Genomic DNA, 60,948 nt, shown 5'->3' with positions numbered 1-60,948 from the left:
AGAGTAAACAGTTGGTTAAGCGTCTGCCTTCCTCTGGGGTCATGATCCCAGGGTCCTGAGATCGAACCCAGCACAGCTTCGCACCCACGGCTGGCCTGCACGCCCCACGGCCACTGCAAGCAGCCCCAGCAACCTCCCATCTGGGGCGCTACACGTGGCGCGACTGGGCCTTCGTGAACAAAGCTCTTTCATTCCTGTCCCTGCTCCAGGTCTCGGCCACACTGGGCCCAGGCTCCACACGCACAGCACCGGCCTGCATCCTCTCCAGCCTACCTGGCTTAACCCTGGTCGCTGAGGCTAACGGAAAAGCTCTTTGAGCCTCTACTGGAAGCCAACAGGGCGCGAAGAGAGCCCAGCCCAAACCTCAGCTCACCTAACACTGGAGTCCGAGGGTTGAGCGACATCAAGGCATTATCGGTAGGCAGGGCTGTCTCTCCTTCCCTTCTTCTGGCTCCGGGCCCAGCTTCTGCGAGCATCACCCCCCCCACCCCCTCCCACCCCCGCCTCTGTGGGCTGAGGTCCCGGCTGGAGCTCTAGGTTCAGGTGCTCCTTGACTGAAGTCAGGTGGAAATGGGTCTCAGGCTCTCTCTGCAGGCCCGGAAAGAGCCTCAAATGCAACTCATTCGCTTTGATTGGGGCACAGTCGAATCCAGGGGCTAACCCCCCCAGTGCGGCCAGGGGCGTGCGTTGGGCGGGGGGGGTGCTCATTCCCGTGCCTCCTCCCGGAGCGGGGACTAAGGAATGCCATCTGTCCGGAAAGCGGAGCGCGGTGCGGGGAAGAGCGGATCCCTAGAAGAAAATCGGGGCGCTCCTGTCGAAGGAAAATGGTTACAGAGTGTCCACAAAACAATACATTGCTGCTTCCCTCCATGTTTTTCTTAATAACCGGTGTGTTCTTCCTCTTAATAACCCCCTTCAGTCCCGCGCTGACCCCCGCAGGCGCCCACCCGGGCTCCTCGCCTGCTGGCCTCAGCCGCCTCTGTCCATGCCAGTCATCTGCTGGGAGATAAGGCCAGCCGTGGGCTGGGGGGTTGGTCTCAAAGCCGTGGGTTGGTCTCAGAGCAGGGTCCCTGGACCAACAGCAGCAGCCACACCTGGGAACTTACTAGAAATACATACAATCGGCCCCGCCCCAGAGTTACTGATCATGTTTTCGCGTTTCTTTTCCTTTAGTGCGCGCGGATCTTGGTCCCTCCGCTTGGAAGAATGAAGAGGTAGAGCGAGCGAAGAGTGGGGGGCAGCGGGCCAGGTTTATTGAGCGGTGTTAGGAGGGTCCAGAAGAGCGAGGGGACCCGAGAGGATTGCCGTGGGAGTTTCTAAGTTGAGGGGCTATAACGGGCTTGTTGGTGGCCGTTTTAATCTGATTCACCTTCCCTGCACCTATCACACAGTCAAGCTTTTGTCCACTTTGCACGGGTCTACCTTCAGGGAGCTGTCCGTGTGGGAAGGGTGGTGTAGAATAACAGGAAGGGGATTTTTCCTTTTTTTTTTTTTTTCCTCTTTGTTTTAAAGATTTTATTTATTTATTTATTTATTTATTTGACAGAGAGAGATCACAAGTAGGCAGAGACACAGAGAAAGGGAGAGGAGGAGGCAGGCTCCCTGCTGAGCAGAGAGCCCAATATGGGGCTCCATTCCAGGACCCTGAGATCATGCCTGAGCCAAGGCAGAGGCTTAACCCACTGAGCCACCCAGGCGCCCTGGGGCTTTTTCCTTTTAAGAGTAGTTTGCTTTGAGGGCAGGGGGCCCCTTGCTCCTGCCTGCTCTTCTTCCCACTACCCTCCTCCATTAATTAGACACTCTGGAGGTGGGACCCAGTGGGTTTGAACAAGCCCTCTAGGGAATTCTTTTTTTTTTTCTCCAAGTTTTAATTTAAATTCGTTAGTTAACATACAGTGTGATATTAGTTTCAGGTGTAGGATTTAGTAATTCATCACTTACACACAACATTGGGTGCTCATCACAAGTGCTCCTCTTAATCCCCATCACCCATTTAACCCATTCCCCCCACCCAACTCCCTTCCAGCAACCCTCAGTTTGTTCTCTGTAGTTTGTTTCTTGGTTTTCCTCTCTTTTCCCCCCAGTGTTCATGGGTTTCTTAAATTCCACCTATGGTATCTTTCTCTGACTGACTTACTTCACTTGGCTTAACATTCTCTAGTTCCAGCCATGTCATTGCAAATGGCAAGATTTCATTCTTTTTGATAGCTGAGTAATATTCCTGTGTGTGTGTGTGTGTATGTGTATACCACCTCTTCTTTATTCATTCTTCGGTCATTGGATATTTGACCTCTCCATAATTTGGCTATTGTTGATAATGCTGCAATCAACTTTGGGGTGCATGTGTCCCTTCAAATTAGTATTCTTGCATCCTTTGGGTAAATACCAAGTAGTACAATTCCAAGGACTGGAGCTCGAGCATGGAAACAAAGTCCTGGACTGAGGTTGACATGACGTTGGAAATTAGCAGAGCAGGCGTGTTGGAAAGATAAGAGATTCAGCTGAACATGCCATCATCAGGATGGCCAAATTGCAGAAGGGGGTCTGGGCTGAATGGGGGGAGGGTGGCTGAGAAGAAAGAGGTGGCAGCCCAAATGTTTCCAGTAACTCAAAGCAGGTAAAGTGGGAGAAAGAGCTATGTGGCAAAGTAGTGGTACAGGCTTGACGGAGGAAGGATCTTCCTCCATGCTCTCTGGGTCCCTAGCAGATGGATTTTTTGGTAACTGTGGAATTCGCAGCAGCTGGCTTTTTCAAATCCAGCAATGGGAAGAGTCTCTGTTTTGTCAAATCCTCAACCTCTAGACTCTTTCAAAGGGTTTGCCTGACTGGTCAGTCCCATCCAGGAGAATGTCTTTTTTTTTTTTTTAATCTTAAAAGCAACTAAGACTGTGATTACATCTACAAAATCCCTACCTTTGCCATAGAATGTAACTTAATCTGGGAGCAACATCCCATCACCTTTGTCCTATTCTATCTGTGAGAGGAAGTAACAGGTTCAGCTCTCCCTGAAGGAGCAGGGGCTGGTTGTGGAAGCTGTGACTTACAGGGGTCACCTGGGGGGTGGTTCACCACGTACTGTGAGAAAGCTGGCTCTCGGTTTCTGTCATACCTTCACTGTTCAGTCCTGGTAGACACATAAAATAATGACAGAATTGCTAACTGCTACATCTGTGCCAAACAGACTCACCAGATAGAGCAGTGTGTTTGTGAGCTTGTGTCCTCACTTTCCAATGCAGTGGAAATACTGATTCCCAGCTGACTTGGTTCTTTCCTTCCCCTTCCCTTTCACTGTGGTTCTGTACTCCTCTCTAATAGGTTCAGTTGCTCTTGCTTCCTATTTGGAGTCTCTTCCCCACGCCCCCCCCAACACCCTGGTTGGTTTTCATTTATTTTGGAGGTACTGGGAGGATTTCTATGGTTCTAAGAGTCAGAGATAGGCAGATGGGGATGCCCGGAGAAATGAGGCACACGCTGATCCTCCCAAATCTGCTCCATTTTCTCCCTTCCGTCCAACTCTTTTTCACCCGTCTTCTGTAGGTGACCGGCCTCTGTACTTTCAGGGTTATTTCTCAAGTATTTTGCACAAATTTGTTTTCTTTTTTAAGATTTTTAAATTTTTAAAATTTAAATCCAGTTAATTAACATACAGTGTAGTATTAGTTCCAGGGGAAGGGTTCAGTGATTCATCAGTTGCGTATAACACCCAGTGCTCATTACATCATGTGCCCTCCTTAATGTCCATTACCCAGTTACCCCATCCCCCCACCCACTGCCCCTCTAGCAACCTCAGTTTGTTCCCTAGAGTTAAGAGTCTCTCATGGTTTGTCTCTCTGATTTCATCTGATTTCATTTTTCCCTCCCTTCCCCTACGATCTACTATATTGTTTCTTAAATTCCACATGAGTGAATTCATATAATTTTCTGATTGACTTATTTCACTTAGCATTATACCCTCTAGTTCCATCCATGTCATAGCAAATGGTAAGATTTCATTTTTTTGATGACTAATATTTCATTACATATATATACCACATATTCTTTATCCATTCACCTGTCAATGGACACCAAGGCTCTTTCCATAGTTTTTCATAGTTTTATTTGAGAGAGAGAGAGCATGGGTAGCAGGGTGTAGGAGCAGAGGGAGAAACACACTCCCCACCCAAGCAGGGGGCCCAACATGGGGCTCAATCCCCATGATTTGAGCCAAATGCAGACGCCCAACTGAGCCACCCAGGTGCCCCCTGACTTACCTACTTTTAGAGTCCCTCGAATCACTGCCCTCGAGATGTGAAGCAGCTGCTAGATTCCCTCAGCAACCCCTTTAGTGGGCCTGGTAAACACTTCTCAACAGTGACCATTCACCTGCTATTTTGAGTAGGTGCTTTCATTTCACGATGTTCTTCCCATCTTTGGGGTGACCAACCCGCTATGCCTATCCTCAGTCTTTATGTCTCAACATGGAATCTCAGGATAAAAATCCGTCTTGAAATAGTCTAGTTCTAGAATGCAGACCTTCCTCAAGGATTCATTAACATAGGAGGTATTCTTTGGGCTCTCTGAATGTTTACTGGCTTAATTAAACTAGAGCTCCACAATAAGGGCAATAATGGACATCAGAAATGTCCATATTGGGGTGCCTGGGTGGCTCAGTGGATTAAGCCTCTGCCTTCGGCTCGGGTCATGATCTCAGGGTCCTGGGATCAAGCCCCACATTCGGCTCTCTGCTCTCTGCTCCCCTCCTCCCCCCGTGTGCTGCTCTGCGTACTTGTGATCTGTGTCAAATAAATAAAATCTTTAAAAATCTTAAAAAAAAAAAAAGAAATGTCCATATTGCCCTAAAATTTTTAAATAAGATTGTGCCTGCACTTATCTGGGAAAGAGCCATTGGGAATTCAGCAACCTAGCTTTAAAAAAGCTAAGAACCAGGGGCACCTTGGTGGCTCAGTTGGTTAAGTGTCTGACTTCAGCTCAGGCCGTGATCTTGGGAGTCCTGGGATTGAGCCCCACACCAGGCTCCCTGTTCAATGGGGAGTCTGCTTCTCCCTCTACCTCTGCCCCTTCCCCCTGCTCATGCTCTTGCTAATAAAATCTTAAAAAAACAAACAAAAAAGGGGCTAAGAACCGGTGTATTAAATTCTGCATTTGTGGGGTGCCTGGGTGGCTCAGATGATTAAGCATCTACCGTAGGCTCAGGTCATAATCTCCAGGTCCTGGGATGGAGCCCATGTCAGGCTCCCTGCTCAGCGGGGAGTCTGCTTCTCCTTCTGCCTCGCCCTCTGCTTGTGCCCTCTCTGTCTCTGTATCTCTCTCAAATGAATAAAAAAAAAAAATTCTGTATTTGTTTAACAATTATAGGTTGCAGGGAAAAGGTACTGGCTGGGAGTCATCCTCAAATTCATGTTCACTTAAATGATTATTCATTTCAGGTGAAAAATTTTAACATACTAATTTTATATAAACTTTAAAAACAATATTTAAAGTGCATATTAAATATTTTGGATAAGTAAAACTAAACAGCAAGTAATTTAAGTTGTATCTAGTTTTAAGACTGTGACCATAAAGATAAAATAAGAGAATCTGACAAGTGTGAAGTTAAAGAACATTTTATTTATTGACAGATTAAAAACCACAACTCAAATAGTGCAAAACGCACCAATGAACCCAAATACAAAGAACTGGTGTTAATACACAACGTTTAAGCCATGCTACACTTATTTTTGGCAAAGTGCTGTATTGTTTAGTCTGTGTAAAAAACTGACCATCTATGAACCAATCAGTATAAAAAATTCTATAAAAACAGAAAAAAATTTAGACAGTGGCTCAAGAAAACAAGCTGCCATTTATGCATAGATGATGTACAGTATATAATCCAACCAAATGTCCCTTTTGAGTTTTCAAGTTGAAAAAAATTTATGTCCAGAAATACATTGAGAAGGCACATAGTACAATCTACAATACTCTTCAGTCTCTATAACTGATGCCCTGCCCTTGAAAAGCAAGTGTGTTCACAATTATACTTGAGAAGAAACCCCAAGCCACTTAAACACACACACACACACACACACACACACACACACAATTATTGATTAAAGTTCCAAACCTCTGGAGGAAAACAACCAAAGAGCAAGCAAAACCACTCATACACATCAAGCCTGGATACACACACATCGAACTCCCCAAGTCCTGATCTGGTTTTTAAGAAGTCCACCTAGAAAACAAATATTAAAACTTCAGGCAAATACAGAGCTAAATGGGGCATTTAATAATCATACAATTAAAAAAATATGTTGTAAGGAAAATTCTAAATGATATACAAAACATCCACTTAAGCTGCCTTCCTTTGAATACTAACATCTCTTCCCACAGAATGGATACTGTTGCAAACAGAAAAAGATGTCTTTATCTGTATGCTTTCTAGTACCTCTTTCTCCACCCCAAGCCACTGTAACTGGTGTCATATTTCAAGTGAAAGTGGTATATGGCAAGGCTGACACCACTGGATTAGGCAGGTTTTCTAAAAGCATTTCATATAAAATTTTAAGCATTACAATAAGTAGATAAGGATGCCATTTATAATGCATCAACACGGCTGATGGCAGTGAAGCCATCCAAGAGAGAAGCTGGACTTCTAAAAGAATTTAACCAGTATGAATGGGCCTGATAAAATAAAAGATAACTTCAAGGTAACATTACAAACATATGCTAGTATCTCCAGTATTAGGAGCAGTCTTTTTACTGATTCTAAAAACAAAACTACCTGGAAACTCTTAAACATTCTCCACTAATCCATTTACACTTAAATGTATATCTTCCAGTTGGAATCCTTCATTTTTTAATTTTTGCTTTCTTTTGTTTCCAATTCAAAGAAAATGAGGATAAGAAAGAGACTCTTTTCTGCTCTTTTTAACGAAGAGTATAGAAAGACAGTATCTTTCCTTGAGGAGGAAGAGAAATAGCAAAGACACTCAGATTCAGTGAAGATGTACAGATGACAAAGCAGTGTACTGCACAGATTTTAGAAGTAAAATCAATAGGCGATGCTGAACGGCCCTCTCAAGTTTTAAGGAAACTGTCTTCTCACTAGAATCAACGTTCTGATACACAGACTACCTGGGAACTGGGAAAATATCCAGGAAATTAATGTAGAAAAAGCTCGCCGGAGTAGAAAGTCAAAAATTCAATCACTGTGCACCTTTTGCAAAAAATTCCCCACCCACCCAACCATAAAAATGCATTGCCACAGAAGATAAATAATGGATGGTTTGTGTTCACCTTACAGTGCAATACATAGTTAGTTGAGAAAGAAAAAGTAAAACATAGAAAATACATTATAAAATGTTTTATTAACAAAAACACAAACTTTGAGGAACATGGTGCATTTTTAAAAACTAAGAAGCTCATTCATGAAGCACTGCTTGTGTGCACCATATAGTCCAAACTTTTTCCAAGTAACATTCCACATTATCAGTCTAGAAACCATCAGAGCACTAAATTCAGAGGGGTCTGATTTCTCACTGCTTAAAGTTTTAAGAAATATGCACGAAAGCACATTGTAAACCACTAATATTTACAACAGCAGAAATAATAATTAACTTAAAATAAATTGCATTTTGGCCATGTTTCAAAGAATACTTAGCAGGTCAACATCCTTCTGTTACTATTGGTCTGTGTCTCACACAGAGTAGATGCCTAACAAACATCTAATGATCAAGAACTTCAAATGAATTGTGTAACCACTTTCTTCAGTTCTAACATGTGCCAATTTCAGGCAGAAACCTTAGATATTGATATAAAAACCACAGTCTGATAGGACAGATGGCATGGTTAGCCTAAGAAAACATCCCCAAGACTGAAAGTGTTGCTTCCCAGGTATAAACCATAAAAAACTAGGTCTAGATAAGGCAAACAAAATGTCAGTAACAGATAGAGAAGTAAGTGTATTTTCGGGTATCAGGAAATTTGAAAAAACAGTAGTAAAAAAAAACAAAAAACCATTGCTATTTTTAATATACAAATCTGTTCACGATGCCAAACAAATTGTCATGGCTGTACTTCGGTAGCTTGTGAGGTACTAACAAACTGCATGTAATATATGAAAAAAGAGACCCCCATGTATTCAGAGGCTTACATCCAGAAAACATTTAGCTGGTCTATTTTCAAGTTACCGACTTACGGCCCTATAACAGATATGGTGTAAAATGGACACACCTTCATGAAAACTTTATCTTAACCACTCAACTCTCGTAAACACAAATAGTAACAAAGTAGCTTCTAGCTCAGTTTGATAAAACTTTACAGACTTGGCCCCTAATTAGAAAACAAATAAATAAAGGGGTAGTCGAAATCGAAAGGGAGTAAGGAAAGAAGGGGGATGTAAGACATTCCTGGCACTTCATCGCGGCCAGTGGAAGAACCAGCTACTACCACCATCTCATGAAGCTATTTAACCTCTTCTGACCCCAAACATCCCAGTCTAGGCAGAAAAGAGCACAGCTCTTCACTTAGGTTTAAAAAAAAAAAAAAAAGAAAAGAAAAAAAAAGTCTCCCATAGTTCCCTGCACCAAACTGTTACAGGGTTATTGAAAAATATAATACTTCACATAACTATATGCTTTTTCCCTTGAAAACCTTATATAGACATGTACTTATTAGGGTTGCAGAGGAGATGGAAAAATAAGCTATTTGATTGCAAAGGTGATACTACTGATCTGACAGTAGAATATGCTTTGGATTGTGTATTTTAATTTAGTTACAGAGGAAACTGGTGAATGTGGATGGCTCAGCAAAACCCATCACAACTGCTAAGAAATAAAGTGACTGGCTGGAGGTACAAAACAAGAGTTTCTGTGTGTTAACTGGCCTCGTGTGAATCGAGCCCTGAACGCCGGCCTCGTTAGCACCAACACTCTGAAGAACAGCTGTGGCAGGAAACTGCCACAGGCCCCATCTCCATCATTAGATTCAGTAGAGAGGCCCTTGGAATTTCACACAAGGTTCAGCTCTGGACAGCCCAGTTCCCATCAGTACACAGTCCGCATGACAACGGTGAGGAAGGTAAATACTACTACTCCCCCACTGGTGGAGGAAACAGAGGCCAAAGTGGTTAGATTCTGCCTGTAGCCCCAGTTACAAAAACAAAAAATGGAAACTCAAGGGCTCCAACCTGTCACTCTTCATTTGGATGCGAGGAAAGGATGTCACCGGGAATCCCTCCTCGGCCTTGCGTGCCACTTGGCAGGACAGGTCCATGGTAGAGGATGGATCACTGCATCAGAAATACAAAATCTACTTCTTTTCCCTTGGACAGTCATAAATAAGAAGTCACTAAAGTGCCTGGAGGAGTACTTCTGAGTTGACAGCTGACAGGAGGTGGCAAGTGGGCGGAGCTGACAGGAAAGACTCCAGACAAGTTAAATAGTGGACTAACGGGTTTGTTGTAGACATACGTTTCTCCAAAAACAATTTCACAGGTCTAACTGAATCCCTCTGCGTGGGAGACAAGTGCTTTTGTCCCACGATCTCTGTACCACGTCACACAGTCACATCGGAATTACTGAATGCACTGTTCACTAATACTTAATGTACCTGAATTCCAAAATGAACTGCATGGCTAATCCGGAAAACAAAACAAAACAACCGAACAAACAAACAAAACAAACCTATACACACAGAAATATATCAAGTTTTCTTTCAAGAGAAAGTTCAGCCATAATTCCGTTATATCTATGGCAACTATCACCTGTTAATGCTCATGTTAGTGTGTAAAAATGTATTCATTATATACAGAAAAGATTATCAAGTACTGGTCAATAAAGTGTATGGCTGACCCTGAGAATAAATTCTTGCTTACTCAAAATATTGATTAAGTAATACAAAATAAAATGAAATTGAAAGATGCCTATTCTCATACTTGGGAAGAAATGTCTTTAGAACGCTAACTCATGTACACCTTCATAGACTTAAAGACACCCCCAAAAACCAAACACTGTAACTGTATTGATATGTTTCCAAAAATATTCTGAAAAAATTTACAAAAAGTGTTAAAAGCAAGGCATTATGTGATATACAGCATGTAAATCTGGTTTTCAAGATAGTGTCTAAACACATCGATAAAACTATGTGATTGGTCATCAGTTGGCTGTAAAGAAACAGCATCTTCATTGTCCGTCCACACACGTCCACACACATATGCACAAACCAAGAGAATCTAACCAATCTTGAAATTCTTAGTAATTGTACTGACGGGGGCAGGGCTGATGGACAGCCCAGCCATTGTGCTTGACTTGCCTAGAGTGGCAATCCCTGGTAAGATTTTGGCGACGAAGGCTATTTCTGTTCAAAGACTGTCTTTCACTATGTTCTTTTATCCACTGGGAAGGGCGAAAGCTCTTGGGTTGTTCCAGAAAAGCTGTATGCGCAGCGAGAGCTGCAACGTAGCAATGGATGTGCTGCCCCATTTCATTTCGACTTTCCACTCTGAAACAGAAGAAAAAGGGACTGTATTAAGTAACAGAGTATGTTATTAATGAACTTGAAAAAGGTAGTGATTCAATTTGCCACACTAATTTGTTTATGGTTGAATGAGAGCTTAGTGTCTCATAGCTGACAGAGAAGTTTATATTTCGTGACCACACTAACTGACAATGACAGAAAGGAGAGGACAATTTTTCATAGAAATATGTCATATAATCCACAGATGGTTAATTAGGTAGACTGTATTTTTCTAAAAAGTGCTACACATTTTGAGTGAATTTCAATCAGGCAGCAAATGTATTTAGATAAGATTTTCTGTGAGGGGGACTAACATTTATTGATTATCTGGATTGGCCAACGGTTTTGCAAATGTAGTGTATTTAATTCTCACCATAATCTTAAAAGGAAAATATTTGAATTGCCAAATTTTACTGACCAGAAAGCTAAGGCTCAGTGATATTAAGGTCATTATTATTACCTCATGCAACCAAGATTCTAATACAGGTTTTACTCCAAAGTCTGTGGTTAGGAAGGGGGTTGGTACTGATGCCCTAGGCTGGCTGCACCTTCATACACGTTTTCTGTCTATAAGTAAATGGTCCAGGAAACAAGCTTTAAACCCACATTTAATAGAAATATGCATAAGAAAATTCTACTCATTTAACACTTTCCTGGATAAAAAGCTACCTGCTTATTATAAAAGTTTTTCATTGATATTGCAACAGGGCACATTTTGGAATGGCCTTTGCATAGTAATGTCACAAAGACCTGTGGAGAACACATCTTGAAATATGGCTACAAACCACATGATTATTCTATGTTTTCTACATTAAAAGCTATCTAACAGGATAGATATAAGTAATATCAACACATGACAGGAAGAGTTTTAAGAGTTGTAAGGGTTATTTTACACAAGGGCAATTATAGATTGTATCTGTAATCACTAGAGGAAAACACTCTAATTTTTAAAGATTTTTTTAAAAATAGAATTAAAGGGGGTCACATTAAGAAGCTAATAGGAAGAAGTTAATATAAAGACAGCAGTTTGTAAAAGGTGGGCATTTTGATACTTTAGGCTTTCTGCTCAGACTGATTTTAACACATATTACACAGTCTCAAAGGGAATGTACTTACTCTGTGCCAGTGAGTCTTATAAGCAGCTTTTCCTGGCCCTACAAATGTTAAATGGTGAACTATTAAATCACTAGTAAGATTTAAAATGCTATTTAATTTTACTGTTAGGACATGGTGCATTTCCTCTAATTAAAACTGGTTTACTATGGGTCATTAAAGGCACATGTATTATTTAAGATTATGATAACACATAGACCTCATAAACAATACTTACGAAGGCTAAAATACAATAAAACATACACTCTGAAGCCCATCTGTAATTATGAAGCACCTTCTTGTTACATGCTTTATGATAATATCCCCAACGATAGAAAGGATAGAGGCAATCTAACTTTTGAAGATATCATGTTTAGAAAACATAGATATTTACTACATAGCCATCCTAATTTTGGTAACACCTGATCTATCTTGGTTTAGTGGGTTTTTTTTTTAATAAGGATTTGAAATCCAGAAATAAAGGTATTAAAAATTTTTAGTTATTATAAAATTATGATAATTTGCAGTACTTTTGAAGGAATTCATAGAAAGCGAAGTGTGTTCTTTTGATCCTATATATATGGAAAAGTACCTATTTAACTTTCCTGTATATTACAGCAAAACATATAACAAGATTGGGGCACCTGGGTGGCTCAGTGGGTTAAAGCCTCTGCCTTTGGCTCAGGTCATGATCTCAGGGCCCTGGGATCAAGTTCCTCATTGGGCTCTCTGCTCGGCGGGGAGCCTGCTTCCCCCTCTCTCTCTGCCTGCCTCTCTGCCTACTTGTGATCTTTCTCTGTGAGTCAAATAAATAAATAAAATCTTTAAAAATATATATAACAAGATAAAGAAATAAACAAGATACAAAAAAAAAAAAAAGATCATTCTGACTGCATCAAAACAGCGAACACATAACCAGATGCAAAGTATGGTCTTGGATGGGATGCTGGTCAGGACAAATGAGGTGAACTATTCTGGGCTCCAATGCAGAAAGCTGAGTATGATGTGGGTAGTAGATGAAGTGAAATTTTACTGAAAAGAAAATGGTTCAGATCATTGCCTAAAGAAGCAGATTATAAACCAGTATATACAGCTTGATCCCATTTAGGTTACAAATGTGTGTGCGTGTGTGTGTGTGTTTGTGAAAAACAAGCCGGAAGGATGTGCCCTGGGGTGTTAACAGTGTGCATCTCCGGGGTGTGCAAATGTTTTTTTAAACTTTTTAATTTTTACATATTTGCATTTTCTAATTTTCTGCAAATGCATATATGCGGTTTCTGGAATAATATTATTTACAAAGCTGCTGTACATATACACACACACTCTAAACACTGAGAAGTAAATATACAAGCATCAGTACATTTAAAGTGACTATTAATCATGCTAAACTCTTGAGTGGACTTCCACAGAGGTGAGATCAGAATCAGGTGGGAAGCATTTCTGAGAAATGAAGAAATTAATTTGAATCAACCATAAGGCAATTCAATCAATACCACGTCCTAGAAATTTTGAATTTTTGTAGGAATGCCTGAAACATGGATCTCTCGATAAACTTAAAAGCGCTGAATCAAGTGCCAGTTAAAGTAACATCTCCCACCAAAGATCTTACCCAGTCTAAAGCCGGGTAAGCAAACTGGTTCTCGGCTGGGAAAAGGAGAGGTTTACCCTCACAGAAGATCACAAGATCACTTAGAGTATCCGGACTTGCGAGTGCAGCAGACTCTAGTGAAGTTCAATTACTGAGCGGCCTGGGTTTTGTTTGTATTTGGCAAACAGGAAATGGTAGAAGATATACACAGTGATCCAGTTAGTGGAGTTAGAGCCCCAATAGTCTAAAAAGAGGCCCTTTGGGTTATAGGACCAACTATGGGAACATTCTGAATTGCTCCAAACATTCCATGTCACCTGAAGTGTATGGTATGTAGTGTAGGTATGTAGGAAATTAGGGTCAGCATCCCCCAAATACTGTTTAACAGCACAGCACATTCCACTACCATGCACTGTGAACAGCCAGACTTTGGGCTGATGAACAGGACCATGGGCTTTCTTTCAGCAGGTGCAAGCATCTTGAATATACTCACTGGATAAAGGCCATTGGACGCCTCTAGGTTTGCTTTGAAACATATCGGTCTTTACTGACCAGGCCCTCAGCCTATCTGTCACTCAAACAGAGCCTTTCAGACCTATTAGGACTTCCATATAACAAGAAAATATTGTTTGGGTATGAAATCATTCCTCTGTAAGGAAGAAAACAACTCTCTGGGCAACACGTTTTGGTAAAATTGCCATTCTACTTCATGTTTACGATTTGTCACGTTTTTGAGGTTAAGTGCCATTTGATGTGACCCAGCTAAGACTACCTGAAAGAAAATAAGAGTTTTAAGATATACTACTCTTGGGGTGCTTGGGTGGCTCGGTCGGTTGAGTGTCTGACTCCTGATTTCGGCTCAGGTCATGATCTCGGGGTTGTGAGATCAAGCCCCACGTCGGGCTCTGTGCTGAGCAGGGAGCCTGCTTAAGAGTCTCTCTCCTTCTCCCTTTGCCCCTCCCTGCTCGCGCGCTCTCTCTAAAAAAAAAAAAAAGAAAGAAAGAAAGATATACGATTCTTGTTGGATTTGATAGCCCAAATAATTCAGTGTATAAAGTGCCAGTTACATTGAGACACGTAGCAGAAATGCCAGTCTTTTCTTCTCTTGTCACCATCAGAGTCCTATAAATCCAACAGCTCTTCCTTATATAATCAGAGCCATGTTCTAATGGATTTTTTTTTAAATCTAAAATGAACATGTGTTTCATACCATCCACTACCTTGTGCACTGTGAACATGCCTTCACACATCTCTAACGAGATTACTTTGTATCTTCTAAAAAATCAGCTTTGAATTGTAGTAGAAATAAATAAGCTGCATGTCAAACAGACTGCTTGTGGACAGAGTAAAATACAGTCAACCCCTCAACAGCTCAGGGGTTAGGGGCGCCAACCCGTGTGCAGCGGAAAATCCACGTTAAGTTATGACGCGCCCGAAGCATAACTGCTATTAGCCTACTGCTGACTGGGAAGTTTACCAATAACATCAACAATCAATGAACACATATTTTGCATGGTAGAGGTATTATCTACTGTATTCTCACAATAAAATAAGCCAGAGAAAAGAAACTGTTATTAAGGAAGTCCTAAGGAACACAAAATACATTTACAGTCCTGTATTCTGCTTTTCAAAAAAAATTCTCTATACAAGCAGACCCATGCGGTTCAAAGCCATGATGCTCAAGGGTCAGCTGTACTCACAACGTACCTGGGGCTACTTGGGTCAGGACCTTCATTGGTCCCACAACTGGCCTCACCGACGCCAGGGCAGGAGTTATGCACAGCATAGACAGACATGCTGGGATGTTCAATGAGAAGGTTTTCCAAAGGACTGGTTTCCACCTTGAGAGTGGTTAATCCACCTGCAGTAAAACATGGGGGAGGGGTGATAAACCAGCTCTCCTCCATCGGACAGGACTCAAACTGGAGCAAGCAGGAATCACCGGTATCAGCCAAGCACTCAAGAGATGCAGGTAAACAGGAAAAGACTGACGGGTGCTCGGTACGTGACTCTTCACTGATGGCTTCGGCTTTGGCTTCTGCTGCTGAGAAACCAGGGCAGGCATCTACATCGTGGTCCACGTTCGTTGGTGAAGTCCCACGGGAACATGAGCATCCCGATGGTATCACATTCAGGGCACAGAAAAAGAAGAGAGGATACTATAAGCTGATGGTTCACATTCCTCTCTTCATTTAGGTGAGACACAAAACCATTTATGTTCATTCGTAATGACAGGAAATGATTTCTGAGCACCCAGTGTGTTTCTAGTGTGGTGTAACACTGCATAGGATGGGTCATGGTGGTTTCGTGGGAATGGGTTTGAAGACTGCGTCTATCCTGCTGAATAAACGTGATGAGGAGCATGGGTCACTGTTCGTCTAGCACAGGATTTCCTATTAAAGTGCATCAGATCTGAACAGGCTATGAGAGTTGCAAAACTGAAAGATCTGACGTCAGTCAGTTTCACGGACTGATCATTTGGCACAGGATGTTTCATGCAATTTTTTTTTTTAGACAATTCTTGCTTATTTACTTTTAAGGCTTCCAAACCTTCAGAGTTACTGGTTTACTTATGCAAAAACTGAGAAGTAAGAGTTTCCACTTTTGCTGTGATGATTAACAGCTAAGAATACCTTACCTATGAAGTCAACGAGAATCCATTCTTCATCTTCTTTCTCACTAAATTCCGGTTCTTGGTTGGAAGAAGTATTGACTTCACCCACAAACATTTTGTTCAGTCTCTGGAACATGGTTAAGGCAAGATTGAGACTTTGGCCAGATGTCTTTACAGCTGAGATCTCAAAACACTGTCTTCAGTCTGCCTGACGGCACGACAGGAGATTAAAGTGCACAGGGTGCTTATTCAACTTAGGCGAGAGCAAGGAGAGTCGTTATCCCTAAAATAAAATAGGAAAAGAAGGTCATTTCAAATCAGCACATATTTATACAATATGTGTGTGGTTTCAAAAGCGTGTGCCCACACACACGCACACACCCCTTTAGAAGAAAGCTCATGCCTTAGCCTGTAGCTACAGCCCTTCTCTTCCTACAGGGTCAAACACAAGAAATGTCAAACACAAGAGATAGAGTACCTCTTATTTATAAACCATTATGAATTGAATACTCAAAAGCAACCTGTAAATAAATGTGAAATGAAAGGGAAGTAGTTGGTTCTTTTTCATATCTGTGCTTTCCTAAGGGATAAATCTGACTCATGTAGTTCAAGCTGAAATACTGCTTTTCTGCAAGAAGAGCAAACGCCAGATACTAAGTCTTGCTGTAGGACATTCAGCTGCCCAGAGCTGCCGAAGGAAGCCTGCAGCAGGACGGGGCGGCCACCAGCTTTCCTTGGCTCACCTCCTCTTCTGTTCTGTTCTTCTGTAGGACTCTAAGCATACCTAATTCCACTTAAAAATCAGCAAGCATAATTTGACCTTCAAAACAATTCCTACAGCAGGCACAGAGAAATTTACACTGCAGAAAACGGAGGACAGCAGCGAGCCACGGAAACCGTTGACTGCAGGCAAGCAGGAAGGTCACGTGGCCTGCACACCTGGGTTCAAATGCTGGCTCTGCTGCTTTTGGAGTTAGGAAGTTATACTACTTCAGTGGGTAACAGTTCTACTTCATGGAGTTCTGGTGAGTTCTTTTTGTTGTTGTTTTGTTTTTAAAGGGTGAGCACGTGGGAACAGGAAGCAGCAAGGGGCAGAGGGAGGAGAGAGAATCTTTAGGCAGATTCCATGGTAAGCCCAGTGTGGGGCTTGAGCTCACGACCCTGAGATCACAACCTGAGCTGAAATCAAGAGTAGAACACTCAATCAGCTGAGGCCCCCAGGCGCCCCCCTGGTGAGTTCTAAGTGAGGAACTCCGGCCTTGTCTGATCTTCCACAATTCCAAATATATATATATATATATATATATATATATATACACACACACACACACACACACACACACAAACACACACACACATATATAGAATGTATAAATAATATAAATAATATTTATATAATATATAAATAATATAATTTATAAATAATTATAAATTATATATTTATTATATATGTGTATTTTTATATGTATGTATGTATGTGTGTGTGTGTGTGTGTGTGTAACCATTTCTCCCTGTTTACCTGATAGTCATATCAAACCTAACACATACCAAAGAGAACTTTTAATTTCCATCCCCCACAAACTTACATGCACTGTTCTCCTTCCCTTTCCCAGCGAGAAGCAGCAGCATCCAGCAGTTATTCAGGCCATAATCCTAGCAGTTGCTCCTTCTGCTCCCCACCCAACCTCTCAACCAAACTTTCAACAAGTCCTGTTGACTCTAACTGCACATGTGCCCTACATCTGCCCACGTCTTGCCACCACTTTCATCCTAGTTGAAGCTAATCTGGTGTCCCTCCGGACTCTGCCAATCACTACCTCCCTGATGGGTCTCCCTGATCCTACTCTTGTGAAATGGCATAATGCAGGCAACCTACTTAGCAAGGCACTTGGCACAAAGTTCTCAGTCAACGTCAACTATTATTCTACAAATATTTACTGAGTACCTATTATGCATCAGGCAGAGTGCTAAGCACGGGGGAGGCAGCAGTGAATACGGCCCTCCCGTGGCAGCCATTAACAACCCAATGTGATGAATGCCATGGAAAAAGTACGGGGTGTTCCTCCAATCCAGGCAGGCAGAGGTCAGGAAGGACTCCTGTAGTAAATGACTTTGGTCTTGAGAGGTCAAGATCAAGAATGGAGGAAGCCTACAGCTGAGTGAGAATGTGGCAACCTTCTATGGGACTCAAGATCCAGGATGGTCATGAGCGCAGGCTGGGGGTGCTAAGCAAGAACCAGATCTTTTAGGACCTTCTAAGCCAGAAGTTACAGAAAGGGAAAAGCCAAGGATGACCCTCTACCAGAAGCCAATGGGGGGGATGATGGGACCATTTAGCGGAAAAGGTATACTGCAGAAGGTGCTGGTTGGGCATTTTGGACATGCTGAATTTGGGACTCTGCAAGTCACACGCTTGGTGTTGTCTAGTGGGCAGCGGAACATTTCCAGGGCTTTGGAGCACAAGGGCACGGTCTCAGCTGGGGGCATGGATTTGGGAAATTGTCAACACAACAGGGGTAACAGAAATCATGAGTAGATGGGACCATCCAGGGATGGTGCAAAGCCTCTGACACTCTTTCTCATGAGCATCAGCCTTGAATCCGTAACTTCAGACTCCTGACCCTTTGCTTTCAAAACAGTCAACATTTTTAGCTGGAAATGTAGTTACAGTCTGTAGTGAAGGAGATTCTTGGTTGACTTCTTTATGTGCAAACAGGACTGCTACAACTGTTTGGCATGCTACTACGAATGTGTAGTACTACAAATGTGTGTTCAAATAAATGACATTTGAACACTTTTGTGGTCACAATCCATCATCATCATCCATTAATTATTAAAAGAGAGTAAACAGGAAACGTTACTTGCATAACCAGTCTGCCAGAAACCCTTCTGGAAAGCAGTGGGGCCAAATCATGAAGGCTGGAGCTCTAGTATAGAATTCAAATTCAGCTTTATGTTCCATGTAAGAGATGTTAGATGAAAAGTGAGCTTGCGTAGTTCACTTGTGTAGTGTCACAGCTATATCCTAAAAGATGAGCTATGACAAGGTCTGGTGTAAATAAAGGTTTTCCGCATATAAGCTACAAGGGAAAAAAGACACTTAAAAAAATCTTCCCCCCATTTCTCTTAAATTATGAAGGCATATATTGGCCCCAACTACAAACCTGTGTCTGCTGAACTAGTTGAGAGAATAATCTTAATTCTCCAGAGTACAGGGCTGGCCTCAGGCGCTTCATCAGCTAGGAAGCTGGAGTTGCTGGGTGTAAAGCAGAGCACCCCACAAGGGAACCCCTGCTCATCCTGAATGAGCACCTCGTCCCCCAACTGCGATGCCACATGAGGATAACTTACTGGGGCCCAGGCCTGTAAAGTGGAAGCTACAAGGCAGAAAACAATGCTGATGCCATCGTGGTTGGGCAGCTGCGGTTCCCAGCTGCCAACTGCCTCCCCCCACCCCTGCCCCAGCTACAGCTCCAAATCCGTGAGACAGAAGCCAGCAAATGCCTAGAACATATACAACTCTGCCACAGGAAAGGTGCCTTTGGAGGAATTTTCCACGGGGTAGCACAAGTCAATCTTCTTTTGGCCTCCCGAAGTCCGAGGCTACCTTGAGATATCCCAAATGTCCTGCAAGGGCAACCAACCTTGGGTGGCCAGAGTATTCAGGAGCCCAACCACGCAAGGGAAGAGCTCATTTTCATCTGTCCTGAGTCATGACTCAGATTTGCATGACACACCTGTGGAGGCCCCTGGGAAGGAAAAAGACCAGTGTGGGGACAGGTGGAGGGAGGGCTGGCCTGGGCACCAGCAGGAGAGGGTTCTGGTGCTCTCCCTACCATAACGATCTAACCGTTCTGAGCCTCAGTCTCACCACTGGAAAAATGGGGAGACTGTGCTGGATCACCTCTTCACTCTGCTAGACCTCTAGCATAATGAAGAAGTAGGGTAGACTGACTATGCAAAGTTCCTTAGGCCTTGCTTTCTGTAGGAGTCAGAAAGAACGAGAAGCTGCTGGAGAGCCCCAATATGCTAAAGCTGTTCAGTGGGTGGCCACAAGGCACATCAGGCAAACGAGCACTTGAAATGACTTGGAGGACCAAAAATATGAATTTTAAATTTTATTTACTTTTAATCCCTTTCAAACTCAAATTTGAAAGCTGACAATTGAGCCAATTTTTGGAAACTTCCGAGTATGTTCTGAACAACCGATTAACTATTTCCAATGAAAATTTTACATCTGAATCAAGATGTGATATGTTTAAAAATATACACCAGAGTGTATGTATGTCCAAGTGAGACTTAGTGCCCCCTTGAAAATACTGTAAAATATCTCAAAAATTTTTATATTAATTGTATGTTGAACTAAGAAGTAATTTTGGAATATGTTAGGATAAGTAAAATATGTTAATAAAATTAATTTTAACTATTTTTCTTTTTTAACGTGGCTACCAGAAATTTAAACATACATATAACTCACATTACATATCTCTATTGGACAATGTAGTTCTAGAAAAATCTCTCTAAAATATTGACAGCCTAACCTCCTAATTGCCCAGGAACTGGCCCTACCTGGTCACTGCTGTCCTTCACCTTCACTCCTGCCCAGGAATGGAGGCTCCTAATGGGGCTGGTTCTATGCGGAGCTGTAAGTCAAAGCATAGCCTCAGACTTCACTTTTCACTACATGTCACAGACATTTTTTTTTTTATTTAATTTTTTTTGAAGTAAACTCTACCTCCAATGTGGGGCCCGAACTCATCACCCTGAGATCAAGAGTCTCTCGCTCTACTGACTGAGCCAGCCAGGTGCCCCCATCGTGGACTTTTTGATATTTACAACTCTAGGGCAATGATAAAACTAAAGTGAAAATTCCAGAGAAAGCATGTGTCTTAAGAGGACAAATTTACAAATACAATTCTGGAATTTAGCAAAGAGGTTGGGTCAAAGAAGGCTAGGTAAGGTAGCACTGCTATTTTTGGGGGGCATCTGCAAACTTTCCACAGTAACTAACCAACCTTAGCCAATCTACCAGGGAAGTCTCACCCCAGTGGAGAAAAGAAACAAAGTATCTGGACCCCAGCATTTCAAGAAGGCAGCTTTGTCCCTGTTTTTCTGGCTCAAAATACCACCCTCCCTCACCAAAAAAAAAAAAAAAAAAAAAAAAGTCATTATAAAATTAAACAAAACTACATTATAAACAGTTTAGAAGATAGGGAGAATAATTATTTCACTGCCTTGCAGCAATACTGTTAGCATTTTATGCATTTTCTTCTCCACATAAGGTTTCTTTTTATCAGGAGGTCTAGTGAATGCACAATACTGTATCCTGCTTTGTTACTTAACATTTCATCATTAATGTTTTTCCTACTATTACATGAGTTAGAAATGCTCTGTGGGCAGAGAAAGGTGGCTAAGTTTAATACTTTGGGGAAGAGCATTCTAGTTTGTGAACTTAGAAAAGGCGTTGCTAGTCTGGAAGAGCTTGTTAGAATGATTTATTTTCTTATTTTTGAGACAGGCAAACAACCAACAGGCACTGTGGCTATGGAGGTACCCTGCTGTGTTTGAAATCTTGGCTTTGCTACCTGCAACTTGTGTGAACTTAAGGTATTTAGTAACCTTTTGGTGCCTCAGTTTTTTCATCCCTGAAATGGGGAGGATAGTGCGCGGATTATGCGTGGATGTGAGGATTAAGTGCACATCCCTCAGACTAGTGCCTGACAACAGAGCAGGCAGCCAGTAAATATTAACTCAGAATATTAAATATAACTTGGAAAACTTAAGTCCATTCCAAGCCAGCAGCATGAATGTAAGCCACTTAGCATCTTTGGGCCTGAATGTCTTCCTCTGCAAAATGTTTATATAATAATCAGAACTACAATCTACTGAATACTTATTGTATGTGACAGTGAGTTGAGGTACTTGTCACATGTTACTAACAGGAAACTGAGGCTCAGAAATTAAGTAACTTGCTCGAAAGTGACAGAGCTGGTCAGGTATGGAGCCGGCATTAGAACATAAATCTGTGCAGTTCCAAGTGTCTTGCTCTCCCCTGCACATGATTGCTCAGGCTCCTTTTGGCCTCCACTCTGGTTCTATGAACTTCAGAGAACAGTACTTTTCAGCTGGTTTTGGCTGCCAGTAGGCGGCTCCAAAACCAAAATTTTTAAATTAAAAAAAAAAAAAAAAAAAAAAACCAACAACAACAAAAACAAAACCACAACTTTGATGATCTAACTTTGCAAACTATGTGTACAGTTGTGGCTTCTTGACAGTTTCAAAATATCAGGTGGCTAACCTAACACATCTTCACTGAAAAGCAGCCTCAAAATGATTTTTCTCTTTATATCCCACCCTATTTTAGAACAATAAACATGCCGGTTCAAGTAATTTAGAATTGATTTTAAACTGCAGAAAAACCAAGCCAAGAAAGCGGTCTTTGCTTCTAATCAGCCTATTCAACTGGTCCTAGTGGGTTACTCTCCCAGAGACCAGACCACTGTCTGCCCCGAAGGGTGAATGACAGCGGACAAAGACAGCAGTGAGTGGGTATTCCCAGCCTGTTAACCTTCAATTTTTTTTTTTTAAGATTTTATTTATTTATTTGAGAGAGAGACAGTGAGAGAGAGCATGAGCGAGGAGAAGGTCAGAGGGAGAAGAAGACTCCCCGCGGAGACGGGAGCCCGATGCGGGACTCGATCCCGGGACTCCAGGATCATGACCTGAGCCGAAGGCAGTCGTCCAACCAACTGAGCCACCCAGGCGTCCCTAACCTTCAATTTTTAAGGTAGGGCCATTCCCAAGAGAAATAGGAGGAACAATGGAGTGAGCAGGCAGTCAGAAAAGAACAAAAGGCAGGAAGAAAAAAACAAAACAGCCCTCACTCATAGAAGTTAATGAGGTCCTGGAAACAGGTAGTGGCCTTTAAAAATTATGCTCCCAGTTCAGAATTATAGCGTCTGTGACTTAAAATCAAATGCTTCCCAGGGATTTTCACATCTGCAATGAACAGTGCGTTTCAATTACCAAGCAAAATTTGGGGGTACCTCTTTATTACCTCTGTTCCATGACCTCATGGGTCACACTCTCTCCTCCCCTTTTCCAAAACTACTCTGCATTTAGAAAAGGCTCTTTTAGCAACAAATGCCCAAATACTTGGACGTTCCAGACGGAAAGAGGCTCTTCCTTAACCTCTCCTAAACTGGAGTCAACACAGAAGATGATGAAAAGAGGCAGTTAGGAAATGTAACACAAAACGAGGAATGCCCACATAAAATGCACCTGCAACTTTGAAAGGGAAAACACCATTTCCTTTTAATTGGCTGGGTGGCCTCGAGTAAAGTAACTTCATCTCTCTGGGCCTCGGGTTTCCTATCCACAAGATAATACAGCCGACATCAGAGGGTCTCCGTGAGGAGCAACTGAGACAACTGAGGCACGCTAAGCCCTCCGCATAGTCTAGACACAGAGGAAGCGCTCAATCGGCCTCCGGGAGCAAAACGAGGAGGATTTCACCCGTGGCGGCCAAGCACAGGGCCCCTTCCGCAGGTGCAGCGTCAAAGATCAGGTGTAAGATCGAGCAGGGTCAGGGGACACGCAGCGGACCCGCGGACACCCAGGGCACTTAGGCGCTGGTGGCCGCGGAAGAGAGGAGGGTCCCCCGCGCCGCTGGACCCTCGGTGCTAGGGGCGCGACCCGGGGCTGCGAGGGCTGGCGCGGGAGGCGAGGAGCGAGAGGGGCGCCCGGGCGGTCCTCCCGGAGTCCCCGACGCCAGTCCAACGGCCGAGGGCAGGAGGAGGAGTGGAGGGGAGTGAGGAGGGGAAAGAGGAGGAGGTCCTGCCGCGGCCAAGAAAACAGGCCACGCTCGCGGGAGGAGGCAGACACCGAGCACCCACCGCCGCCGGCGCCCGGCTCGTCCGCCTCCGCCCGCACCCCGGGGCCTCGGGCCGGCCGCCGCCGGGGGCAGGAGGCGGGAGGCGCGGAAGGCGGCCGGCGGGAGCCCGCGGGCCGGCAGGAGCGAGCGGCCCCGGGGGCCGGCCCCGCCCGCACTTACGTGGGCCGGAGCGGCAGCGGAGACGGGCGGCGAAGGCAGCGGGCGCGTCGCTCGGCGGGGTCGGCGGGAGCGGCGCCACGGGCGCGGGGCTGCTGAGGTAGCTGCGGCTCCCGGACGGCGAGCGCGGGGCGCGGGCCGGGCCGCCTGTCCCCTTGCTGCACCACTGGCCGCCGGCGGCCCGTCTCGCTCCTTTTGTTGTTGTGCTGCGCTCGGAACAGCTGATCGGCCGCCCAGCCCGCCCGTCGGGCCGCCCCGCCCCGGGGCCGCGCCAGGTCCGACCCCACCAATCGGCGGCGCGGGGGCCCCGGGGCCGCCCTGCGAGAGGTTGTCACTAACGCACGTGACCTGGCGGCGAGCCGGGCGACGCTCTCAAGTTAGAAACAAGCCCGGGCAACAAAAGCCGGGGCGCCGTGGGACGAGAAGAGGGGCGAGCGGAAGGGGGGCGAGAAGGGTGTGGGGGGGGCACCGGCGCTGGGGCGACGGGGGAGGGGAGCAGGGGAGGGCCGGGGCGAGCAGAAGTGGGAACCCGTAGGAGTGTGGGGGGGGAGAACGGGAAGGGTGAAAGGAAGAGCCCCGACCCCAGCGACCGTTTGCCTGAGTAAGGGCCCGAGGGTTTGAGGGCACAGAGGGATGGAGGGCCGTGTTTGTGGGAGAGGACAATTAAGGGCGTTGAGAGTGATGGAGACCAAAGACCCCAAGGGCCCCGTTCGGCCCATTGTACGGGTAGAACCTTAGACGTCACCCTGTAACGGCAGGTCCATTTCTTGGCCTTTTTGGGGAAGAAAAGCTTTCTGGCTCCAGATGCGGGGGATGCTGGCCCACTTAACTTCCTTTTTAAGCCAGGCCCCATCACCCTGTGGGAACTGACACGGGGAGCTGACTGAACTTGCCTACAGCCTCAGGATTCAACCTATAGCAGGCAAGGCAGAAGGGGCCGTGAGACCAGAGCCCAAGGCAGAGAGGTCCGTGACCTGGAGAGGTCTGCTCCAGCAGACCTGAAGAACCTGGAGGAAGGAGAGTGGAGAGCTGCTTCTTCCCCAGTCTCTGCATCCAGGCTCCCATGTGACCCGGGGAGGTTATGACCTCTGCCTGACTGTTGACATACCTGCAGACTATTGGCATTCACACGGGGCCGGCCTGCTCACTGGTTATTCATAGTGAGAAGAAGATGAGATAGGCTGGAAGACGCTTTCCAAGCCTAAGCTCTGTATGCGGATGGATGGATTAACTGTGTCTGGTAGAGGCAAGGGAGTCACTAGATGCACCTCTGCTCTCACGTGGATCCTGTGTGGACTGAGATGCAATTCTCCCACGCAGGGTGAAATTTATGGCAACCACTGACAGGTATATCATACAGTATCTGAAGGCCTCTCACATTCTGACCTTCCCAAGAATCCTGTGGTCAGCCCATTTCCAACAATACTGGTTTTAAAGGACAAAAATCAAAGTGCAGGGATTTGTTACTTTGTTTTGTTTTGATTTTTTTTTTTTTTTTACTTTTTTACTTTTTACTTTTTTTTGTTCTGATACCCAGAAGTAATAACCAAAATATGGCGGCCGTTGGACTTTTTCTCAGGAGGTAGACTGGGGCTATAAGTTGGACTGGACAACATCATGGAATTGAGTGTGCTTTAGATTTTAGGTTTTAGCAAATCAGGCACACTTAAGTTTTCTCTCAAATGTTATTGCTACCCTTGGAGCTCCATAATCTCTTCCTTCTTCTTAGGAATCCCTGAAGAGACCATTTTCCCGTTAAAGGCATGATGATTAAAAAGTCAAGTTGAGACCTACTTTTTCTAATTTGATAAGGTTTATCAACTGTTAAAGGCAAGATGTGAAAGCATACAGTACTTTGTTATGATAGTGGAAACAGTGTGAGGTAGCTGATGCTTCCAAAGACAGTCACAACAATATTTCTTTCATCATAAAGTGGAGACTATTTTTCTTCCCCTTGAATCTGGGCTGGCCCTGGGACTGCTTTGATTAATAGAATGTGGCAGTGATAGTGTTCTAGGATATTTAGGACCAGACATTAAGCAAGCCTGACAACCTCTGCTTTGCACTCTGTGGAAGGCTGGCTGCCACAGAAGAAGAGATCACCATGCTGTGGGGAAGCCCAAGCTAGCTATGTGGAGAGGCCACATGGAAGGAGAGACATGCCTGGCCAGCCCCTAAATATTTAGCTCACCTCAGCTGAGGTACCAAACATGTGCGTGAAAAAGCGGTCTAGGGAGTTCCAATCCCAGCAGACACCACATGGAACAGAGATGAGCCATCCTCACTGAGCCCCATCAAAACTGCAGAATCACGAGCAAATAAAAGATCATTGTTTTATGGCACTAAATATTGGTGTGGCTTGAAAAGCAGCAATGCATAACCAAAACACAAAGTTAAGCAACAGAAAGGACCACAGCAGACAGATCAACCTGCTCTAAATTCCACAAAGTGGAATTTGGGGTGATAAAAAAACTTATCTTATCTCAGGGGTTATTTGCTTTCTGTTTACTCTTTAAGTGATTTGTAATCTTCCCACCTGGTGCTTGTTTATCCCAATAGTGTACCAAGGGGGTGGGGGAGGGGGCGTGGGAGAAGTCTGCCCTTATGAGGGAGAAGTATTCTGTCATCATACATTGTTTGGAACTGTTGGAGCATGAAAATAATAAAAAGCAAACTGACTTTTATTTAGTTTTATTATTGTATTAAAAATTTCTATAGATGTGTACACATACAGAAATTCACTGCTTTTCGCCCGTCCCGGGAGTGGGTTGCCCCCACTGCCTCCCTCCTTGCTGTGCCACTGGTTTACATCCACACATGCAGTGAGACTCGGAATAAGCATAGAGCTGTCTGGGTGCAACCAAACTGTCAAATCACACAGCTGCAAACCAGCCTCTCGTCTGTCAGCTGACAAAGACCCAGCCAGGTTCCCTGCCTTGGCAGACCCAGTGAATCCAACCATCCTTTAATTCGAAGGATAATTCTCAGTGGGTTGCTATAGTACCCACGTCCAGGCTGACTCCCTGCTGAGGGGGTGACCCTTTCCCCATCTGTCAGAGTCCTCCTGTCCGTTTTCCATGGAGCTCAATACACTCCCTTATCTCCCCCAACAAAAGGGATTCAACCTCAAGTTTTGTTCTGAAGGACTACAGGGCAGGACCACATTTATACCAACCTCCAGAAACAATGCAGTTAATGCCCGTGTGTCCTGCTTACAAAGGCAGGCTGTGGCCATTGCCCTGCCAGTTGCATCAGGGCTGCTAAAGAATGTTGTTTCCTACCAAGCCACAGATGGGGAACCCCACTGGGTGGCTATTCAGGGCAACCTCAGAAAAACAAAGCAACAAGTTGTCCAGTCTATCCTGAGAAGAATCTGAAAATGAAATCTACTCAGGTAACTTACAATCTGTCCATCAGCAAATACAGTCTTCCTGTCCTTCCAGCATGTTGTGAAATGTCTGAAAAAGAAGCAATTTTGTTTAGTTGCACTTTAGAAGAACAATCACTTGGAATTCCAGTGAAACCTATTGTCTAGAGAAAGAAAGAAAGGGTCTCTCTTGGTCTCCAGAAAGCCTGGAACAGAAGGAAGCAAGAGGTTTGGTGACCTCTACTTTCTGAAATAAAAACAGAAAGCAGAAATCTAACTGGGCTGCCATTACCATCTCAGGAAGAAGTCAGAAAGGATACCGGGGCTACAGGTGTAACAGCTTTCCAAGACCCTGGAACCTGGCGACTTGCATATTCATTTGTTAAACCCTCTATCCACATGGTGATTAGAAACAAAATCCTTACAATGAACAGAGTCTGTGTTCTGACTGAGGGACCAGAAAGGAGAGGTGGGGTGGGTCTACCCCCTTCCAGCAGCCAGTAGCTAGGGAGAAGAGTCCTGAGAGCTGTAGTAGCATAAGCCAGATAGTGAGTGATCGATGACAGTCTCCCAGACCCACAGAGCTTTCTTCAGCTCCTATAAAGTCCTGACCTTAAAGGTTTTTTAGTTTCTAGGTGAATGCACAAGTAACTGTCCAATTATCTAAAATTATTTAACACTTAATTGTACAGCAGAAAGAGAGGAAAGTGAGTCATCCCTTAATACATGTGGCCTGGATACATGATACAGAATGTCCCTCTATACACCTTCCCAGCCCCAGGCAGCCACAAAGCTTGAAGAGACTGGCAGGTGGGGCAGACCCAACCCAGGCCTCGGGCAGCTGCGGCAGTTACCTGAAGTCTGTGAGCAAAGATCCTTATGCCTCCTGCTACCAAGATACCTCTTCACTCACACGGCTACTTCTGGGTCACTGCCCAACAGTCGTCATGGGCCAGAGGCAGCCTGAGGTGGGGTCTGTAACCATGAATTGCTCTATTATGGGGTCAGCTCCAACAGAACGTTTTTTTTCCTGCTCTTCTCAAAAGGATGACTCAGACAATACGATCAGTACTTATGTAAGCTCACATAGTCTTCCTATTTAAGGAAAACTTATTTATTGGGTTATTCTTTTTGCCGGAATTAAGCACCTTAAATATCGATTACATTTCGCAAGATTAATTTGTGTTCTTCAATGTCCAGATTGTTTGTGGCTTTGGCAAAAGATCTAAGCATGTTGATAATCTGAGGTGGGAGGGTTTTTGATTTCTATTCTTTTGGGGCCTCTTCTCCTGCTTGACTCCTCTTGGGAGTGGTCATTTCTTTCCCTTTGTAGTGCAGACAGAGGGAGGACATGAGGATGTAGATTTGTAAACGTTGACCACTACCCACCCATTCATCCTCACAGGCCTGCCGTGTTCACAGCATCCATCCAGACATCCACTAATTATTTAATGAGTATCTGCTCTGTGCCAGGCACCAGAGGCACAGCAGTGAACAAAACAAAGTCTCAGCCCTCAAGGAGCTTCCGTCTAGTGGAGGAGATACAATAAGCAAGTAAACATGTAATGTAATGAGTGCTGTGAAGAAAAACAAAGCTGGGTAAAGAGTTAGAGAGAGGCTGCTGGGGAGAGACGATGGTCAGGAGGTGACCCTTGAGCAGCAAGAACAGAAGGCACGAGGGGAAAAGGTAACCCAGGAGCCAGAAAAGCCTGTGCAAAGACTGGAGGCAGAAGAGATTTTGTGCTGGAGGAAGAGCTCTGTTCCTGAACTAAACATAGTGTCACTGAGAATTGGGTGTGACCTGGTATCTGCTGGTTACCTGAGCTGACCCACAGATCTATGAATTAAAGAGGACTGGCCACAGCACTTTTTTTTTTTAACTTTATTTTTAAAATATTTATTTTAAATATTTACTTATCTAAGAGAGACAGCACACATGAGTGGAAAGTGGGAAGCGCAGAGGGAGAGCGAGAAAGAGCCTCCAGCAGACTCCACAATGAGCACAGAGCCTGGCATGGGGCTTGATCCCAGGACCCTGAGATCATGACCTGAGCTTAAGTCATGCATTTAACCATCTCAGCCACCCAGGCATCCCAGAACTTTAAACTCCTTTGCAGTCTTTTGGATTTCTGTAATATTTCCCGAAAAGCATATAGGCCCCTGGGAAGTAACTTTCTATGTTTAGCCTAACATGGAACTAAATTTCAGAGCCCTGAGAACAGGTTTCACAGAATGGGCCTCAGGTAATCAATTGTGTTGCATGCTGGGAAGGCAAAACCACCTTGGAGAATGTGGTATCTGGTAAGGAAGGGACAGGAAATTGTGGAGTTCCTGTTCTTTATCAGGACAGTCACTTACCTTCTGAGTCCTCAACTATAAAAGAGAGGAAAATATCAACTCAGGGAGACAATGCAATCAGAAAAGTGTCTTGGGTATTAGGTATTCAATAAATGTTTATTTTCACCAGCACACAGACCTTTTTCTGAGGATTTTATTTAAATGGTTTTGTTTCTAATCGACTTTGTGGAAATAGGATTTTTTTAAAAAGCAAAAACCTAAAGCTTAAGAGCTTTAATAGCTTCTCAGAACTTGAGCCTGAAAAATCAACAAGGTTAAGGAAAAAATACTCTCATCTTCTTTAATAAGTCTATAAAAGCAAGAACCACAGAGGTGTAGACCCATGTTTAAATTTGTCTCTACCTAACTTATGTTTTGTATCATCTGAATGTTTAAAGGCAGAATTTGGAAAATAAGCCCTTCCCTACACACACTGATAAACCCAAGTTACTTTATCTGCCCAAACACAAGTGCAAGTGAAACCAAATGTTGAGGCCATAGCGTTCATAATTAAGAATAGTATTTAGGGGCGCCTGGGTGGCTCAGTGGGTTAAAGCCTCTGCCTTCGACTCAGGTCATGATCCCAGGGTCCTGGGATCAAGCCCCACATCGGGCTCTCTGCTCCTCGGGGAGCCTGCTTCCTCCTCTCTCTCTCTGCCTGCCTCTCTGCCTACTTGTGATCTCTGTCAAATTAATAAATAAAATCTTAAAAAAAAAAGAATAGTATTTAAAGTGAGAAGCAGCTTTATCTAATGGTTAAGAGCACTAGTTCTGGACTCAGACCTTAGTGCAGGCTATCTGACCTTGGATTCGACCTCTCTTAGCCTTAGTTTCCTCATCTGTAAATGGGGATGGTAAGATTGTCTCTATTAGGAGGTTCTGAAGATTAAATGAGATCATGCATATAAAGTGCTTAGTATAATGCCTGACACCATAATACGAGCTTATTAAAATGTTGTAAGTGTAACCCGAGAGGACTGAGTTCTGCAACCTTCAGGAGAGTGATATGTGAGACAGTGGGTCAAGGAAGGCCTCTCAAGAAGGTGAATTTTGAGCCAAGCCCTGAATGATAATAAAGGAGCAAGAAAGCTCTGTGAAGTTCTAGCCAGTGACTCGTCATAGAGGCAGAAGGAACAGTGAGTGTAAAGGCCCGTCATACGTGTGCAGAGAGGTCCAGCAGCAGTGGGGTTGGAGAGTGGGGAGGGAGGGGGGCAGTGGAAGGACATGAGGTCAGGAAGGTCATGAGGAAACTTGCAAGCAGGGATGACAAGTCTGGATTTCATTCTAAAAGTGATGAGACATGAGAGTTGGTACCCTGGGGTTTCAGACATGTTGAGTTTGAAATGCTCTTTGGATACCATGGGGGAAGTTTTGGGCAATTGACTATTTGGGCCCAGAGCTAAAGAGATAGGTGGGCACTGGTGACATAAATGTGTAACTTACCCACTTGTTCATGTTTAAAGACACAGAACTGAATGGAATGGGCAAGGACAGACTATGAACAGAGAAGAAGGCCAAGGCCTAGACCTGGGGCTCTAACCTTTAGTAGAAAGACTGGGGCTCCTGGGTGGCTCAGTTAAGTGTCTGACTCTTGATTTTGGCTCAGATCATGATCTTAGGGTCCTGGGATAGAGCCCCGAGTTGGGTTCTGTGCTGGGAGGGGAGTTTGCTTGAGATTCTCCCTCTCCCTCTGCACTCTCCCCAACCCACCCCCGTGCACTCTCTCTCAAATACTTTTTTTTTTTTTTAAGGATAAGGAATAGTCAGCCAAGAAGACTGAGAAGTAGCAGCCAATTAGGTGAGTGAAAAATTAGAGTGAGTGACCTGGATTCTAAGTGCTTCAGAAGGAAATTGTGACCAAGGGCAGAACATCTGATTAAGGACTGAGAAATGGTCTCCGGATCCGGCACAGTGGCGGCTGGTGGGGCAGTCAGGTTAGGGATACGCTGGAATGAGCAGTTCTGGTTTATTGGTGGCTACGGAATTCTGATGACAGAAGGGAAGGTCCCAAGAAAGCGAGACTATGGGAAGAGGAAGCGGAGACAGAGCCTCAGTGTCTTAGTTTGCGAGGGCTGCCATGACGGAGTGCTGCACACTCAAGGCTTGAACACCGGACGTTCACTTTCTCACAGTTCTGGAGGCTGGAAGTCCAAGATCAAGGTGTTGACAGGATTGGTTTCTCCTGAGTCCTCTTTGTGTGGCTTGCAGATGGCTGCCTTCTCCCCGTGTCCTCACACGGACTTCCCTCTGTGCTGTCTGCATCCTAGTCTCCTCTTGATTGGGACTGGGGTCCGCTCAGCCCACCTTGGTTTAACTAAACCCCTTTAAGGTTTCCGTCTCCAAATACAGTCACCTCCTGAGGTGCTGGGGGGGTAGGGCTCCCACATACTAATTTTGGGGGTGGGCGGGGGACACACAATTCAGTCCGCAACACTAAGCAATGCTTTTTTTAGGAATTTTGTTGTGAAGGAGAACAGAGCAAAGGATTGGGGTGGAACTAAAGACCGTCTCTCTGAGTGGGGAGACAGGCTGGTTTTGGGTGTATTTTGGATTTTTTACAATGGGAGAAGTCCCAGCCGCTGGTACTGCTGGTGAAAATGGCACAGTAGAGAATGTGGGACTACGGCTGCCGGGGAGAGGAGGTTATTTCAGAAGCAAAGTCCTGGAATACCAGAGAAGGGATGGGATCGAGAGGTGTTCAGTGACTTACCCAGGTCCCTGACTTGTTAGTGGTAGCGCTGGCACTTGACCCCAGAAATCCTAACCTTGAAACACACTGTCCACTAACTACATTTCCTTCCCTGTTCTTGGGAGCAGCTGGAACCAGAACAATCCCCTAGGAAGGCAGGAGAGGAACGCAGTAGAGGGAACATGTTCATACACGGAATTATGGCCGTCCTGGCTACCTACTACCCCCTGCAGGGGTGAGGGAGGCTGTGAGGGTTTCACAGAAGGGGAAGGAGGAGAAACAGGTGAGGCTCTACTTGGCTGACTGATGAACTAAAACACTCAGGAAGTCCAGGTCCAAAAGTGGCGGAGTATTTCCGACCCACACCCCAGCCTGGGTCTATTTATTTGACCTGAGCTTGGCTATGGGGCACCGTAGCCAAGGGCATGGTTTCAGAAAGCTACACCATCAGCGTTTCATAGGCAGATCGCCACAAGGCAGGTGGCTTTGCGATTTTGCTTCTACAAACTCTCTTATCATAGCACTTGCATGTTGGGGCCTAGACGTTAAACAAATCAATCAATAAATAAACCTTGGCTTCACATTTTGTACAGACACATTTAACTGACACCTACACACACACACAATGTGTCTTTGCTGCTGTGCAGTCTCTGGGTCACGGGGTCTCCTGCAAACACTTCCTCCTTTTTTTGGTTTTAAGATTTTATTTATTTATTTATGAGAGAGAGAGAGAGAGAGAGAGAGAGAGAAAGAGAGCACACACATGAGAGAACATGGGGACAGGGAGTGGGAGAGGGAGGAGTAGACTCCCCGCTGAGCAGGGAGCCTGAAGTGGGGCTTGACCCCAGGACCCCGAATCATGACCTGAGCTGAAGGCAGAGACACTTTACCATCTGAGCCACCCAGGCACCGCCCCCTTTTGGGTTAACAGCTTTATTGAGATACAATTCACACGTCACAGAACCCACCTGTTTGAAGTGTACCATTCATTGTTTTTTAGGGTATTCAGAGTTGTCTACTTCCTTCTTGATTCTGGGCTTCTCACTTGAGTGGACGGGCCAGTCTCCTGATGTTGGTGAGGCTGTACCTTCGCGGTCGAAGTGATTTCCTTATTGGAGAAGTTCACTTGAAGGCACGTGTCCATCTGACTGTGACTTCCCTGGTGCCTTGGGAAGAGCTGGGGACCTGTCCAAATTCACCAGTGAAAACCGCTCAGTGTCTGTGTCGTGGGCAACTGCTGTGGAATGAACAAACACAAAGCTGGGGGAGCGAAGTCTGAACACAATGAGGGATAGACGCTCTCCTTGGGGCTCAGACAACGGCATCCCGGCATTTTTAATCCCAAGGGTAGAACACCCAATCCCTTACATTTGTTTCCTATCTTCTTAGGAACCCTTTCCCTTAAATGCTCCATTGCATTATTCCTCCAAAGCATTTGTTTTGAAACCACGTCTGTCCTCCTTCCTCTCATGGAAACCACCTGTAGCAGTGACAACTGGGCCTGCTGCAAACATTTGTTTTTGATAACAGCGTATTTTGAACGTCTGTGGTTTCAATTTCTATTTTTGTCCCTTACTGTCGCAATTTTTCGCTCTCTTCTTACTTTTTACAGATAGTTTTGCTTTTCCCAGGCATTTGTACTCTGCTAAAGACGTCAGCTGCATACACTATGACCTGAGAATTTCTACATTTCCAAAAATCAGTACCGCTGCCCGATGACTTACATTTTCCAATACGTTTGCATCTGCAATATTTAAATTGGTCTTCACAACAATTCAGTGAATGAAGTCGAGGCAACTGTTAATATTCCCATTTTATGGATCAGAAAACTCACGTCTCCTGGCTAGCCTGTGGCAAAAATTAAAGTAAAAATATGGGCAATTTTAATTCTAGTCTAAGATTTTTTTCCCCCTACCATACAATTGTCCATAATATATGACTATGGTTCTCCAGCTTCAGCAGAATCAGAATCATTTAGAAGACTTGTCACAGCACAGAATGCTGGCCTCCACCTCCAGCATTTGGGGTTCCATAGGCCTGGGCTGGGGCCCAAGGATGTTCTCATTCACGCCTCTGCCCCTCTACTTCCTACTGCTCAGGGTGGTCATGTGACATAGCTTTGGCCAATGAGATGTAAATGGGAGTCTTGTGGGAACACCTGTGCTTTCCCAATGTAAAGGGACATCCTTGGCTCTTCATCCCTCCTACCTCTTTCTGCGTAGAACTTATATGTGATGCTCAAAAGTGTAGCAGACATCTTAGGACAATGCATTAAACCCAGCCGGATAGAAAGATAGGAAGAAGGTTTGTCTCTGACAGGCCTGGGTTGCTTACCTACAGATTTCCTGCTGTGTGAGAAAAATAAATCTCTATTTAAGCCACTGTATCCAGGTTCTTTGTTACTTGCAGCCAAATGTATCTCTGCCCCATTCAGAGGAACAGGAAAGAATGATGCGTGAGAGTCCGGGAGACTGTGTGAGAAATGGCATTTAATAAACATTTGTTGTAGTGATCCGCAGGGACATGTGCACTTGCATGTTTATAGCAGCAATGTCCACAATAGCCAAACTATGGAAAGAATCTAGATGCCCATCAACAAATGAATGGATAAAGAAGACATGGTATATATATACAATGGAATACTATGCAGCCATCAAAAATTCTGAAAGCCTGACATTTGCAAGGATGTGGATGGAAATAGAAGGTATTATGCTAAGTAAAATAAGTCAATTAGAGAAAGACAATTATCATATGACCTCACTGACATTAGGAATTTGAAAGGCAGGGCAGGGTGTCGTGGCGGTTAGGGAAGGAAAAAAATGAAATAAAATGGGACTAGAGAGGGAGACAAACCATAAGAGACTCCTAATCTCAGAAAGCAAACTGAGGTTGCTGGGGGTTGGGGGAGAGGGACAGGATGGCTGGGTAATGGACATTGGGGAGGGTATGTGCTATGGTGAGTGCTGTGAATTGTGTAAGACTGATGATTCACAGACCTGTACCCCTGGGGCAAATAATACATTATATGTTAATAGAAAAAAAAAAAAAAGAAAAAATAAAAAGCACTTGTGAGGCCCTATTCTGCAGCTGACATTGTGCCAGGTGAATGAGACATGGTTCCTACCCCCAAGGTGTTCATAGTCAAGGTGAAAAAGCCACACTATAAATACATAAATAGTAATACATCGTGAAAATCACAGATCCAAGCAAAATGTTATGAAACCCAGGGAAGGAACCCTGTCTAGGGAGGTTAGAGAAGGCTCCCAGGAAGTGACATTTGAGCAAAGCCCTAAAAGATAAGTAACGTTCTGCCAGGTAGAGAAGAAGGGGAAAAAAAAAAAAAGCTTTCTGTGATGTGTCCCTTCTCACTCCTACACTTTGGGGCCAGAGGCTGGCCGGGCGGGGGCACGTTGGAACAAGGTTGGAACAAGCTGCTGGCAGAGTCAAGGGCTCTGCAGGAAACTCAAAGCCCAGAGAACCAGGAGGGAAGCTGTGAGGATTGGCTAAAACTCCTGAGAGCTGGTCTAGGGAACCAGAAATCTAGGGCAGAAAGACAAGAGCAAGAGATCAGAGGGCAAATGGGGAGGAGCAGGGCAGGAGCCCAAGAGGATAGGTCAAGGCTTGCTTCTCAAGCAAGCCGGAAACTCAGGGCACTAACTATGCCATTTCACCATTTCTTATTCAACTGCATTTCGCTCTCAGCCTCCATCTTGTTAGGCTTGTGGGTAATTCTGTCTTGGTCCTTCCTGGGGCTTCCCCTCGAACCCAAAGCTGTGCTAAAATTCTGGTGTGTTACTCAGCCTGCATCACTGTCTAAATGGCACAAAACCCTGGCGATTGAATCCCTTCTCCCTGGTGTATCATGGGTATTTCCACCAGGTGCCTGGTAATACCCTCTGGTGCATCTAGAGAGCAGGGCATAGGTCTATGCGATGGGGGTCCCAGAAATCTCGTTCTTCTCCCCAGGCTCAGGCATCTCTTCTCGGTTTTGGGGAAATGCCTCCTTCTAGCCCTGCTTCCACCAGAGGCACACTCTCCCTTCTTTAGCTCAGTAGGCTCAGGGTTCGGGAACTACAAGCCAGGGAGGCAAATGTCTCCAGGCTAATTCTGCTGACCACCTGCCCAACCGCCCCCGATACAAAGGACAGAACCTTTGAGAATGGGAGGAGGGAAAGGGGGGAAATGCAGGGAGAAAAGCTTAAACTTTCAAGTAGTTATTAGACCACATATTGATGGTGATGGTGTGGTTTAAAGGACCAAGGTCAGGACATACACATCCCATAAGCTGTGAAGACAGAGTCAGGAAAGGCCTGAGAACAATGAACACCTGGGGAAAGAGGAAGAGGAGGCTGAAGGGGACGCGATGAGACAGCTTCGGATGACCACTCGTTGAATTTGGATTTCATTCTGTAGGCAAGAAAATTCAGGAAAGGTCCCTAAACTATGCTGACATAAGTCCTGGGTTTTCTTTTCTTCCTTTCTCTCTCTTTCTCTCTTTCTTCTTTCTTTTTTCAGAAGTGAGAACTCTGATAGAAGGGTGGGAGGTTCAGTTGTAGAGAGCCTATGACTGGACCATAGAAATAAGAGTAAAAATGGAGATGGAACAGCACGGTCGGTGTTCTAGGACAGAATCAACAGAATTTGGTCACTGATTGGCTATAAGGGAATGATGGGAACTGACAGAGAGAAGCTGAAGAAGATTCCAAGATTTCTATCTTGGGAGACTGGGCAGTTGGTGAAGCCATTTACCTGAAGGTAAGAAGACAGAAGAGAGTAGACATGGGTGGAGGGAGGGGATGGGTGACAGGAACGAGAGTATTAAAGGTATCTAGCACTGGTTATATGCCAAGCTCTGTTTTACATGGATTTGTGTCATAAAAACCTTATGAAGTAGTAGTATTAGGTTCATTACGCCTCAGATAAGAAAACTGAGACTCAGAGATGCTGCTGCTCACCCAAGGTTACTCAGAGTAATGGAGTCAGCGTTGGAGACTATATCTACGTGACTCCACAATCCATGCTATCCCTCAAATGCTTCTAAAGTGTCATCTGGTTGGGATATCTGGGAGTCACTTGTGACTCTGGGTCTAGAGCTTGGGAAATAGGCAGGACACGCAGGCATCAGTTTGGGAGTCTTTTTTTTTTTCCCCCTAAGATTTTATTTATTTATTTGAGAGAGAGAGAAAGAGAGAGAGAGAGAGAGAGAGAGAGCGCAAGATGGGGGTGAGGAGCAGAGGGAGAAGCAGACTCTCCACTGAGCAGGGAGCCTGATAAAGGGCTTAATCCCAGGACTCTGGGATCACGACCAGAGCTGAAGGCAGCCGCTTAACCAACCCAGCCACCCAGGCACCCCAGTTTGGGAGTCTTTATTATGTAGTTGGTTCCTGAAGTCATGGGAGCAGATGAGAGGAGCTGGGAAAAGTGTGTGCATGAACAGAGAGGGCAAGGGCAGACTCCAGGGAAGTTCATCTTTAAGGTTTATGTCACTTAGGCTATTGATAACAGAAAAAACAAGGAACAAGATTAGGATTTGTATTTCTCTCATCACAGAAGTTCTGAGGTGGGGTCCTCAGGGTTAGTTTGTTGGCTTCATTAGAGACCCAGGCCCTCTCTTTTCTTCTACCATATTTAGTATGTGTATTTCATCCCCAAATTTGCTTCAATCATAAAATGGCCACATTAGGTCCCACCATCACATTTCAGGAAGCAGGAAAGCAGAAGAGGGGAGCCAAGTGAGCCTGCTTTTAAGGAAGTCTTTCCAGAAGAACCACCCCATAATTTCTGCTTATACTAGCCTGAACTTAGTCCCATGACTTATCTTCAAGGGAAGCTGGGAAATGTAGTTCTTCAGCTAGGCCCCTGACTGCTCCCACTAAATCAGGATTCTCTTGTTAGAGAAGAAGGGAAAAAGGAAACTTTAGTAGACAACTGTAGACAACAGTAGACAACTGTTATATCTACCACTAAGAGGGTAGGCAAAGGAAAGAAAAAGATAAAGAAGAACATTTGGGGGCAGGGGAGAGAATGATGCCATAAAAACTGTAACAGTTATGAGGCTTTTCATTTCAATGTATTGAAAAGTCAGCCCAAGCTAGTTTAAATTTTGTTCAAGTAACCAAAAAAATTTACAGGTAGGGCAGGTACATTCATTGGGTTTCTGACTCTGACTTTATTTTCTTGGCTCTGCCCACTCTGTGCTGGCCTCACATTCAGGGTGGCTTGACAAGTGGTAATAAAATGGCCCAGGAAGTTTCCAGTACTTGCATGGGAACACCACATTTTCCAGAGCAAAGCAGTCTGTCTTCCCAGCACAAGTGAAATTCATTCATTCATTCATTCATAAGTATTGCTGAGTAACAACTGTGTTGCACTTTTCTAGATCTTGTGGATAATGTGAATAACATAAATAGGAATCTTGCTCCATTGGACCTTGTTTTAGTCATTTATTGCTGTGTAGCGCATTTCTCCAAAACTCAGAGGCTTGAAACAACAAACATTTATTATTTCAGTGTTTCTATGGGTCAGGCATTTGAACATGACCTGAGGATCTGGGTGCCCCTGGCTCGGGGTCTCTCATAAGGCTGTAGACATCTCAAGGTCTAGTAGTTGAGGATCTATTTCCCAGCTCACTCATGTAACTATTAGCTTCACTGTCTTTCTGGTTGTCGGGCAGAGACATCAACTCATTGTAGTGTGGGCCTTTCCACTGGGCCAGAGGTCAAGCAAGAAGCAGGAGAGCAGTTAGTCTTTTATAACCTAACCTTAGAAGTGATGTCCAATCACTTTTTCCATATTCTATTTGTTGTGAAATAAGTCACTGGGTTCAGCTCACATTTGAGGGGAGGGGATTACAGAAGGACATGAACACTGGTTGGTGAGGGTCATGGGGAACCACTTTGAGGTTTCTACCACAGAGCGATAACCTAGTCAGTGGAGAGAGACAATGAACAATAAATAGATATATCCTATGCAGATGACAATAAGTGCTCTGAAAAAAAAAAAAAAAAGGAAGAGTAAGGGAAGGCCTCTTTCATGAAATGGCATTTGAGTAGAGTCTGAAGCAGATGAGGGAGAAAGGGTAGCTGTGGAAGAGCATTCCAGGCAGAGGGAAGAACAGGAGGGAACTCTCTGAGGCTGGAGCCTGCTTGGTTATCTTGAATGAATCACACAACCGTCTCAGCTGGAGGGGGGCAAGCGAGGGAGAAGACAGGCAAAAAGGTGGGGTGGGAGATAATAGGTACAGACTTATAGGACACGGTAAAGACTTTACTGGAGGATTCCAAACATGGTGTGACATGATTTACCTTACTTTGAAAAAGCTGTAGTATGGGGAACAGATGATACAAAGGCCAAGACTGAAAGCAGGAAGACTAGGTGGGATTCTCCTGCAGTAGCCTGGGTGAGAGATAATGGAGTTTTGGATGGGCGGAAGTGAGAAGTGATTGGACTCTCGATATATTTGATAAGATTTGCCAATAGACTGGATTTAGGGTATGACAGAGTGGAGTCAAAGATGACTTCAAAGCTTTTAATGTGAGCCTCTGTAAGGTTGAGGTTGCCATTTGCTGAGACAAGCAGAAGGTGTCTAGGAGAGTAAGTCAAGGATTTGACTTTGGTCTTGTGGCCACATTAAGTCTGAGATGCCTACTGGATATCCAAGCAGAGATGTTGCGGAGGAAGCTGGAGTACGGAGTTCAGGGGTGAGTTCATGTTGGCAATAGAAAATTGGGAATCACCAGCATGGAGCTGACATTTATAGCTACAGGACTAAATGAGATTAATCACCTAAAGAATAGGACTTAATGAACCAGGGAAGACATCTCTCAGAACCTGTGGAAATTAGGATCTGGTGAAGGGGACTGAGAAGGAGCAGCCAATGAGAAAGTGCAGATGTGCTGAGGAGGCTATCAACAGGGTCCATCTTGGAGGCCAAGAGGAGAGGTGCTCTCCACCTGCCAGATACCACCAGGGGGTCAGCAGGGGCCACAAGATTTAAAAGGTGGTAGAAGGTCATTGATGACTTTGTAGAGAGCAGCTTGTAAAGAGTCCTAGATTCAATAGCACGCGTGCCCTCTCTCTCTCTCAAATTAATAAATGAAATCTTAAAAAAAATAGAGGAAAAACTTATTAAAAGTCTAGAAAGAATAAGTTATAAAAATTAGAAAATATCTATGTCAATAAACAAATACTATAGCATTAAAACCCAAGGCCAAAAAAAAAAAAAAAGGTAATAGTTTTCAGCAAATATGACAAGGGTTAGAATCTTTAAAATGGAAAAAAAACTCATGCCAATCAGTGAGAGGAACGTTCAGACATACCAGGTAAGTGGACAAAGGACACGAACAAACAATTCACAAAGGAGGAAATATAGTTAGTGAACAAAGATAAAGAAAAATGTTTGGCACCATTAGCAAGGAAAGAAATACAGGCGAAAACCACAAGATGACGTGTTTTAAACTATCAAATTAGTAAAAGCTGTTTATTCCCTTTAACCCAGCAATTCGAGTTCAGGGAATCCTAAGAAACCAAGCCAAAATGCAGACGAAAGAGCTGGCCACAGTTTTATTTACAATAGCTCATAAGAGGAAATAATCTAAAAGCTGAACACCAAAAAAAAAAAAAAAAGGCTTAGAAAATGTTGGTACATTCACACAAATATTATTATTAATCATATGCACCACACCACATGCACACATGAAATAATGGGAAGAATCTGTCGTAATACAGTGTCTTAGTCCATTTGGGTTGCTATAAAAAAGAAATACTAGAGACGAGGTCACTTATAAACAACAGAAATTTATCTTGCTAACCCAAGATCAGGGTTCTAGAATGGTGGGGTAAGGGTCCTCCCGAGGTCACAGACTTCTCACAGACTCCTCACGTGGTTAAAGACGCAAGCAAGGGGCGCCTGGGTGGCTCAGTCGGTTAAGTGTCTGCCTTGGTTTAGGTCATGATCTCAGGATACTGGGATTGAGCCCCACATTGGGCTTTCTGCTCAGTGGGGAGCGTGCTTCTCCCTCTCCCTTTGCCCCTCCCCCGCTTGTGCTCTCTCCTTCTCTGTCAAATAAATAAATAGAAAATTAAAAAAAAAAAAAGAGGCAAGCAAACTCTTTGGGTTTTCTTTTTAAAGAGCACTAATCCCATTCATGAGGGCTCCACTCTCAAGGCCTGGTGTCCTAAAGTCTCCACCTCCTAATACTGTCACCTTGGGCATTAAGTTTTCAACATATAAATTTGGGGTTGGGGCACACAATTTTTCAGACTAGAGCACATAGGAAAATGCCTATATCATGCTCATTGGCAACAAAAAGTAGGATTGCAAATTGTATATACCTTATATTCTCACCCATGGGAAAAATATTTATAGAAAAAGGAAACCTATCCAAATGTCCCCTCCAGATCACACAGGAAGACAGGCTACCTTTCATCTATGCGGCACAACTTTGCATCCTGGCCTCTCTCTGTCAAGCCCTGGGAGGACGAAGATAATTCAGAAATTTCTGTTCTTGAGGAGTTTGCATCCAACTAAAGCTTTAAAAAAAGTGTTCTGTGGGAGGGGCGCCTGGGTGGTTCAGTGGGTTAAGCATCTGCCTCTGGCTCAGGTCATGATCCCAGGGTCCTGGGGTCGTTCCCCTGCTTGTGCTTCCTCTCTCTGTCAAATAAACAAATAAAAGTCTTTAAAAAAACAAAAACCCAAAAAAACCAAAACAAAACCCCCCAAAAACCTATTCTGTGGGAGTAAATAATAAAGTCTCAAAAGGTATAAACACAATCGGGATCCCAAAATACCACAGGAAAAATGAGCCACGAAGTGGACATCAGCCACACAGCTGGGCCTTCGGTGGCCCTGTATGGACCTGCAGCCTTAGGGTCAGAGTGCTCAGGGACTGGGGTGAAGGCGGGGGGCAGGTTTAGCTGTCAGTTGACTTCTTCTTGGAGACCCCCATGCTGGAGCTGAGGTGGCCTTGACCACAAAGGGATGAAAGTCAAGCAACAGCCACTGGAACTGGAGGACAAAGCTGAAGCTTCCAAACAATGTGTGTCACCTAACCTCTTGCTTTAAGAGGTTTGGTGCAGCCTTTGCTGGGAAGCACTTGGGCCATGACAGTGGGTCACTGCTCTCCTTTCCTCTCCTCTGGGGCGGCTTCTCTAGGCTCCCTATTTGGCCGAGACTGGCTTTGGATGTCCTTGTGGTGGTGTCAGAGTCAGGCTGGTGGGAATGCTTCTGTGTTAGGGTTTCTCATGGATGGAGACCACAGACAACATACCTTCTGTTTCTAGAGTCCTTTACGTGTATTTCATATGCGTTTTTAAAAATTCCCACTCACCTGCAAAGGGAGCATGCTGGTGAAACCAACACTAGTTGTGAAACCAACCAGCTATTGCTCATTTCCTGGCAGTGTCGCCTCAACCTTGCTTCTCCCTCCTATCAAATTGCAACTACTTGACAAATGCTACATAAGAAAAATAATGACTCTGATAGCATCAGGCAGAAAGCTCTGCTGGAAAGCTGTTCTCTGAAAAAATGAAAGGGTTATTTTTCAAAATGATGAAATGTTTTAGTCAACGGCATGCAAGACCGACTTAAGAGGGTGAAGACGTGATCTTTAAAATAGCACTGGGTGTTATGTGCAACAGATAAATTGTTGAATGCTACATCTGAAACTAACAAGGTACTGTATGTTGGATAATTGAATGTAAATTAAAAAATAGATCATAAAGGTCAAGCTGAAGGCAAATGAGCTTCTAATTATGAAGATGAGTACATTTAAAAAACTCAGTTCTCGGGTGCCTGGGTGGCTCAGTGGATTGGGCTGCTGCCTTCAGCTCAGGTCATGATCCCAGGCTCCTGGGATCGAGTCCCGCATTGGGCTCTCTGCTCAGCAGGGAGCCTGCTCCCCCCCCCCCACCTCTCTCTGCCTGCCTCTCTGTCTACTTGTGATTTCTCTCTGTCAAATAAACAAATAAAATCTTTAAAATAAAAACAAAACTCAATTCTCAAGAGGAGCTCTCAGTAATTACCATGTAATCAGGACTGTAAGGTCTAAAGACAAATTGGGTTCAAATCCTGGCTTTGCCACTATCAGCTGGGTGACCCCGAGGGAGCAAGTTACTTAATTTCACCGTGTCGCAGTTTTTTCCTCAGCTGTGAAATGGGGACAACGATAGGATCTACCTGCCTGATAAGGTCATTGTGAGAACTAAATGAGCGTTTGTAAACAGCTCTGGGCAGCATCTGGTATGTGATACCAGCTATATAAGTGTTTGTTAAGTAAAAATATTAATACAAGCAAGCACTGATTTTTTTCATGCTACCTTCTTAGTACGGCAATCGTCTCAAATAAAAACTAGCACAGAAAATAGTTCTGTGACAATATATTGAAGTAGTCTTTTATGTTTCTTCCTTCTCTGGGTGTCCCTCTCTCCTCCTTCCTTTCTTTTTTCTTTTTTTTAAAGACTTTATTTATTGGAGAGAGAGAGCGCACAAGCAGGAGAGCTACAGGCAGAGGGAGAATCAGGCTTCCCGAGGAACAGGGAGCCCAATGCAGGACTCGATCCCAGGACCCTGGGTCATGACCTGAGCCAAAGGCAGACACTTAACCCACTGAGCTCCCTAGGTGACCCTTCTCTCCTCCCTTCAAGCAGGGAGTCATGCTCCCGTACCCGTGGCTGGAGGGATTCTTGTGGAGTGGGAAGTCAGGGGCACCTGAAGCCTGTGGCTCTTCTAGTCTTCCAGGAAAGCTGAAACCCAGTGAAGTGACAGGTGATGCTGAATGTCCCTGGAGAGGAGGAGGTGTGTGAGGCCTGGGGGTCCAAGAAGGGGAGGGACAGGAAGAAATTTCCTGGAGAAGGGCCTAGGAGCTAGCGTGCCTGTGCAGGACTCCAGTGGTGGCATCCCCTCAGAGGGACGGCTATCCTGTGCTCTGGAGGGCGGCACCCCTCTTCCCAGGCCTTGTGGCCCAGATAACCTTTCCAATAAACGGTGCTAGAACAATTAGACGTTATGGGCCAAAAGCAAACAAAAAGAAACCCCCAAATCTTGCCCTATGTCTCAGGCCTTATAGAAAAATTAACTCATGGACTTAAATATGAAACTATAAAACTTTTAGAATAGAACATAGGAGAAAAATCTCAGAATCTAGGATTCTCAGACTTTATGTTGAAAGTATGGTCTAGAAAGGGAAAAATGGTTAAACTGAACTTCATCAAAATGACAAACTTGCTCTGAGGTCCCATTAAAAGAATAAAAAGAGAAGCTGCAAAACAGGAGCAAATATTGCAAACCACACATTCCACAAAGTACCAGTCACTAGAATATATAAAGAACTCTCAGAACTCAACAACAATAATAAAAAAAATCTAATTATAAAATGAATACAAGCCATGAGAGACATTTCACTAAAGAGGAATACAGATGGCAAATAAACATGTGAACAGATGCTTCATCTCACTGGCCATTACAGAGATGCAAATTAAAAGCACAGTGAAATATTACCAGACACCTATCAGAATGGCTAAACCAAAAAAACAATAAAACAAAAAAACAAAAAAGCAGCAACAATACCACAGTTCAGCGAGGTTGCAGAGGAACTGGGTCACTCAGACATTACCAGTAGGAATGTCAAATGGCGCAACCACTCTGGAAAACAGTCTGGCCATTTCTTTTAAAACCACACATGCAACTATCCTATGACTCAATGATTGCACTCCCAAGCACTAATCCCAGAGAAACAAAGACTCATGTTCACGCAAAAACCTGTATATGAATGTTTACAGGAACTTTATTCATAATAGCCCAGGCATCTTTCAATGTGTGAATGTTTAAACAAATTGTGGTACATTCATACCACAGAATAATACTCAGCAGTACGAGAGAACAAACTTTTTATATTTATATGTTTTATTTATTTATTTCTTAAGTAGGCTCCACGTCGAGTGTGGGGCCCAATTCGGGGCTTGAACTCAAGACCCTGAGATCAAGACCTGAGTCGAAATCAAGAGTCAGATGCTTAACCCACTGGGCCACCTACGGAACGAACTTTGATATAAGCAATGATCTGGATGGGTCTCCAGAGAATTACGCTGAGTGAAAAAAAAGTCAGCCGCCAAAGTTACAGACTGTATTATTCCATTTATACAACATTCTTGAAATGACAAGAACGAAATTACGGGTAAGAAGAACATGTTAGTTGTGGCCAGAGGTGAAGGAGGGGACAGAGGTGGGTGTGGCTATAAAAGGGCAGCAAAAGCGGTCCTTGTGGTGATGGAAGTGTTCAGTATCTCAGCTCTCTCAAAGTCAATATCCTGATTTTGATCTTGTACTACAGCTACCATTGGGGGAAACTGGTAAAGGATACTGAGACCTCTCTGTATTATTTCGTACAACTGCATGAGAATCTACAGTTACCTCAAAATAAAAAGTTTCATTAAAATAGGATTGCAAGGACTGTCTGATAGTCTCATGCATATACTCATAGTATATTCATATTATTAGCAAGATCCTGTGCAAGCTCCCTCAGATTCAAGTGTATTGGTGGATGGATCTATCTCTTTCTGAGGGTCTTTGTAGACTCAAAGTGCTAATGGTCCCTCCCAAATGAAATTCACTCCCTTTATTGTGGGTAACCTTAAATCCAATGTATAGAAAAACATCAGGAGGAAGTTGTATAAATCCAGATGTTTTTACACCCCTAAAAATAGATATCCACGGGGTATTGTAAATATGTGAAACATATGTGCATAGCAGGAGCATGTGCTTACAAAATAGTTTGGAGAATGTTGCAGATATCACCTGTGTGTTTCAGCTCCTAGTTCTTACCGAGAGAGCAGCTTCCGGTTGGCAACTGAGACTCGGGAGTAGGGGTTCTTTCAGAAGGGCAGACTGACTGACCATCTGTTGAGTGTCTCACCTGTGCTAGGGGCTCTACATGACTCAGTTTAATATTTAGCCCCACACTAGGAGGTGGGCGATGTTACCCCCAGAACAGGTACGGAGTCTCTGAATGTCTCAGTCTCTGAATTTGCCTCAAGCATTGACCTGAAATCCAAACCCAAGGCATTCTAGCTCCCAAATGAGTAAGTGGCAGCTGGGAAGTCAAACTCAGCTTTGTTTCCAAAATGCCAGCTCTTCACTGCTGTCTTTTAGCATCAGGGGTTGGCCACCCCCCTGCGTCATCCAAACGCTGGGTTGCCCTTAGGATAAGAGCAAGCCTTTCTCCGTCCTCCCTGAAGCGGCTGGAGCTGGGCAGAGACAGAGAGGGGGTGTGCGTGGGATGGAGGGCCCCCTTTCTGCAGGTGGCTTTCTTGAGTCCAGTTTCTCCTTTCAAGCTATCCTAAATGATCATTTTAGCCAGATTGTATCTTCCTAGGAGGGAGATGTGGGAGGAGAAAAGAGCAGATGAAGGCACAGTGAGGCATCTACCCAACTATTCCTTCTTCCAAGGCTTCCCTGTGTGTACCCTCACTGAATGTTCCAGGTGTGCCTCCCAGGCCCTGAGTTCGAATCCCACCAAGGCTCAGGCAGAGGGGAGCCAAGGCAGTTAGAGAGACCACACGTTCACAGAACTGTGATCTGCAGCTGCTGTTCGCCTAGAAACTTTCTTTGTTGCTCTTGTTTGCTAGACTTCTGTATGGTGCGCTTTTGACTCTATTTATAGAGTCTAGGATTAGGAAAGAGAAAGAGAGGAACGGAGGGCAGTGGGGAGAAAACAGGCTGAAAGAGCCCTGGGAAATGGTTCATCTGAAGAGACTGCTTTCAACGTCATTTCCAGTCAGATACATTCAGTTTATTATTAATTTTTTTCTGTCGACAATGCTTCAGGGGCACCTGGGTAACTCAGTTTTTAAGCATCTGCCTTTTGCTCAGATCGTGATCCCGGGGTCTTGGGATCGAGCCCCACATCGGGCTCCCTGCTGGGCGGGAAGCCTGCTTCTCCCTCTCCTGCTCCTCCTGCTTGTGTTCCCTCTCTCTCTGTCAAATAAAGAGATAAATAAAATCTTCAAAAAAAAAAAAAACCCTCAAAACAATGCTTTGCATTTTATTTTCAGCATCATTAGCGGACTCTTTCTTAGGATTATGTGTTGTTGTTTTATAACCTTCTGTATTCATTTCAAGACTGTGATTCCTGGGGCGCCTGGGTGGCTCAGTTGGTTAAGCGACTGCCTTCAGCTCAGGTCGTGATCCTGGAGTCCCAGATCGAGTCCCACATCAGGCTCCCAGCTCCATGGGGAGTCTGCTTCTTCCTCTGACCTTCTCCTCGCTCATGCTCTCTCTCATTGTCTCTCTCTCTCTCAAATAAATAAAATATTAAAAAAAAAAAAAAAAAAAAGACTGTGATTCCTTTCTGACCAGTTGCAGTCAGCCTTGGCTACACACTGGAATCCCTTGGGAACTTTAAAAATACTGATGCTTTCGTCTCAAGAAATCCTGATTTAACTGGGGAGGGGTTAGTGAAGTTTGGGGAGCACTTAAATGTGGTCCGGCGAGCCCTGGGTGGTACCGGACTCAGAAAAGCTCCCAGGCCATTCCAGCATGGAGCTGATGCTGAGCGTGTCTCCAAGGATCTGAAATCCGTAATTTTCACGTCCTCATTGTTCTGGTAACTCTGTTTTCTCAGGGGGCAAGTTCCTCCTTCTGTTGAGATTTTTCTCTCTTTTGGAGGGCATGTTGGCCTTTCTCAGCAGCTGGATGAGCTCACCCGCTACCTTCTTTTTAAGATAATGCTGGAGAAATGGAACGATTCATGTTAAAGTTTAGTCCACCACAGAAGTGCCGTGGGAAGAAATGGCCTGGGAGAGGCACCTGAGCTCAAAGAAGCTGACTGTGGGGTGTATCCCGAGGAAGGTGTGCCTGGAATGTGGTTTTTGTCAGAAGAAAACTAACATTGTCAACCGATACCTTAACTGTCTTGGGCATGGGGCCATGGTTTAGTAGATATTTATCTACTTTCATCCGTTCCCCATTTTTTTCAGCAAGAGTGCCTTTTGTTTATTTGGGAATCCACCCCTCCACAAGCCGTGGGGTGTCCTGGGCTAGGCCAATCAGCATTTCACATTCCTCCTGGCTCATGACTGGTTCAAAGGTGAGCAACTAATTTAAGCCAATTAAATTGAAGCCACTATAAAGAGGCTCTTGTGTGTGTGTGTGTTGTACGTGAACTTGAATCTTGTGGTTGCAGCAGCTGTAGCCGTCTTGCTTCCACGTGGAGCTTGACAATTACACACTATACAGAGAGGAGCAAATGATTTGAACCCCCATCTGGCCATGGTGAGGCCAGGTCTTCTGCCCTTAGATTTTCAGTTACGTGAGCAAATACATTTCCTAAGCCGGGCTGAGCTGGGCTTTAAGAAACTTATAATCGGGGCGCCTGGGTGGCTCAGTGGGTTAAAGCCTCTGCCTTCAGCTCGGGTCATGATCCCAGGGTCCTGGGATCGAGCCCCGCATCGGGCTCTCTGCTCAGCGGGGAGCCTGCTTCCACCGCTCTCTCTCTGCCTGCCTCTCTGCCTACTTGTGATCTCTGTCTGTCAAATAAATAAATAAAATCTAAAAAAAAAAAAGAAACTTATAATCAAAATACTTCTACAAACTGTGCTTATGGAGATGTGCTTTAAAAGGAAGACTAGAGGGTGAGAACTGTTGCCTTTATTCAGTGTTTTCTTAAGAGAGCTGGTGAGAGCTCTATTTCTTGACCCCCACCCCTATTTGCTGGGCTGATGTATCCCTCTCCTGCAGAAACGCTCATCTGGTTGGTTAGCCCAGCATGATGAAAAGATCTCCCCACAGCGTCCAACTCCTATTTCCGATTCCAGATTTACCAAACTATCTTCTGACTGGCGATTTGGTCCCTTCACAGGCTGGATGATCAGGTAGGTACCCTCCCACTGCTCATGAATATCTTGGCATTATGCGGGCTCAGTCAGCTTCCTGGAAGTTTAGTTAAGCAATTAGTAGGCTAGAGTTTGCATGAACTGGAAACCTTGAGATTCTGGCTGCAAAGCGGAGAACTGTGCCAGCTCCATGCTGACCCACCACGATACAGAGGAGCCGACCAACTTAACTCTTTGTATTTCTAACTTTAACAAGCTCATTCACATAAAGAGAGGATTAATAAAGGCAGAGTGTGCACATTCAGCATGTGGCTCTGACAACACTAGTCGGCTCTGGGACATGGCAGGCCTGGGTTTATGGCCACTGTTTCCACTATAGTCTTGGGCAGGCCAGCATCTCCCTCAGTATCTGCTTTGATTTTCCTACGATAATAGATAAGAGGATAATATCAATTTTCTCATGGGGCTATTGCAAGAACCAAATAGAACAACATACATGAAGCTCGAGCACTGTAAAAGCTGCTTAGCCCTGGATTTTACAGGAAGTTAATGAACCTTCACAGTCTGCAGGCCACAAGGGGTGTCCAGGGCCCATAGTTTCTCCATTCCACCTGGTTTCCCAAACTTAGCTGGGCCAAACAATCACCAGAGGGTCCTTAGTAAAGTGCAAATTCCCTGGCTCAGCTCAGAGCTCCCAAATTAGGATCTCTAGGGGAGGGATTTGGGACTCTATTTTTAATACTCTTCCCAAATGAATTTGGTGAGTAGGTGGGTAATTGCTCTTCAACCTGTTGCCTCTGGTATAATAAGAGTTCAATGCAAGTTGGCTAAGATTGTAATAAAAATTGTTTTCATTATAATAGAGACTTCAATCTTGGGTTTCACAGAGGAGGCCAAATTTAAACTAAGCTGTGGAGAACAGAGAGAGCTTTGCAAAGAGGAAACAAGGAAGGAAGTCTATACACTGTGTATATCTTGTACAAAAAAATGTGATAAAATGCAACCTCTGTAGTTCCTTTTATCTGAACTGAAATAGACATTTACTAAGATCACTTGAACAGTAAAGTTGTGATCTCACCTAAAGGAATTTTGGTTAATTTCGCCTCTGGTTAATTATTGTTGCCAAAATTTGGCGTAGGCTGAGTCAAAAGTTTTTCTTTTCTTTCTTTTTCTTCTTTTTTTTTTTAAATGAAAGTTCTCTAGCTTCCTTAAGTAAATGTGAAACCATCACATTTGGAACCCACCTGACAAAGGCCCAACAGGGCCACAAGAAGTACCTAATCAAAGGAAAGTCAGTACGTAACAACAATGAAGAACTTTAACATCACTGATGAGCTGGTGTTTGCCCAAACACTGCACTGGCACTCTTTTGCCAAAGTAAATGGAAGGATAGAGCTTCATGACTCATTGAACCTGGGGAAGGAAAGAAGAAAACCCTACCAAAGGGCCTGAAGATTTTGTGTCTGAATTGAGTGGAAACTAATTTCCCATGTGTAATATTTGAATGTCTACTATACTTTCTACTGAATATATAGTCATAGGCTTCAAAGTTTCTGAAAGACGGAGAACCAGTTAATTTTTAATCTTACTTATGCAAATTCTCACCAAACATACAAGCAGAGTGCTGTAATGAATTACTGTACACCTATCATCCAACTTCAACAACTCTTAACATGTTACTAATTTTGAAGCAGTTGAAAAATTGATAAAGACTAGTGCTTAGAAGTTAAAGAATTTGGAAGGGTTGAAACAGTCATTCCAATAATTTGGGAGAGGAAAGCAACTGCTTTTAGGTAAACTTCCTAAATAATTTGGGCAAGAAATATTTTTATAATTAAAACACAGTGTAAAACAGAAAGAGACAATGTTAAACTTTTGGGGTAGCTTTTTTGTGCCATGTTGCTTCGCTCAAATCCCCCCAAATACTATACCAAGAAGAGAAACTTGTTTTCTATTACTCTTCCTTCTGCAGCTCAGAGGGGGAAACAGACATGGTGTTTGGCAATTTCAAGTGGTCTAAAAGCAGGTGTGGAAGGAGACAGAACCCCAGCCTGAGGGAACTGCATGTGTGAAGATGGGAGGCAGAAACATAGCGTGCATTTGAGAGTGTGATACATTATAGACTTTGTGATGAAAAGGCCATTTAAGACCTGTGAGAATCTTAAAGGTGACATCATGGAGCAAAGCATAGGTTCTGTCTGCAGACAGACCAGTCTGGTTACCTATTGCCTTGGCTGACAGTGCTGGTTGCCAAACCAAGAACCATTTCCATTGTGTTTTCCTTCCTCTCTAAAGGCTGAAAATGCCAGGTGCCAGGTACTCATCAATCAGACTCTCTTGCTGCTAGGGCATGGCCATGGGATACAACTTTGGACAAAGAAACCTGAAAGGAAATTTGCAGGTGGGCTTCTGGAAAGAGTTTTCTCCCTAAGGAAAAAAAAAAAAAAGATTCTAAAGCAAAAACTTCTTTTTGACTTGGAACACAACTGTGTGACGCTCTGAACTTTGAAGCTATGGCCGCCATCTTGCGATCCGAAAGCACAAGCTGAGGATGAATGCTGGGGTGCTAAGGATGGCGGAGGAGGAAGATGGAAAGTGAGTCAGTCCCCGAAGACATCATTATGCCACTCTACATTTGTCACCCTATGTTTGGAACTTTATGTCGTATGAAATGATATATTTTCCTTATTGTTTAAGCCATTTTGATTTGCCTAACCCCTGGGTTGACATCCACCTAGGAAACAGAAAAGAAGTTACTCTCTTAGGTTATTTCTCCTTTACAGCCTTTTCTAATATTTTAAAATTATTTAGAACATACAAGTGTATTTGGACAGCAAAAACCATTCTTCTGTATTTTAGAAAAACCTCATATCTAGCCAAATCATGCAGTAAAAATAAAAGGGCTTATGGGAAAAACAGAGTTAAGAACAGGCCACTCAAAATCTTAAGTTTGCACGCAGAGCCCTGGTAAAAATGATAATAATCCTAACGGTACCCTGGTACACTTCACCCCTCATTGGCATTGGCAGCTGAACATGTGGCCTTCCTTTCTTTTCTTTCTTTCCTTCCTTTCTTTGCTTTCCTTCATTCCCTACTTTCCCTTCCCTTCCTCTATTGTTAAGATTTATTTGAGAGAGTGTGAGAGCGAGCGCACATGTAGTGTGGGGGTAGCAGAGGGGAAGGGAGAGAGGAACCCAAGCAGACTCCATGCTGAGCAGGAATGGATCTGTGGCTCGACATTACGACCCTGAGATTGTGACCCGAGCCAAAACAGAGAGTTGGACATTCATCTGACTGCAGCCCCAACATATGGCCTTTTTTTTTTTTTTTTTTGTAGCCTAACCATCGTCCAAAAGAGGTGATCAATCTAGCTTTCTTTTTTTTTTTCCCCCAAAGGATTTTATTTATTTATTTGACAGAGATCACAAGTAGGCAGAGAGGCAGGCAGAGAGAGAGAGAGGAGGAAGCAGGCTCCCTGTTAGGCAGAGAGCCCGATGCGGGACTTGATTCCAGGACCCTGGGATCATGACCTGAGCCGAAGGCAGAGGCTTTAACCAACTGAGCCACCCAGGCGCCCCTCAATCTAGCTTTCTTGAATCACTTACCTAAGCGTAAAAGAGAGGGTCCACCATTTCTCATGTGCTTCAGGGAGTGGAGATGCAGAGGTTCTTAAAGGCACAAAACCAGCCACTACATCCCCACAAGGAAGGCACAGGTGTGGGATGTTCAGCTTTTTCTTTAGGGCCCTCAAATATGATGAACACTTCTTCGTGAGAAGGTTCACCCTGATCACATCAAAATATTAACATATTGGAAAAGTTGCCTACGAACCAACTGGGTTTCTGCGTTATGTTGATACCATTCCCTATTCAGCTGTCACGTGGGGGCCAGCAGCCTGAAAAGAACATCAGTGTGGTTAAAATGGTAAGTTTTGTTATATATATTTTACCAAAATTAAAAAAAAAAAGACTACTTGGGCACATGAAACAGACAAATTGAGGACTGGAAAGAGCTCTCATTTATGTGGTGGTGTCCACCGATGTTTATTTGATTAGTCATTAAGACTGAGAAATTAGGGGCGCCTGGGTGACTCAGTGGGTTAAAGCCTCTGCCTTTGGCTCGGGTCATGATCCCAGGGTCCTGGGATCGAGCCCCACATCAGGCTCTCTGCTCAATGGGAAGCCTGCTTCCTCCTCTCTCTCTCTCTCTCTCTCTCTCTGCCTGTCTCTCTGCCTACTTGTGATCTCTCTCTGTCAAATAAATAAATAAAATCTTAAAAAAAAAAAAAAGACTGAGAAATTGAAAAAACGAACTCCACTGTGAACAGGTGGTGCTCTGAACGCTCAGGTACCCACCACTCAGCCTCAGAAATTAAACTCCTAATAGCATTGTGTTCCTTTGTCTTTCCCTGAAAGCACAGCTTCTCCGCCACCCAAGGTTAACAACTACCCAGGATTTGGTGTTTTGTCATTCCCGCGTCTTTATGATTTTTCCAAATTTGGATATATTCCTGGGCACATATAGTTTTGAAATTTTAAGTCAATGTAATCACAGTGTGTGTGATATTCTTCAACTTTTATTGGTTATTCTTGATTCGTTCACCCTTATAGAATCAGAATACGTTTAGAATTAGTTCTTAGCACATAAATATTCCTAAGGGGAGCAGCAGCCACTATTGACTGGAACAGTCTTGGCTGGCAGATCTACCCGGATTTAAGCAGTTAAGTTCACGGAGATCCTGGAATAGGAATCTCCCAAGAAGAGAGGAAAGCTGGAGACAAAGAGGAAGTGGGAAATGAACTGCTAAGGACTCACTGAGGTTGAAACATCAACCTGGTGTTCTGTACAGTAAATTCTGAAAATGTTCTCTTGTTTCTATCAGTCTCCTTCTCTTAGTCTGGCTTACTAGGCTTAATTTTGATGCTTCTGAGCTGATTTATTCAACTTTATTATCCTTGCTATATGCTATAGAGTGGATATTTGTGTCCCCCCTGGCTGCATTTCTTAGCTTCATTCCCTATTGCAGAATTTCGTACAAGAAGAAATGAACGTGTACTTTTAAGTTATAGGACCTAGTGGATTTTACGGAATGAGCCCTGGACTGGGAGCCAGGAGACCTGGCTTTGAACAGCCCAGCCGTTATTTGCATTAGTTTCTTCACATACAAAATGAAATGCACCAAAAAATGAAATAAAATAAAATAAAATGGGATATACCATCTACTAGTGGATGGATAAATAAAATATGAACGATCTCTATAATGGAATATCATTCAGCCATAAAAGCGAATGAAGTACTGAGACATGCTACAACATGAATGAGCCATAAAAACATTATGCTGGGTAAAAGAAGCAAGACACAACAGATTATGTATTATAGGATTTCATTTATGTGACACGTGCAGAATAATTAAATCTATACGATAGAAACTAATACATTAGATAGCAGGTACGGGTTTTTCCCTGGAGCAATGGAAACATCCCTAAAATTGATTGTGGTGATGGCTGTTATTCACAACTTTATGAATATAGTAAAAGCCACTGAACCGCACACTTTAAATGGTAAGTGGTATGGTACGCAAATTATATCTCAATAAAGCTGCGATTTAAAAAAAGAAAGAGGGGGCGCCTGTGTGGTGCAGTTGGTTAAGCAGCTGCCTTTGGCTCAGGTCATGAGCCCAGGGTCCTGGGATCAAGTTCCGAGTTGGGCTCCTTGCTCAGCAAGGAGCCTGCTTCTCCCTCTCCCCTCTGTTTGTGCGCTCTCTCTTTCTCGTTCTCAAATAAATAAAATCTGTAAAAAATAATTAAAGAAAAAAAGAAAATAATAACTTCTGGGGCACCTGGGTGGCCTAGTGGGTTAAATCTCTGCCTTCAGCTCAGGTCATGATCCCAGGCCCAGGATCGAGCCCCACATCAGGCTCTCTGCTCAGCAGGGAGCCTGCTTCCCCGCTATCGCTCTCTGCCTGCCTCTCTGTCTACTCGTGATCTCTGTCTGTCAAATAAATAAATAAAATCTTTAAAGAAAAAAAAAGAATAATTTCTGCCCAGCTTCGATATGTTGTGAAGCTTAAATGAGCTATTTTCCAAATAAGAAAGGTATTTCAGACCATATGATGATGATGATTTTTAGACCTCACTACTTCCTCGGGTTGGAAGCTGATGCCCTCAGAGTTCTCCCGTGGTAACTAGCACTCCTTCAGATCAGAGAGACAGGGCTCTGGCTCTGAAGCATGGAGAGGTGATCAGAGGGAGCAGCGTGAAGCTGGTGAGTGGCACAGGAGAGAACCACAGCTGGACTGTAAGCTCCTCGAGGGCAGGGATTGCATCTCTATCTTGTTCTGTTGCAAGCCCGGTGCCTAATACGCCAACTGGCTCAGCAAGCACACATAAATGAATGAGTCAATGAATAATGGGTGGGAATGTGGTGAAGCTAATGAATGGAGGGTCCCTGCATGAAAAGAGGGAGACACCACCTGGCCAACACACCATTTCACCAGGCAACACATTCAGATTCTCGCTTTGATGCTGACAGTTGAGGGGGATCTGGGTGTTAAACTTATTCCATTACCAAGGGAGTGCTCGTTCTCTCTCAATTGTTGCAGAGCACAGGGCTTCTTATTTCTCCTCAAGACTGCAAAGAAGGCAAGTTTTACTCTGTGTTGACGTTAGCAGTGTCATGGCTAAGATTGCTTCATCTTCTCTTAGTTGTTGTGAGCTAAGGAGAGGGTTGGTTTCCAGAACAAAAGCACCACAAGGTCTGGTCTAGTCATGCTGGGAGGACTGACAGACTGCAGACCAAGCCCAGATGTCAGCTTTGCTGCAAAACAAAGGCAAGGCATTCATAAGGTGGTTTGGAACTAGGGCAACAATTTTGTGTGGTCCTTGCGTTGCAAGTCCCTGTGATGGGGATAGGAATCACCTCCAGAAGAAGCAACTACTCTATTGTTCCGTCTTTACCCGAGAACCAAGAAGTGGACAACTCTCCACTTTCTGCTACGGGTTCTGGAGATTCCCGTCTTTTTCACTAAACGCTAAAAAGAAAAAAAAAAAATCCTTGTTATCCAAACAGTCCTAATTAGAACCCCTCTGAAGGACTTATATCTCCAGGTCTTCACACTGAAGTAACAACCATGAACATGTGACTAATGGACTTCAGGATGTGAACTGCTCAGACAAAGAGCTACTTGATTCAGGGCTGGGATATTTCCATTTAGAAACAAATTCTGGCTTAAGAGAGATTTTCTCATAACATGGAAAAGAAGACATGATTAGTTAAGAAAAGATCTAGAACACACAGGATAACTTAACTGGGAGCCAAAACATTCTTGCTGATGGATGAATGCCATACTTTTCATTTATGCTCAGATAGTAAGTCCTTCCTACTGAGGAGACTTGCAGCGGTGACGGCAGAAGTCTCAACCAGGAAGGGACTTTTCTTCACTTTTTTAAAAAAAGAGTGATTTATTTATTTGAGAGAGAGAAAGCAGAAGGGAGTGGCAGAGGGAGAGAACCAACTGAATGCAGAGTCTGAAGTGGGGCTTGATCCCACGACCCACGAGATCAAGAACTGAGCTGAAACCAAGATTATTAGGACACGCAACCAACTGAGCCACCAACCACCCCTTTTCTTCACCTTTTATTTCCCTTCCTATATTTCCGGTCTTTCTTGGACCATGTGTCCTGGAGCTAAACAGCATGAAATACTAAAATTCAAAAGCCTCAACCAAAAATTACCTGCCTAAGGGAACTGTATGTACCACAAAAAGTAGACCATCTTTCCATCCCCTCCTCCACTCACTGCTTTCAAAACAGACAACTAAAAAACCAGGAAGCCAACAAAGGAAGGAATAAACAAACACAAACTACCAGTAAAACCAGCCCCCCCACCCCGCCAAGAAGAAAACATCTCCCAATCTCTAGCCCCTTGTATTTGCATAAACACCTTAAAATACGTTTAGTTCTTACTTTTGATTATTCTGCCTTCAATATGATTTATTTAAGATCATAAATCTGAGGACTAGGGGCACGCATTTATTCAGAGAACAGTCTGAATCATGTTAAAGCAGGAACCATGGAATCAGGCAGAGTTAGGCTGGAATCAGGCTCCATGTTTACCAGGTGCGTAAACTGGTCAGCTGGGCAAGTGACTTGGTCTTTCTAATCTCCATCTGTAAAATGGGGATAATAATACTTGCCTCAGATTTGTTATAAGGACCTAATGACAGTTTATATAAATTGGAAAATAATCTATCCCTATTTACACCCTTTTTTCCAGATAACCAATTCTATTTGCTTCTTTATCCCTCCAGAGTTTCTTTATGCAAATATAAGCAAATTAAAAATATATATTATACTTATATGTATAAACGTATTCACTCTTGCCTTCTTGCTTACATAAAAGGAGCACACAGGGGGCCCCTGGGTCGCTCAGTGGGTTGAAGCCTCTGCTTTCGGCTCGGGTCATGATCCCAGGATCCTGGGATCGAGCCCCGCATCGGGCTCTCTGCTCAGCAGGGAGCCTGCTTTCCTTCCTCTCTCTCTGCCTGCCTCTCTGCCTACCTGTGATCTCTGTCAAATAAAAAAAAAAAAAAAAAAAAAAAAAGGGGCACACAGCTGTTTTTTACTCTGTTTTTTTCTTCATTTAATCTATCTTGGAAATCTTTCCATATCAGTACAAGGAGAGCTTCCTCATTCTTTTTTTTTTTTTTTTAAATAGCAGCATGAGATTCCATTGTGTGTCTGTAGCACAGTTTATTTAACTGTCTCTTATTGGTAGACACTTGGATTATTTCCAGACTTTTCCTATAACAAATAAAGCTACAGTGAATATCCTTGTACATAGTATCATTTTGCATGTGTATATGTCTAAAGGGTTTATGCACTTGTAATATTTTTTAAACAACCTGATTAAGGTATAATTAACTGCATTTGTAATTTTGATGGCTTTTTTTCCCCAAATTGCCTCCCAAAGGGGGCTACATTTTGCACTCCCCAGCAACGTAGGAGAATGTACACCAGACTCCTAGAAGTGTCTGTTTCCAAAAGGTAGTGGTAGATGGCCCAGAGAGGATTTGACTTTCTTTCTTTAAAAATGATAATATGTTAAGAAAATTTTTACAGGTAGATATATTCTTCTGGTAAAATGTAGCAAGCAGCAGAAATATACGGTAAAAACGTAAAGTTCTCCTTGGCGATCACTCTTTTCCTCCCTGCTGCCAATCCCAGCTGCTTTCATGCTATGAACTGTCTGAGGTACCAACTGTTAAATCCGATGGCCATTTCTCAGTCCTCATTCTCCTTGAGATTTCCAAAGATCTCTTACCAAGATTCCCTTTTCCTTTGGCTTCCATGAGACAAAATTCTTCTGGTTCTCTCATATTTCTCTGATTCGTTACCATTTTCTCTGGCTTCTCTTTCTTCTCTTGTCTTGAAAAATCAGGCCCAATAACAGGCAGTATTTCTTTAATGCTGATGATGCATGAGAACAACAGAACTCCCAACTACAAGGTGCTTGTGGTCTTAGGGGTGCGTGTGGCAGAATGTCAGGAAAGGTACAGCTGCAACAATTCCTCCTGTCTTTGTAAGTGTACTAGTCTGCGGGGGCCACCATAACAGAATACCGCAGATGAGGTAGCTGAAACAGAAATGTATTTTATCACAATTCTGGAGGCCAGAAGTCCAATTGGGATCAAGGTGTAGGCAGGGTTCTTTTCTCTTCTCTTTTCTTCTCTCTCTCTCTCTCTCTCTTTCTTTCTCTCTTCCTCTTTCTTTGCCTTTTTCTTTAATCTTTCTTTCCCTCTTTCTTTCTTTCAGGTGGGGAGGGGCAGAAGGAGGGAGAGAGAATCGTAAGCAGGCCCCACATCCAGCACAGAGGCCAACACAGGCTCAATATCACAGTCCTGAGATCATGACCTGAGCCAAAATCAAGAGCCTAACCAACTGAGCCTACTAGGCACTCCAGGGTTGGTTTCTTCTGAGGCCCTTCTCCTTGGCTTGTAGATGGCCATCTCCATGTTCACATGGTATTTTCCCTCTCTGTGTATCTGTGTCCTAATTCCCTCCTCTTATAAGGACATATTGGGTGGTGCTCACCTTCATGGAAAGGACAGCAAAGTCACATTGTAAAGAAGCATGCTTGTTGGTATGAGCTGAATTCTGCTCTACTCTCCCAATTTCATATGTTGAAGTCCTAACCCCCAGTAGCTCAGGATGTAACTGTATTTGGAGACAGGGTCTTTAAAAGGGTAATGAGGCTAAAAGGAGGTCTTTAGAGTGGTCCCTGATCTAATATGACTGGAGATTAGGATAATGGCACTCACAGAGGGAAGACAATATGGAAACACAGGTAGGAGAAGACAACCACCTACCAGCCAAAGAGAGGGGCTTCCAAAGAAATCAACCCTGCCAACACCTTGAGCTTGGCCTCTGGCCTGCAGAATTGTGAGAAAATAAATTTCTGTTGTTCCAGCCACTTGGCCTGGGGTACTTTGTTATAGTAGCCCTAGCAAACTAATGTGAAGGATTACACTGTTTCCCAATAAGTCAAGAAAATAACTTATTTCAGGGAAGAACTTGTTTGTTTGAAAACATGAATCCAAAAGGACCCATCTCGAGGCCCCGCGTTTGGAGTTCCTCCTCCATTCTGAGGAGAGGATCACAGCAGATGCAGCAGAAGGAAGGAATTCCCTGGTGCTTTCACACGTGGCCACAGGGCAGGCCCTGACCCAGGGCCAGGGTCCCTGCCAGGATTTCAGCAGGCACTTATGCAAAACAGAAAGTGGGGGGAATGTAGGAGAGAGGGGGGTGTGGAATGTAAGAGACAGATTTGTAATATAAAAGGGAAAATGATCTTTTCTTTCACACCAGAGAGGCTTGGAACACCTCAATGAGATCCCTAAAGTAGCCATGAATATATTTTTAACTCAGAATCCTTTCCGTGACTTTAACAGAGGATGTTTGGCTGGGTTTTAAGAAGTTTGCAGATCTCTGTGGTCGTTCTTGTTGCAACATGCAGAGTAGCTGGCTCTCAATTAGTTGTCTTATTAAAAGGATTCACAGGGCTACCTATTATTAGTGTATATTATTTTTCTCAATGCTTCAGACACTTTGGCAATTATTTTACTGTTGCCGTAGAAACCCAGGTCTGTAATAAGCAGCTCTTTTAATTCTGATAATTAGGCTTATATAAGGAACTATTTTAATGAGGTGAAGAACTTAGAGAGCTCCATCAGAAGACTGCTGGAAGAAGAACCCTATTCTCCAAATGGTTACAAAATTAGCTTAGATTATCCTTTGTTACCATTGCCTTCTTTGACAAGTGCTGAGTGTTCATTAGTCCAGCCTTCCTAAGGACCTGTGGTTTCCCATAAAGACCAGCGGGTTGCTTATTTCTGGGAAACTGCAATTTCATCCACCCCAGTCTCCCTCTTACATCCAGGCTGCTCTCCTGGGCTAGAAGGAGATGCAACTTCTTTTTTGTGGTAAATCAGAAAAAGCCTAGGTTTCTCTTTCAGCGTTACAGACAATAAAGTCTCCTTTTCCCCCTTTTAAATCAGTGGAGAAAAATAATTATGTCTTTCTACATGTGGGATATTTGGAAGCCATAAATCTTGTTTTTGTTTTTGTTTTTTTAAAATCTTCACTTTCTTATATTAATTGCCTGTAAAGGCATTTTGAAGGAATATTTATTAATTAATTTAAGTGAGAGGTAACCCATGCATAAAGCACAAAAATCAAGAGGCAGATAGTGAAACAGTCTCCCTTTTATGCCTGTCCCCAGGTAGCAACCATTGTTACTAGTTTCCTTTGTAGTCTTCCAAAGCTACTCTCTGCCACCAAATACACACACACACACACACACACACACACACACACACAGCATATTATCCATACTG

The 60,948-nt window shown here is 43.9% G+C and overlaps 1 protein-coding gene across 3 annotated transcripts; it reads right to left on the bottom strand.

Moving 5' to 3' along the window:
• Positions 1–8,001: 8,001 nt before the first annotated feature.
• TP53INP1 (tumor protein p53 inducible nuclear protein 1) lies at positions 8,002–23,964 on the bottom strand. 3 transcript variants are annotated; one of them, XM_032858684.1, is made up of 5 exons: positions 23,839–23,964; positions 15,810–16,068; positions 14,879–15,236; positions 11,608–11,645; positions 10,371–10,476 (listed from the first exon to the last, which is right to left on the bottom strand). In XM_032858684.1, exons 2-4 carry the CDS (start codon positions 15,919–15,921, stop codon positions 11,624–11,626), a joined length of 492 nt encoding a protein of 163 aa, XP_032714575.1. In that variant the 5' UTR covers positions 15,922–16,068; positions 23,839–23,964; the 3' UTR covers positions 10,371–10,476; positions 11,608–11,623. The 3 variants fall into 3 exon arrangements, with proteins under 3 accessions (XP_032714573.1, XP_032714574.1, XP_032714575.1); XM_032858682.1 differs by lacking the exon at positions 11,608–11,645 and having other exon boundaries at positions 8,002–10,476; positions 23,839–23,963; XM_032858683.1 differs by lacking the exons at positions 11,608–11,645; positions 23,839–23,964 and adding an exon at positions 23,301–23,403 and having other exon boundaries at positions 8,002–10,476.
• Positions 23,965–60,948: the final 36,984 nt, after the last annotated feature.

Source organism: Lontra canadensis, unplaced genomic scaffold (genome assembly GCF_010015895.1).
Source record: "Lontra canadensis isolate GAN:19392208 unplaced genomic scaffold, GSC_riverotter_1.0 scaffold15, whole genome shotgun sequence".
Taxonomy (NCBI): domain Eukaryota; kingdom Metazoa; phylum Chordata; class Mammalia; order Carnivora; family Mustelidae; genus Lontra; species Lontra canadensis.
Note: the sequence above shows the minus strand (reverse complement) of the source record. Positions and strands in the feature narration are given on the sequence as shown.

Excerpts from the sequence above, each read along its gene's own strand:
- TP53INP1 (XM_032858682.1), bottom strand. The coding sequence starts at position 15,921 with ATGTTCCAGAGACTGAACAAAATGTTTGTGGGTGAAGTCAATACTTCT. Across the intron at positions 15,237-15,809 it reads GATTCTCGTTGACTTCATAG|ATGCCTGCCCTGGTTTCTCA; the intron begins GTAAGGTATTCT and ends ACCACGATGTAG. Across the intron at positions 10,477-14,878 it reads CCTGACCCAAGTAGCCCCAG|AGTGGAAAGTCGAAATGAAA; the intron begins GTACGTTGTGAG and ends CTTCTGTTTCAG.